At 38.1% G+C, this 72089-nt stretch overlaps 5 protein-coding genes and 4 pseudogenes across 5 annotated transcripts in view; 4 read left to right on the plus strand and 5 right to left on the minus strand.

The window, feature by feature from the left end:
• Positions 1–1582, minus strand: part of LOC121791034 (AUGMIN subunit 1-like) — an 8779-nt gene extending 7197 nt beyond the window's left edge. The window contains exon 1 of the mRNA XM_042189092.1: positions 1316–1582. The gene's annotated coding sequence lies outside the window, so the exon portion shown is untranslated. The remainder of the gene's footprint in view (positions 1–1315) is intronic.
• Positions 1583–4209: 2627 nt separating this feature from the next.
• LOC121791026 lies at positions 4210–6772 on the minus strand (annotated as a pseudogene).
• A 7592-nt stretch (positions 6773–14364) lies between these two features.
• LOC121791027 lies at positions 14365–20844 on the plus strand. The gene is made up of 16 exons (XM_042189089.1): positions 14365–14915; positions 15029–15043; positions 15482–16037; positions 16187–16299; positions 16389–16452; positions 16529–16591; positions 17129–17192; positions 17293–17386; positions 17458–17541; positions 17642–17731; positions 17864–17980; positions 18128–18599; positions 18717–18778; positions 20237–20346; positions 20419–20506; positions 20582–20844. Exons 1-16 carry the CDS (start codon positions 14466–14468, stop codon positions 20819–20821), a joined length of 2682 nt encoding a protein of 893 aa, XP_042045023.1. The 5' UTR covers positions 14365–14465; the 3' UTR covers positions 20822–20844.
• A 695-nt stretch (positions 20845–21539) lies between these two features.
• Positions 21540–24278, plus strand: LOC121791032 (annotated as a pseudogene).
• A 1846-nt stretch (positions 24279–26124) lies between these two features.
• Positions 26125–30225, plus strand: LOC121791030 (U4/U6 small nuclear ribonucleoprotein PRP4-like protein). Its single transcript, XM_042189090.1, has 6 exons — positions 26125–26264; positions 27602–28527; positions 29007–29460; positions 29554–29751; positions 29827–29908; positions 30010–30225. Exons 2-6 carry the CDS (start codon positions 27638–27640, stop codon positions 30105–30107), a joined length of 1722 nt encoding a protein of 573 aa, XP_042045024.1. The 5' UTR covers positions 26125–26264; positions 27602–27637; the 3' UTR covers positions 30108–30225.
• Positions 30226–30272: 47 nt separating this feature from the next.
• On the minus strand, positions 30273–32836 carry LOC121791031 (expansin-like B1). Its single transcript, XM_042189091.1, has 3 exons — positions 32566–32836; positions 32375–32481; positions 30273–31005 (listed from the first exon to the last, which is right to left on the minus strand). The coding sequence occupies exons 1-3, from the start codon at positions 32717–32719 to the stop codon at positions 30490–30492; spliced, it is 777 nt and encodes a 258-aa protein (XP_042045025.1). The 5' UTR covers positions 32720–32836; the 3' UTR covers positions 30273–30489.
• A 2913-nt stretch (positions 32837–35749) lies between these two features.
• LOC121791035 lies at positions 35750–43767 on the minus strand (annotated as a pseudogene).
• A 16172-nt stretch (positions 43768–59939) lies between these two features.
• On the plus strand, positions 59940–63868 carry LOC121791037 (annotated as a pseudogene).
• Positions 63869–66842: 2974 nt separating this feature from the next.
• On the minus strand, positions 66843–67906 carry LOC121791025. The gene is made up of 3 exons (XM_042189088.1): positions 67576–67906; positions 67324–67485; positions 66843–67239 (listed from the first exon to the last, which is right to left on the minus strand). The coding sequence occupies exons 2-3, from the start codon at positions 67383–67385 to the stop codon at positions 66873–66875; spliced, it is 429 nt and encodes a 142-aa protein (XP_042045022.1). The 5' UTR covers positions 67386–67485; positions 67576–67906; the 3' UTR covers positions 66843–66872.
• Positions 67907–72089: the final 4183 nt, after the last annotated feature.

Below are 72089 nucleotides of genomic sequence, written 5' to 3' on the forward strand. Positions count from 1 at the left end.
TTCTGTGACTCGGATTATGCGGCTAACTTAGACAACAGAAAGTCTCAGAGTGGTTACATCTTCACACTATATGGCACAGCAATTAGCTGGAAATCAAATTTGCAGTCTGTGGTTGCACTGTCCACAACCGAAGCTGAGTATATTTCTCTGACTGAGGCTGCAAAGGAAGGGAAATGGTTGCAAGGAATCTTGGAAGATTTAGGAATGAAGCTGGGAGCAGTGAAGATTAACTGTGACAGCAACTCGGCTATATGTTTAGCAAAACATCAAATGTTCCATGAGAGGTCCAAGCACATTGATGTGAGGAGGAACTTCATTAGAGATGAAATTCAGGATGGAAGGATTGATGTGGTAAAGGTTCCTACTGAAGAAAATGCATCAGATATGTTGACAAAATCTCTACCCGGCTTCAAAGTTCAAGCATTGTTTGAAGTTGGTTGAGGTTGTGGAGTGCTGAGGTATGAAATAGGTTTTGAGAAGGGAATTTAGATGTTGATGGAGACTTGCAAGGACAAGGTGGAGATTTGTGAAGGTGTGTCCTTGCAGTTCACTGATTCAGTCAAGTGACAGAGCCGTTGAAGCTCGGGGCAGGGATCAAGAAGGAAGCTCGGCTTTGAGCTAGAACTAGCCGAGAAGGGAGTTCGGTTTTGAGCCGAGAAGGGAGTGCGGTCTTGAGCTCGGTTTGAGCGCCGAGAAGGGAGTGCGGTCTTGAGCTCGGTTTGAGCTGCCGAACTGGAACTAGCAGGGAGCTCGGTTTGAGCTGCCGAGCTGAAACTAGCCGTTGGTGTTTAGCGGTTGTAACTGTTTCTAGAAACAAATTAGTTAGTTTGTTTTTCTTCTTGACTCCCATATATACTTACAGCTCGATTGTAATCAGAGAGAGAGAGACGCAGAACACAGATTACGCACACAATTGGAAGAGAATTCTTGCACTAGCTAGCGTTTGCTTAGAGTGATAGATTGTGAGTGTGAAGTTCTTGTATTGAGAGTTCCATCAATAAGATTCCGGTCATCTTCTCCGTGGACGTAGGTGGATTATCACCGAACCACGTTACACCTTTGTGTGTTTTATTTTTCGATCGTGTGCGTGTGAGATCGGCGGCAACACGACCCCAACAAGCCATCACTGGAAATGTTTTTTTTTTTCGGGTACAAATGGCGGATATCATCTCCCATGACTGTACATTCGTGGAATTTAACCGAGGTTACTTACATAATTTGCACTTAATTTGTTTAAATTTGAATTGGGGGAAATCATGAATCTTTACTTTGAATTCAAAATTGAATAAATAAAAGATGTAGGGAGGTTACTTACATGAGGGAAAGAAAAGACTTGTCAAAGTCGCCGAAATCCGACGACGGTGGCGGCAGAAACGGCCGGACAGACACAACGCAGGAAAAAAAGACTGCCCTATGTGTGTTTGTGCCGCGGGAGAGAGGCCGGAATACCGAGAGAGTGACGAGTGATGGTCGTCGAAGTCGCGGTGGTCTCCAACTCGCCGGCGAAGAGAGATGCGTGTGTTTGATACGGTGGTTGTGTGTGTAAGTAGGTGTGATCACACACACTATCAATTCCCATTTCGAAATTCTTTTTCTGTTTCTTAATTCACTTTTTTTTCTCAACATTAGTACTATTATCCAACAACTAATTCCTAGTATATTTTATTAGTAAGTTGATTACTATTTAAATTCTCGACTTCCATCACATTTTGTATTCTTCGGATTGTTACAATTTACATGATAAAAATTCGATTTATATAGTACTTGAAACTTGATTTACATGAATCTAGAGAATAAACTAAAATATAGTACATAAATTAAATTATTTTTAGCGGGTTATTTGAAATCAATCCAACTCGAATCCAACACGAAATTATTAGGATTCTTATCGAATTAAGCCTATAAGGTCACGAACTCATGATCCAAACTTGTTAACTTTGCACTGTTTGTGTCGAATTTTCGTATTGTGTCTAAAATTGGTGTCTTAATTAGATAGCAGTAATTATCTATATAAAATACATTTTTTAATTTTTAAAAAGTAATTTGTTTCTTAGATTTCCTAAACAGTTAAATGAACTACAAAAATAAATGCATCTAGATTATTTTAAAGTGCTGAATTGAAGATTAATTAAAATAATGATTTCATAATTTATTGATGATTGAATGTGAACGAACAGTAATACTAGATTTAGAAAAAAAAAACAGAAAGCAAAAAAAAGTCACCAATAGAACTTAATAGATGAATTACGCCGCAAACAAGGTGATGAACCGTTTGATAAGTCATGGATGGTAGAATGACACCACAAACAGTGCGATTAACCATTTGATAAGTCAATAAACTGAATTCCGAGCACCATACTCAAAGAAGAGTTAAAAGCCACATTTTATTGATAATAAACTCTAATTTTTGCTCATAATGGTGTGACATTTAAATGCAAGTAAAAGTATAACTTTAGAAAAAAAAAGAAAAAAAACTAGAAAGAAATAAAATCATGTTCTACTAAAAAATTTAGTTAATACCTAATTAAATAAATCCTAAATTTTGTCGCTATTCATCATCCACAATTTTAGAGCACCTACTCATTATGACTAAGTCCAAATTATCTTCAATCTTCGGTCTCCTCTCTTGCCATTAAAGTATACTTTTATATCTTTAGTATAGTCTACTTAATTCAAAGCTTCTTGTGGTCATGGTTGTGGTTGTGGTTGTGGTTGGGGTATATGTGTTTGTATAAGGTTAGACTAACAGTTGTTTCTTTGTCTTCGCTGTCTTATAAGTTTGGTGTGCGTAGTGCTCCAAGTGGCTTTGTTTTGTTTTCTTTGTTTTGTAACTCTCTGTTTAACTCACGCTAGAGGATTGAGCATTTTGGTGCATCTATGCACATATCGGAAAAAAAATCGATTTATTGGATGCTTCAGTTGATTATGGATATATGGGTTGCAAATCGTGCTTGTGCATGATTCTCTATTCCTATAATAAAGCTGCAAAATTATGATTGCGAATTTCTGTGAATGAAAAATGTTGGTTTCTGAGGATTACAAGAGATACAACCGGGCGTAATACAACCCAAAAGAGAACTTAAAATTACAATGGAAAATCGAAACAACTAAACCGTGAATTAGCCGAGTCGAGGAGGCCTCTTCCCGCAAGACGAGATACGCCCCGGTAGTGCTCTCGGTTTGGCGTGTCGTCCTCAAAGGTAAAACGGCTACGTCTCTGGTGAAGCAGCACCACTATCAGCAGAGCTCCAGCGAACTGGATGGAGGAGAGGGTAGAGTTTCGACAGAAAGACAATGCAGAGAGAGGGAGAGAGCTTATGAATGCAGAGAATGCTTGTTTTTTGTGTCTAATGCAGTGGTATGGCTAGCCTATTTATAGGCCAAGCCACCATGCAGGGTCAACTAAGCCATTGAAGGCTCATCATGGCAAATTCGTAACCGTCGTCGGTTACAGGTGTGTGGCAGGAGTGTGCCTTTCGCGTGTGGAGCATGTGGATTTCTTATGTGGCAGCTGACCAGCTGTGACTGTGCCTCGCTTGACGATGTGTCAAGCCACTTGGATTGCTGACTCAGCAGGATCGGGATCAGGCCCGGGTCCGAGGCCCGCGAGCACGGGCTCGGGCTCGGGCGGGCGGGCGGGCGGCGGCGGCGCGCGTGTGCGCGCGTTGGCTCTTTCATCCATCTTGGTCCACTATAATTATTAAATAACATAAAGTCACTTAATTTAAACACATTAAAATATGTGTTAATCCTCCAATATGAGATAATTAACACTAGTTAATTATTCTCTAAGCTCCAACTTCAAGCTTTAATTAAAAGCTAATTATGCCTAACTTTAATCCACTATTTCTCACTCACCGGAAATCGGATTTGAGAAAGTGAATATACTACATTTATCTACGTAAAATGTAGATCGACGCTATGTTATTTAATTTCACAAAATTAAATGTCTCATCACATTTATTATTTGGTCAAAATCCATTGACCGGACATATTTAATCCATGATTTTTTTTTTAAAAAAAAGAAACTTCTGGTTCTAATAACTGATTGATTCAGCTTCTCTTCTCTCTCATGTCATCCTTGTATTCAACAATTTCATCATAAAAGAAGAATACATGTGTACAAGAAAATTAAAAAAATGAAATTTGTTAAAATGGTGATTAGGAAAGTAGTACTAGTACAACTTTTACTTTTAATTATGGTAAATATCATCGGATAACAAGAAGTTGAAAATGAAGCCCATTGCCATCCCGATAACTGTTTTTACGATTCCTTCTCCTTTTATGTATTTCCTACATATCAAGCAACTAATTAAGTATAAATTGATATTAATTAAGAAAAGTCCCATTTATATATTATTCTTTAGACGTCATTCAAATGTCTCAATTGTTATATATTAAGAAAAGTCTCATTTAAAAGTTATAGACCTTTTTAGATATAAATCTCAATTGTTATTAAAAAGTTTTAGTACAAAGCTGATAATTTATGCTCCGTTTCCTATATTTTTATTATACAAACATGAATATTGTGACTTGATTGTTAACTCACAAATAGTGTGTATTGTGAACCACCAACTCAATTTTAATATCAAACGTTGAACTTTCAATATACTACTATTAAAGTTGAATTAAAGGCTTTTTTTTTTCTCGTTTTGGCAAATCTTTATTTGCGGGAATTGTTTCAGTTAGATGTAAATTTAAACTTGATATCTAGGTTGAATAATTTATTTCAATGTGTAATTCGTGAGTTTTCGACATATCAGGGAAAATGTATATATTCTATAGTCACGTGTTTCATTGTTTGTCAAAATTTAACTTGGGATATAAAATGAAGTATGTATGGAGATAAGTTTAGGCTACGGTAAATTCAAGCTAATGAGGTAAAGTTGGGGCTACTTTTGTAAGAAAAAACTTAAGATTAGGCATAAAAAAAACTTATCTCATAATGGATTGTTATTATGAGTTTATGACATATATATAATGGTAAAGAATAAGTTAGGTGAAGTACTAACCACTTCTTTTTGTAGTTCTTGCAATTGTTTAACAGCGGCATCTCTTTCACTCTTAACACTCTGATATACCTGCATTGTAATAAGTTTCATATATATTTGTTTGTCCTTACATTAATTCTCATTTAATAAACCTCTCTGTCCACAAAATAATGTTTCATTTTTCCATTTTGCAACATCTATGTTATAAAGTCTCATTAGTTTTTTTGTTTCAATTTGGATAAATGAACCACATTGCACTAAATCAAGACACACACATTTCATTATAAATCAATAATATACTCGTTTGTCATTAATCGTCCCAATTTGTCATTTCTGTCCGTATGTGAATAATTGTCTCATTTGCTTTATATTACTAGTACTATTTTTTTATATAAAGAACTTCACATTCCACTAATTTTATTTCACTAACATTTTATTATAAAACTAATATAGGAGCATAAAAGTAAAACGCACTTTGCACTAACTTTTTAATTCACTTTCATTTACATTAATTTCTTAAAACATTCAAAGTTAGCCTCTTATTAGCGTACGAAGAGAGTACTATTAAAGTGAGATTCATATTCTATCAACTATTCTTTACAATTCTTAAAAATATACACCCATGCAAATGTTGTTAATGGTGTTAAAATAGATTTACATTGATGTTCGATTTTGCACCATGACAACTCTAATTGGTCGAAAATATGAATCTTTTCATAATTGCAAAAAAGTAATATTTTTGCATGACATAATTAGAGCTCGTGTATGCAAAATTTAAAAAAAAAAATCGAATATCTGAAAATGAAAAATATAGTCGAGGTGGTTGTGCATAAAAAAAACATCACACATGATCTCAATGATGAAAATAGTAAAGAATAAGGTGTATATATGGGGGGAAAGTCGTGGATGTTTGAGATATTGTTATTATTTGGTTCATTAGCCAAAATTTACATGTGAATTTAAATGATTTGAGTTATGAGTAGTAGTACATAGTAGTTAGAATAAGAGTACTCACTACTCACCACATTGGAATCGAAATTTTGATTATTAGCATAATTTCTGACGTAGATGACTCTAAGCTTGCACTCTTGCAATGTGTCTCCAACTTCCTTGTTGAACTGTATGCAGAATCAAGCATACTTAAAGAGTGAATAATTACTCCATAATTACTACTCTAATGATCATTACAGTAAGTGTTCTTACTGTATCTTGAGAAAGCTCATCCACGTGTGTATTTGGAGGTACAATAGTGCTTTGCACCAGAAATTTATCTCTGCATTGCATACTACGAGGATATTCCCGTAAAGTTTGAAGGGTCACTAATTCCAAATCATTGTTGTGTTAAAATAATCTCCAAGAAAAATAACAACAAAATATCTCGTGCAATAATAAAAAACATTATGCTACTATATAATTTTATTTTACCGCTTCATGATATCTTCAAATAATGTGGCATAATATTACACTCTCTCCAAAAAAACAATCGTGGTGTAGGTTCATGCTTTAAAATTTCAATAAATTGCTAATTAAATGGACATTAGAGTAAACACCTCTTACAAGACAAGAGTCCCATGGTTGCATCACACCAGTGTTTGGTCGCACAAAATACTTTTTGGAGACGTAGTTTTTACCTACAAATTAAAACCAAGTATTGGACATTAATTAATTAATATCTTGATCAAATGCATACATGGTTAATACTAATATGCATCGATACTCACCTTAAATGCAATATCATGCTCCGTGTTGTTTGTAACTTTAAGGCACTGGCGTATACACATGGGAACAAGGGGGTACAACTGTACCCCCAAAACTTTGTCCTTTAATAATATATTTCGTTCTACTTTTTACAAAATCTATCGGTGGTCTAGTGGTAAATGGGCATATTCTCCATTTTTAGAGGCCTGTGTTCGATCCCTCCTTAGCGCATTTCCCACAATTCCAAATTCTAGCTATGAATCAAAATCTTATATGCATCAATTATCATCTTTTGATAAACACTCGTGAAATGGAACATGAGAACCTTCGAAATAAATGAAAACTATTTTTGGAAAATAGATTTAGGCATGCGGAAAATGAGGATCGCAAAGAGAATGAGTATAAGAAATTGGAAAAGAGTAGTACATCATAAATTTCATTTAATCGAATGGTGAAAAATAAATGCGTCCCTCCCAATCCATTTTTCCAGTAAGGTGTTTAGAGCATCCGCAATGTTGGACTTCTCGCCGGACGTAGGACCGGTGTACCAGATGTCCGTGCGGGACGTCCGCCATTAGGTCGGGAGAGGCGGACGCGAACGTCCGCCGCGGATGTGAGGTATCCGCTGCCTTCTGGCGACGTCCGCCGGGACGTCCGCCATTGCGGTGCCACGACGGACGTCCCGATTTTTTTTAAACTCTATATATACTGCTCGTTGAACTTCATTTCATTCGCACCACTTGTTTTAACGAGTTTCTCTTTCTCTTACGTTTCTATCGGTATATCCAAAATGGCTAGTGGTAATGGTAGTGGTGCGGGTAGTGGTGGTGATGCAGATGACGTCGCCGACGAATTAACGAAGAGGTGCGGGCCTATACGTCCCGGGAGATAAATCGCCTGATACAAGCGGCCTTGCAGCAGCCGGCGGTACCTCGCCCCATCCATCGTCAAGCTATAGTACCCCGAGACCACATCGCTGCACACCGTCGGTTGTATGAGGACTACTTCGCTCTGAAGCCGCGGTTTGGGATAACATATTCCGTCGACGTTTTAGGATGCACCGTCCGCTATTTATGAGTATCGTGAGCGCTTTAGAGCGTCGATACAAGTATTTCAGGTTCAGGGAGGATGCGGTTGGTAAACCCGGTCACACGCCCATACAGAAGTGCACTGCCGCAATCAGACAGCTGGCATACGAAGGCGCGACCGACATGTTCGACGAGTACCTCCACATCGGCGAATCTACTGCCCGCGATTGTCTGAAGTATTTTTGTGAGGGCGTTAGGGAGATATTCGGGGATAAGTATCTTCGGAAGCCTACCCCCGAAGACTGTCAGGCTCTTATGGATATGCACGGGAGTCAGCACGGGTTTTCTGGGAATGTTAGGCAGCATAGATTGTATGCATTGGGAGTGGAAGAACTGCCCCGCCGCCTGGAAAGGGGTGTACACTACCGACTTCAAGGGGAAGAATCCCACGATGATCCTCGAAGCCGTAGCTGACTACCGGCTATGGATTTGACATGCGTATTTTGGAGTATCCGGGTCGAACAACAACATCAACGTCATCCAGTCGGCGCTCCTTTTCAACGAGCTGTGCATGGGCATTGGTCTGGCCGTCAGTTTCGTCGCCAACGGCAACCAACACAATATGAGCTACTATTTGGCGGATGAGATATACCCTATGTGGCACGTCTTTGTGAAGACGATCAGATGCTCAGTAGAAGACAAGAAGATCTACTTTGCGCAACGTCAGGAGGCATCGTGCAAGGATGTGGAACGGGCATTTAGTGTGCTACAGGCTCGATGAGCGGCAGTGTAGGGTCCATCACGACTGTGGTATATTGACAGCATCGTTGACGTCATGTACGCAGGTATTATCATGTACAACATGATTGTCGAAAATGAAGGTCCAACACTGACTGATTGAGCCAATGATGATGTTGATGCTGCCGGTCCAAGCCACGGAGTGACCACTACCAATGTACGTATTGAAGGGGTTGGCAGCGGAAGCGTGCATGAATAAAACTGATCACATGAATTTGATCTATTTTGCAGATTACTTAGACAAATTCTATTCGCGTAATTATCACATGTATCATGCTCGTAACTTGAATTTAAATCATGCTTTAGAATAAATAAATCCTAAAACATGCATACTACGGAGTCAGCCAATTTACCTTGTTGATTCTCCAAAGAATCAAAAAAGGCTTGCGTCTTCTCTACGTGAAGATCTTCAGAACTTAACCTCGGATCTTCTGACTGGTGTCCCGGACTGTATACTGATATTTGTGTGGGCAAATCTCACCAGAATACCAGGACTCGAATAACGAAGACAGAACTCTACTCACGGAAGAAGTAATTTTGGAACTCTCTCTCTCTCAAAAAGGAGGGGACGAAAATTTTAATAAGAATAATTGTCTTTTCTGTCTCCTTTATTCTCCTATTTATATTAATTCACATATTGAGCCCCAGTCAGGGATCTAAGGAAGAATTTGAACATGGCCTCACCCAATTAGCTTTTTACTAATTAAATTGAACTCACAATTTAATACAAGCTTATATTGGAATATTACAAGCAGCCACTACAGAAGTAATATTGCACTGCCTTTCCAAATCTGAAATTACAAGTGTTCCGGGTTTCCTTTAATTTGTTTAATTCATTTCCCGCGCTTAAGATAGAAACATCCATTAATTAATTAATGTCTGCTACAGACTTAATTAATTAACATATTTTAATCTCCAAGAGTGGACTTAGCAAGAAACTCTTATTTATTATTCATAGAGAAATCAAACTCTAACTAGCTAGGTTCCGAATAATAAAACCTTGTTTCGAGCTCCTCTTGTGGATGTTATCAAACGAGACTCTCCTCGCGCGCGATTCAATATAACAGCAATCCTAGCGCCGCCAGATAATGATCACCTACCCAATATACCTGGATTGTTGGGTGACGAAAAACCCGCACCTTTGGTAAGTCAAAGTAGTAGATACTCAATATCGTATGCTCAATGCTAACGTACATTGATTAAGAAATTAGTTATCAAAACATCGTCTTTCAGTAGATAGCATAAAGACTCATCTTGCTGTTAGATCCATTCAGTGCTATACCACACCAATGTCATCATATTTCAATAAAGCTTAGAAATAATCGGACTGACATTGCAACCTTTCACGATAGGTAGTCTAGGTCTATCTGGGTTGTGAAATTCTTATTTTTCTTTGTTCAGAACTGACCGCGTACCTTAAATTGAGCGTAGCCCACAATCGGTCTACTAAAAGAAAGACTTAGACTTTGTTATGTTGACTTATACATTTAAATATGCATTAAACATCCATTAAATGTAAAACATAACAACATTACGACAAAAATAATCTGTTGCATTCATTGAAAAATAATTATTAGAGTTTTACAGTATTCAATCACTCGAAAGGTGATTTCTAGTATACAAACCCTAACACGTATAGGGATACCCCATGGAGAGGCCGATCGGGTCTGTGCATTGGCAGACATGCGGAGGGGTGTCGTTGATATTTATAATGTAATTTGTTTAAATTTTTTTTGTTGAACTGTACTTTTTTTTATGTTTTTATTTAATGAAATTATTATTTGCAATTTCTCTGTCCGTATTCGTGTTGAAATTTTAATTCCGTAAATTGTTTAGTTTGATGAATTTGTGAATTTTTATTGGTAGTAAAATAGATCAAAAATTCAATATCTAGAAAAGTTTTATAAAAACCTAGTAGTACAATTACAAACTAGGAGTAATCCAAGAAATTTCTTGGTGAAAAATGTTTGATAGCCAATACGATCAATCTTGCCTTTGTTGTCGGAATTCTATAATTTTCTTACTCTCTCCAAAATGGAGTATGAATTTTTAATTATGCGCTTGAAAGCCTCTATGTAGTTTATAGAAAGTTAAATGAGATTGGAATTTGAAAATAACGGTAATTTAATCCCATAAATTTGTGATAGGAGTATTATTTTTTGGGTGATGATTTAGAGACATAATGTCTCCAAGACATAATACCCCTATGTCAATTTGACATAAGCCAAATTATTATATAGACTAACATACCCTTATTTTGAATTAAATAATAATTAAATAAATAAATATATATCAATTAATCATAAAAGGAAAGACAATTCATATCAAATTACTATCTTTTATCTAAATATGCATCAATCAAATTATTATCAAAAGTCAACTCATATCAAATTACACTCTTTAACTAATAAACTAAATCAAAAATTAAGATATACAACCGCCCCTATCTAAAACGTGCTTTGTATGAGTTTGATTTTCTTTCTATTTTTTTATAATTTTTATATACCACTAGTTAGTTTCTATTTTAATTGTAACGTTCTAAAAATTAAAAATTTAAAGAAATTTAAATTTTAGAAAGTAAATAATTTTAGTATTAAATAATTACCAAAATTCTGAATCATAAAAATGATTGCATGCATATACATACTTAATTTCTCAGTGTCATCATTCAACGAAATAGTAATAGTCACTGACATCAACTTTTTTTCTTCTTCTATAATAATGTTTAAAATTCTAAATTGTAAAATAGTACTCTAGTAGTATACATATGTCATATACTTAATTTCTACTTGTACCATCTAATGAAAGGATAAAGTCATTTGCGTCAAATTATTTTATTAGTATTAAATAATTACTAAAATTCTGAATCATAAAAATGATTGCATGCATGTACATACTTAATTTCTCAGTGTCATCATTCAACGAAATAGTAATAGTCACTAACATCAACTCTTTTTCTTCTTCTATAATAATGTTTAAAATTCTAAATTGTAAAATAGTACTCCAGTAGTATACATATGTCATATACTCAATTTCTACTTGTACCATCTAATGAAAGGATAAAGTCAATTTGCGTCAAATTATTTTATTAGTATTAAATAATTACTAAAATTCTGAATCATAAAAATGATTGCATGCATGTACATACTTAATTTCTCAGTATCATCATTCAACGAAATAGTAATAGTCACTGACATCAACTTTTTTTCTTCTTCTATAATAATGTTTAAAATTCTAAATTGTAAAATAGTACTCCAGTAGTATACATACGTCATATACTTAATTTCTACTTGTACCATCTAATGAAAAGATAATAGTCATTTGTGTCAAATTATTTTATTAGTATTAAATAATTACTAAAATTCTGAATCATAAAAATGATTGCATGCATATACAAACTTAATTTCTTAGTGTCATCGTTCAACGAAATAGTAATAGTCACTCACATCAACTTTTTTTTTCTCTATAACAAGGTTTAAATTTCTAAATTGTAAAATAGTACTCCAGTAGTATACATATGTTATATAATTAATTTTTACTTGTACCATCTAATAAAAGGATAATAGTCATTTGCGTCAAATTATTTTATTAGTATTGCTTGAGAAACAAAGTTCGATAAAAGTAACACTTATATAGTTTTACTCTATTCGATCGTCTCATTAGAACATGCCTACATTTCGAGACATAAATATTAAGAAGTGAAAAGTTTATAATAAAATAAGAAAGCGAGTTACAAAATAATTATACTATGTTTATTTTGTATAAACGTTTCTAGAAGTTGATGCATATTAATCACAGATTCACAATTACATAGTAATGAAACTAAAGGCTGATATAATCTAATCTTGTGAGGTTTGCGTAATTTGATTTCGTTAATGAAGTACTATGATTAGAGTATAGAGTATAAAAAGTAAAAAGTAAAACAATTACTTTTACTTTTGGGCTTCTTAACATTTAACATTTTTTATTACTTTAAGATTACTTTTTGATTACGTATATGTAAATTACATAGTGTACGTATATGTGTACACTATACTTTTTGCTTAATCTAACCTTAAATGTTAATTGTAAAAAGTAAAAAGATTAACGAAATCAAATTAAAAGAAGCCCCAAAATTAAAAGATTACTTTTTACTATGATTAGAGTATAGATTTGCTTAAATCATGTCATCCATATAAATGCACACAACTTTCCTAAGCAAGTAATTCTTAAATATAAAAAAATGTTTTTATATGCACAAGGGTAGTATGGTATATGTACAAAGCATTTATTTAAATAAAAATATGAAACAATATAAAATGACTACTTTACCCTCATTATGTCTTAGACATTATGTCTCCAAAACATTTTCCTTATTTTTTTTACACGGATAATGTGGCGGATTAAACTAATTACACAATCTGTGTGGCATATGTCAAGGACAAACTTTGCATTTCTCGCAGATAGTGTGTTTTGTGGTAACAATTCACTTTGTTACACTCTTCACTTAATTAATTAAAGCCGAATAAGTGTCACATTTGCATAACTTTGGGTACATCTGCTTATCTCTTAAAAAACTTGCACGAATTGTTTATGACAATTGATTTTAGAATAGACAAGTACATCATCAATAAACATTATTACAATGATAAATGTAAGGTTAAAAAACTTGATTCATCAAATTCATAAAAGTAGTTGGGTAATTCAGGCACTATTTTGAATTCATAATGGTCATTAGAGTCCTAAAAGTTGTTTTAAGAACATCAACATCCTTCACCTTCAACTAATAGATGGTAACAACCTGATCGAGTAACAACCTTCGAAAGTAGGCTTGCTCAGTTGCTCCCTTCAATTGATGAAATGAACCATCAATTTTCGGCAATTTGTATTTATTTTTTATAATCATTTTGTTCAATTGGCGGTAATTGATACACAATCTAAATGTTCTATATATCTTTTTCATAAACAATAATGGTGCTCCCCAAGGTGATATGCTAGACCATTTATAAAGGGAATATTTGATGAAGACACACTCAAACGCCAATAACCATCCTAGGATATTGTATAATTCATTGCTTTTTTAGATAATTACGAAAACTTATTCTTTAGAGTGTCCACTATGGGACGCCCGCGGCTATAGCCGCGGGTTGGGGCGGCAGGCGTGTCCACCATAGTGACGGAGTTGTCCGCCCCGGAGGTGGACGCGGCGAGGGGGGAGGGAGGCGGCGGACGCGGGATAGCCGCGTGCGGGGCGAGGACGCGGCGGGTGGGGCTGTAGCCGCGGCTATAGGCGCGGCTACTATAGCGGCGGCCATTAGCCGCGGCGGTTGCATCCGTGAAGTTATTTGCAGAAGAAGATTCAAATAAAATGTTTTTTCGTCCATTTTTCTCTTTCCGAATGTTAGGTGATTTTGTGTGCAAAACTTCTGTTTGTTTCGTGAATTTTCTTCCTACAACTGTCATTAAATGGGCATTTATTTTATTTTATTTTCTTGGGGAAGTGTGGGCATTTATTTGTATTTAAATTTAAATTTAAATTTTATTTTTATTTTTAATTCGTATAATCGACTTCGTCTACGTACTTATAGCCCGATAAATTTGTTCGTAATTATAAAATGAAAGTTGATTATAAAATTTGAGGGCTATTGGAGGTGTCCACTATAGTGGCGAAAATAGAATTTTGGGGCTGTGGACAAAAAACTGGGGCTATGGACAAAAAACTGGGGCGGGGCTATTCGGCGTGTCCACCTTATAGTGGACACCCTTAGAGAGAGTTCATTGAAAAGGATGGCGGGAAAGCCTCATTTTAATTTCTGTATAAGTTGACCCAAAACGCTCAATTTCCCGCCCACTCATCCCAAACCCTTGTGCCGATTCCCTCGAAACCATTTTTGCTCTCTACCTTTCATTTCATGTGTATGTGTGTGTGTATTTATTGTCTGATTCTGAACCTTCCCCGATTTGACAACTGATGGAGGCTCACCCGCTCAGCACTGACGCCGCCGCGTGGCAGTCTCTCGGCCTTTTGCTCGCCCGGGGCCGCCCCACCCATCCATCAGAGCTGGCTTTCCGTTCTACTCCAGATTTCATACGCTTCCTCTGCTCAATTCCTAACTCTCCTATCACTCTAGCGGATGATGACCTAGTCACTTTCTCGCAAATCGGAGTTGCCGCTCTCGTCGATTTCTTGTCCAATTCAGATTTGATTTCGAGGTACTTGGATTTGCCACAAGTTGTTCCGCGTTTGTTGGCAAATGTTAAGTCAAATGCCCTAATGAGGACGTATTGTAGAAAAAGGAAGAGGATCGTAGGGGAGAATGAGGAATTTGTGACCATGAAAAAGAAGAGGTTTTACCTGGATTTAGATGGTAAACATTATCTCTCTCTTTCAGCGTTCTTTGTGGTTGAAATGAGCTGCATTGTTTTTATTTTGTTTTTCAATTTGTCTTCATCTAAAAGGGCGTGTGATCTACTATATATGACAGATAAAAGAGCTCAAACCAGATGGCAATTACAATTACCCATAAATTTCAGGATGTCATCACTCAAGTAAGTTCGACCCGATAATTCTGAATTAATAGGAATTTGTTTATTTGGTCTGGCACTTTTGGTAATGCTTAAGTTGGGTAAAGGTTACATGTGCAACGTGGTAATAGGTTATAGATAGAATGAATCAAATGATTCATACTTTCAGTAGTCAATCATATTTGAGGATAGCAATGGAATTATTTGTTTTTTGAGGGAACTTTGGGGTTTGTAAATAATTTATTGCTCAAGGCTGTTTTATGGATTGCCCTTTTATGGGTTGCCCATTACTTAAAAGTTCCATTTGAAGCTTCTTTTTCATCGTCCTCTCAAATTTTATGTGCTTCACTTGAAATTCAGCACTACAGATTGCATCTCATAATTGGCTTGATCTATCATTGGTATTTGCCTGCTGGAACCTTTCATTGATATTCAATGACATTTTACTGCATCACTTCTCAGGGTACTGAGACATTATCAAGCCTCCCATCACTCTCAGCTTCTGACTGCTGGAAACTTAAAAGAGACATGTTTATACCTGTAGCACATAGAGACTTTGAATTTAAAGCAGCTGAAATTCCGAACATGCTGAGGCTTAGCTGTTTACATAGAACGAGTTCTAAGCCTTATTTTCTAGATCTATATAGTGTTCCACATAGACACCAAATAATGACAGAAGAATTATTAAATTCTGTCCCTTCTCCAAACAAGCTACCACATTCATTGAGTAGTAATTTTGAAGAAGGGAGTGGAATTGGTATAGTAGATCCTGCATCATCTAAGTTAGAAATAGATGAGCAGATGACAGTAACACAAAGAAGAGCCGATGCTGTTAATCAAGGTTGTGATTCGTTGACTGAAAGTGGTGCTGAGAAAAAAAAGGAAGTATTTGTACATGATTCTGGTAGTTGCATAGGGCATATGGAGCATCAGCCATTAGATAAAACCCATAACCCTGAAAAGGCAGTGCCTAAATCCAATAATAAGGATCACATTTCCAGCAGACCAGGAACGGCAGGTCATCTACAAAGCCAGAGAGACACTCCGAATCATTCCATCAAGCATTCCTCTGCCCTCAATCCTGATAGGAAAAAACCTATCTCCCCCACTACAGAGAATCACAAGCGCCTTACTGATAAAGGCCAAGAGCAATGTAAAAGAGATAAAACACAGTTTCTACACAGCAAACGAAAAAGATAGACTTTGACCAGATTCTAAATGCTAAAGAAAAGAGGGATGCATCAGTTGAGAATAGGGAAAAGCCTTCCTCCATATCCAATGTAAGCCTTATGGTCTGACCAGTGTGGATGTATATTTGCTCCCTTATATGTATGCTTCAGAAGAATTAAGATATATGCATGCTTTGCAGGATTCTGAGCAAGTATCTTTTCCGGAATTTGAGTCATTTATTGTGGAACAAGAGGAGGGTTCAGGTATCATTTGACTATTACCCACCCACCCACATTTTTCATGTGTTATAGATCGAAATCTTTCTCTTATTTTTCGCAGGAGGTTATGGTACAGTTTACCGGGCAAGAAGGAAAGCCGATGGAGTAATAGTTGCCATCAAATGTAGGAACTTACCATCTCGTTGTAGCCTTCTCTATTATTTTCTATATCTAGTCATTTACTTTTTCTGTTAAAATCGTACATCTTGCGTCTTATTGTGTGTAGTTTCTAATGTTGCTGAGCCTACTTACTGCTCTTATTTGGCTATTAAAGAATTTTTTCAAGTGCAGTCATGCAAAACTAAATATTCTAGATAATGGTAAAATTTTGCTTGACTGCTAGATAGTGCAAAAGCTTAAACACTTGTTAGTGATTCTTTCCCAGCAAAGCTTTGCCTTTCTTGTTGATATGAATTCAGTGATTAATATGAGCCCCATTTGTAAGGCATAATCTTTTATGCGCCTCTACTCTAGTATAGTAAGATGAAGTAGAAAAATACTAAGATGGTAAGAAGTTATTATTAGTGTATTGCTCTTGTGGTGTTGAAATATGTATTAAAGCAGCTTTGCTTTAAATGAGTGGTCTTGAACAATGAATATTTCAACTTTCACAGCTGGATACATGTTTGGCTACTAACTTTTGTTTACTATGGTTTTCCAGGCCCTCATGTCAACGCCAATAAACATTATGTGAATAACGAGATAAAAATGCTAGAGAGATTGGGGTACACATTATTTGTAATATATTTAATTCTTAGCATATCCAGGGTCTTCTGAAATTTATTTTGGCAGTGGCAGTGATTTGTGTATTATACTTAATGACAGGGGGAAAAACTTTGTGATAAAGTATGAAGGTTCATTTAAGAGTACGAGTGCTGATTGTCTTGTTTTACAACATGTTCGGCATGATAGACCTGAGGTATTCGTCACCGCTTTAATCCTTCTTCTGTAATAGACCTTGTTCTCTTGTAACATTATCTCAACCTGCAGATCTTAAAAAGAGAAATGAATGTTGCCGACCTACAGTGGTATGGTTATTGTCTGTTCAAAGCCCTTGCTGGTCTACATAGGCAGGTCAGCGAATATGTGAAGATGCATGTATCATTATGTGCAATTGGATTCTTCTTGGAAGGACAAAAATGAAAATAAATTTTGGCCGTTCTTGTGCTTACAGGGAATTGTTCACAGAGATGTTAAACCTGGAAATTTTCTTTACTCCTGCAAGGACAACAAGGGTTACCTGATTGATTTCAATCTTGCATTGGTGAGTCATTGCCTCCTGAAGTTTTATTGTCCTCTTCTCTCTCTATCCAACTTCTGTGTCATGTGTTCAACCAATTTGAAGCACTTAACCTGATTTATCACCTTTAATAATTTTTTATTATATGATCAACAGGATATGCGCACAAAGTATGGGACAGTCGGTGCGTTTTATTCTTATGCAATCAACTTGGTTTATACTTTTATTAACATGTCAAGTGTAGAGGACCTGATGAAAGATAATATTTTTTCAGTAATTTGCTGAAGGTTCAAATTCATTAATCTAGTTTTTAATTGAAAGACATTTGAATTTTCCATACCTCATATAAGACCAAACTGCATTTTTCCTATCTTGTTCAGATAATTCCAAATTTGGTCAAAATTTGGATGATCCTGCCAGTTTTGGGCTGACAAATTCTTTGTCTCCTGTGATAGATACGACATGCATGAACACAGTAACAAAAATGTTGGAAAAGTCTGTAGATCCCTTTTACCTCCCGGGAACCTGAAAAGGAAGGTTGACAAAGCAAAGGTTATCACTGAAGCTAGCAGCAGGAATCTCATTAAAAGTCAGGGTGCTGATGGTTCTGGGATAACTTCTGCCAAGGATGCAACAAGCACTAGAACTGTGTCTGCAGAAAGGTTGAGAGAACCATTACCATGCCATTTTACTAATAGGAAGCAGCTGTTAAGCCTTGCTCGGGAAGCCGTGCAGGGTGGAAATCATGGATCTGTCGATGCTCCCAAATCAAAGAGAAAAAGAGTTGCTGCACCTGCCGGGGATGTAGGTAGAAAACTTTTGTATGTCACTCCAATGCCACTGCATGCTAATGGAAATGCCATTTGTGGGGCTGGATTACTTAAAACCAAAGGTTCTCTGCCCCTTTATTTACTAATACATGTATTGTTGGTTGGCTTCATTAGTTGAAATATCAGAGCTTTTGAACTGATGGCCTCAATTGATAGTTATTCAATACTATTATTTATAGGAGATGGGAAGCCGACCAGAGAGGGTCCTTGTGCTGGAACTAAAGGCTTTAAGGCTCCAGAAGTAAGTTGCTTGAATTTTTTTCTCTATTATTTCTCTCTTTACTTTCCCAATTGGGTGGTAAAATGAAGCTTACTTTTGTTACTTCAAAACACTTCCCTGTGTCTTTATTTTGCTTATGCATCCACTGTCTTTGTCTGGGGAAATGTTTAAAGGTTCTATCTTTTAAAACATACCAAACTGTTAACTCAGCACTCAAGGCTCACACACTCTTTGGTATTCTCTCTGTAACTCACACAGAACACACACCAAGCACACACAGAGAACACACACTAATCTTGATGAAGAGAGAGTAGTTTCTTGGAGAAAAGGAATTCTCTTTATTGATTGATTACTAACTCTAGATACAAGCAAATGAGCTATATATGCAGCTCATAGAATCTGGTAACCGCTCCTAACAGAATTGGAGCCAAGAATCAAGACTAGAGCAATGACAGCTCATTTCCTAACAAACTAAACTAACTCTAACGGCTAGTTTTTAACTGCATCTTCCTTTCCTCTTTAGCCTTTAATTCTTCATGTTTTAAGAGCTGAATGTGGACTCACTTCTTACAATTCTTAGGGTTAGTTTAAGCTACCCCTACTTCTTTAATAAGCTAAGACCAGTGTTTAGAGAGTTGGATGCTAGTAAGAAATAGTTAAGTGGAAAAGTAAAAGCAGGTCTGAGTTAAGAAGTTCTTTAGCTGATTTAAGTTCAGTTGAGGTCTTTAAACTTAAAATTCTGTAATTTAAAGCTTATGCTGTATTAGTAAGTTTTCATTCTTATATTTTGAAGTTCAGACAAAGCCTTCACTGAGTCATGCATTCCTTTAATAACAGGCTTACAGCCAACAGTTACAATCTCATATTTCTTCAGTTTTCTCCATCCTCTCTCTTATGCCCACTGCTGTTGCCAACTTCTTAATCAACCCAGAATCAGATCCATTTCTTTCATTTCCTTTAATTCAGGAGCTATCTTTTTACAAGAATTTAAATCAATTAGTATGGTAGTAGCTCATTTAAGTTTAAAGCACAGTCTCATATGAACTGATGTTACTCTTTCTTGCCGGAGAGTTGAATTGGGTTAGTTCAGCTGAATTGTTATGCTGTTAAGCTCTAGAATACGTGAATAAACCTTCAACAGGAACTAACTAAAGTCGCAGATCTTTTATCTTTGCACATATTTCCCTTTGAACTCTTATCATATGAAGATAAAAGGTGCTTTTAAAACATGGTTGTTTTATGATTTTATTGCATCACTACATGGCCAAATCTGTGAATTCACATATTAAGAAGCGACTTTAAAATATCATGGTGGCTAATAAGCCAATGATTTCTCTTCAATCACATGAGGTCCAGAGTATTTCTTGATTTTGCAACAAGAAAATATATGCAGGTGCATTTAGTGATCATAAATCAGAGAAGTTTGTCTTTAGAGCAAGATAACACCACTGAAAGCTAAATGACTATCATGCTTTCTAGGTATTATTCAGATCTCTACATCAAGGCCCTAAGTCTGATATTTGGTCTGCTGGAGTGACCTTACTGTACCTGTTGATTGGCAGAACACCTTTCACTGGCGATGCCGAGCAGTAAGAACTACGGGACACTAGCAACCTAATCTTAATTTCATTTGACTATCATTCTAACAGTTGCATGAACAGGAACATAAAAGAGATAGCAAAGTTAAGGGGCAGCGAAGCTCTCTGGGAAGTCGCAAAGCTGCACAACCATGAATCATTATTTCCAACGGTACAAATATACAAATGACTTGTAACACTCTGTAACAGGACCTGCTCAAGACTTATATGACTCTTTCTGTAACAGGACCTGCTCGATGTAAAATACACAGCACCGACGAGTCTTCAGGATTGGTGTGCACAAAATGTACGACGACAGGATTTCTTTGATGCCATACCAAGTTCACTATTTGATCTCGTAGATAAGTGTTTAATGGTGAATCCACGACAGAGGATCACCGCAGATGAAGCTCTTGCACATGACTTCTTTGCTCCATGCCATCAGGCAATCAGAAAGCTGAGGCAGCGAAGGCAAGCACAGGCCTAAGCTGTGGTGGATCAATAGGTATTAATGCAACTTTAACAGATAAATTATAATCTAGTTACAATACAAAGTAGGTTATTACTTGACATTTATTCCTAAAAGGAGTATTTTTCTTTTTTCTTTGTTTTTGTCCCTTGTAACAAAGGCAGTTCCTTAAATGTTTATTCCATTGGAATTTGTATATACACTCAGAATTATTCATTATTTTGACCAAATTTATGAATGCGTCTGTAACCGTTGACTGAATGATGTAGCTGGTTTTGATTGGTAATTGTGCGTGGCATAACAATTGGTTCGAGCGCAATCTAGAAGGCGTGAGCATTTAATAAATACAACTAGAAAGTTTAAATACAACTAGAAAGTTCTAGGGTGAATTTGGAATGGCTATGGGGCCAAGTGAAATAACTCTTCTTCATAATTAATTAAATGTTACATAAACTTTCTGTGGAAAATAATCACATAGTATTATTAACTGTTTCATAAATTTTCTGTGGGAAATACTAAATACACTAATCACATTACTTTTATTTCTCCCTTGAATTTTTTAAAATCTAATTCTCACTTTTATTTATGATAATTCAGCATCATTAGCCCCCCTACAAATTTAAAAACTTCATATAAAGAATAGAATTGGTTCCATCATTTTTTCTTCTTGATTTAAAAAATAGTACTATAAAGAAAGACTTCCAAAATTAAAATGAAATGAAGAAAAAGACTTGCGACCTACGAAACTGCATCTTCCAGGAGGTTACCTTCCCGCGATGTATATATACACGTAAACTTACAATTCCTCTCATCAAATCAGAAAGCCACTACTCTGTCAGGACAAAGATAAAGCTAAATCAATGGATTCATTTTCTTCTTTCTTCGATTCCCAATTTTCCTCACGTCATCGATGGAATTACAACTCGCTCAAGAATTTCCGCCAGATTTCCCCCCTTGTTCAAACGCATCTTAAACAGGTATTGCTTTTCTAACCGATTCTTTGTTTTACAATTGGTTCATTTTTAATCTGTTATGCTGTGAGCTTTTTATGATCATAGTGTTTCGGTATATGTACATGCTTTGATTAGGCAAAGACCTAATTGAGTGTATTTCAAATTCCTTATCCCTTTTCCGGAAATTAGGCTCATGATTTTGACGGTGATTAGGATTGTTTAGAATCGCTTTTGTTTATCGACCTAGGTTAGTTGCAGTTAATTCCTTTTCTCCTTTCTCATAGATTCAATGGTTGAAGATAACGTCGAATTTCGTCATTGTTGATTGCATTCTTATACCTTATTTGACTGTTTACGGTTGTGCTATTTCATATGTGGATGAAGTAGATGCAAGAATTTCATTTCCTCCGCTGATTAGTAGTTTTTTGTTGCCAAGAAAATATGGTGTTTTCGAGGTTTCCTTTATCATGCGAGTTCTTTTGCAGTTTGTGCTGATGGGAAAATTACTACTCATTGGGAAATAAGTATCTGTTGACATGTTACCTTAGCTAGCTTTAAAGTTTGTTGAACACCTATATTTATTTGTATGTTGAAAAGAGAAGGGGTTTTGGCTTACGGATTTGCTTGATTTCAGGTGTATCTCTCTCTATGTTGCGCATTGCTGGCATCAGCAGTTGGAGTTTATCTCCACGTTCTTTGGAACGTGGGTGGTATTCTCACTTCTCTTGGATGCATGGGCTGCATCTTTTGGCTGCTATCTACCCCTTTTCACCATGAGGTCTTCCTTTTACAATCACTTCTTTTTTTCATGGAGTTCTTTATTCAGTTGTTTATTGCTCAAAATTTTTTCGTTTAGGTTTTTGGTTCTGATCCTTGCTTTCGTTGATGACAGCAAAAGAAAGTCTCACTTCTCATGGCAGCAGCGCTCCTTGAAGGAGCCTCAATTGGTCCTTTGGTAGAACTGGCTATTAAATTTGACCCAAGGTATGTATTTTCTAAGTGTGCATTTTAGTTTGGAGATATAGTTATGCCTGTTATGTTATTGGATACCACACATTTTATGCTATTTTCAGTCACTGCTTACTTCTGTCCTTGTTTATGCTTTACAACATGCTCCGTTACTGCATCAGTACTGCAGAACTGTACTGTGTTTGTGTAACTGTATTATGGATTGTTATGGCTATTGAAATGTGAATGTTGACACCTGCAACTTCATCATGTCTGACTGGATCAAGTCTTCTTCTTCTCCTCAGTCTGCTCCAGATATGCCACATTTTATGTTTGACATTTCACCCTAACCTTTCTTCTAATACAATGGTTTGTTGTGAGTTCACTTGTCTTTGCATATAGTTTTAATCAAATGGATGATGCGTATATGCTCCCTATGCTTTCAAATTTTTAATAGGGGTCCCAATGCATTCATTTAATTAAGATGAAGTTCCTTTTGTAAAATTCGAGTCCCTCACTGAGTATGTGTATTAAGTTCTTTTGGTACCATAGAAGCATGACTTAATTTAAAATAAATAAGTTAATTTTTCTAAAGTATTGCACCAAAATTTAGGAAAAAGCGGAGTGATTTTGAAACAATATAGAGTATAGGTATAGTTATTAAGGTTACGAATAAATTACAAAGATGAATTCTAAAAAACTCGGGAAAGTATACTTTTACAGTTTTAAATTGCTTAATGTTGACAAGGCAGAGCTGCCTTTCCTTTGAGTTGGTACATGGTTTTCCATAATGTAATCAAAATTTTCATTTGCAGCATCTTGGTTAGTGCTTTCGTTGGTTGTTCTCTGGCCTTTGGTTGTTTTTTCCGGAGCTGCGATGCTTGCTAGGCGCAGAGAGTACTTGTACCTTGGTGGTCTGCTTTCTTCTGGTCTCTCAATCCTACTTTGGTTGCACTTTGCATCCTCAATTTTCGGTGGTTCCATGGCTCTATTCAAATTTGAGGTATTGAATTGTGTTGTGTATTTGGAGTCGACTACTGAAGTTCATGCTTGTGATCCATTGTGAGTCATGATTCCCTTTACGCTCCTTTTGTGTTGCAGTTGTATTTTGGACTGTTGGTGTTTGTGGGGTACATCGTGGTTGATACCCAGGAGATAATTGAGAAAGCACACATGGGAGACCTGGACTACGTGAATCATTCTCTCACCTTGTTCACTGATTTTGTTGCTGTGTTTATGAGAGTTCTTATCATTATGGTAAGTGTTATTTATGATATTAGTTTGATTTAATCTTGCTTATTGTGAAACTTGGATGATTTGTTGCAGTTGAAGAATGCATCTGAGAAGGAAGAAAAGAAGAAGAGGAGAAACTGAGTTATCCTAGCTTGAAGTTATAGGAGAGAAGCTGAACTGGGTTGTGTCTTGAAAAATAATACTACTGTCTATAAAACATGGTGTTTGCTTTAATTTTTTTCGTTTGGTAATGTTAGGTTATGAAGCATGTTGCCACCTCATCTTTTTCAATACTTGTATATTCTCTTCATTCGAATCTAGTAAGCAAACGTTGGTCCAAATCAGTTGCTCTGAGGTTCACATCTTGTTTAGTTTATGGTTGACATTTTCTTTAACTATATGCTCGAGTTTTATATTACAAAATTACTTGTGAAATATTGAAATAAGACGACTTCATCGACATGGATAGCGTATGATGTGGCTGCCTATCTTTTTCAGTGCATTGTATGCTAAATTGGTAATGGTTACTTTCTGGTTCAAACAATACTAAGCTAAGCCATTCTCGTAGCTTAGCGCAGGAAGAAGTCGATGAAGAAGTTCCGATAATTATGTATCCAAATCTGATTAATTAACTTAAGAATTATGAAGCATGGAAAGGAAAGGTGGAAAGTCAAAAGTGGCAAAGGAGTAATGTGAGAATTCTGAAATTTAAATAGTCAAAATTGTATTATATGATTTTAAATTGTACTAATATGACAACAAGAGGGCAGATTGAAATATATCAATCCTCATAATATCTGCTCCCATTGAAACTTGCAGCAGCCGGCAAAGGAGTATGCTATTTTTATTTATTGACAAATACATATAAATGGTAAAGATAACAGTACAATAGATTAGATTCAAATTCGTGACCTTTGATCTGAACATTAACCCTCTACCTTTTTATCAACACATGTACATAAAGAGTACTTCTTGATCAACACATGTACACAAGGAATATGCGTGTTAGTTTATGAAAGTAGTGTTTTAATTTATATTTTAAATCCAAAGTTAGAGTGAATTTTAAATTGTGAATGGAGAGAATTGAGAATTACTTATTCTTTATTTCATCCAAATTTATGAATGTGCTACAAAGATACTCATAATCTAGTAGAATTATTTTGTACTCCTATTTTAGTGAAAATGACTTGAATAGAGAAGATAATTATAGAGAAGTCTTAGAAATGAACTATGAAAAAAATAAGGTTGAGGCTGCATTTATTTGAGAATGTATTTCAGGATTAAGTACTGTAAATCCAATTCAAACTACTCTTTATTTGTAGTTAGGGTTTTGGAATTGTTTAATCGCAGTGGCGCCTCCAATCTTCACTCTCTCAATTTCAATTTCTCCACCTCCGGCGGCCCCAATCGCCGCGCGCCTCCTCTCCCCGGCTCGCCTCCAGCACCACACATCGCCGCCGCGCATTTGAAGGTTGGTCAGCCTCCTGTGGCGGATCCAGTGCTTCGAAACGGAGGGGGCGGAATTTATTAGTAATATATAAAAATTAAATATAATATTTTAATAATAAAATAATACTTTCCCTTCACATTAAAAATAAAAACCTTTTCTAAAATGCAAACAACCTCTTTCTACATTTTCATCTATATTACTCTACTCTTTATTCATTAACTCAAAAAAAATACTACATAAAATCCCAAAATTCAAATATTTCATATTTATTGGATGGAGGGAGTATATTAATATTCAAGTATCACTCCACGAAATTAATTTCAACAAATACCCATATCTTAAAAATATTTAAAATTCTTTTATTATAAATAATTGAAGAATAAATTTTTCTTGATGTCACAAAATTATACTATGAATATCAAAGGCCAAATTATATATAAAAAATGAATAAAAAATATATAGTAAAGATATTTATAAAAGATATGAGTAAGTAATATGGGTAGTACAATTGGATTGAAGGTATAATTTGAGGTATTACTATTCATTTTTAAATAAAATCTATAGTATAATTGAGTATAATTTTCTAAAATATAGTATATGCAATTGTCTAATTAGAAAAATGTGCATTCCATATTCTATATTAACTTAATATATATAAGAAACATTTGGGCCCTTTTATAGATTTCAATAAAACCCAACAAAAGATCTATTTATTAAACCTTATCTTTCCCCAAATAAGCCCAATATGGTCGTCTTCTTCCCAAGCTTCCTTCCCCAATTCACTGAACGAACCCCAATCTCCATTTCCGCCGGCGTCGTCTATTCAAATCACCTTCTCATCTTGGAAGGTTCTCAACCGCCACTCGCTTCATCACAGGTTTTCTTCTTCCTCAATTTTTTTGCGGAGGGGGCGGTTATGCCTTTTAACGGTCTAACCCTTAGGAAAATTCGACGCTGGATCCGCCACTGTCAGCCTCCATTTTATGTGTTTTACTGTTTTTTTTGGTCAGTCATCGCACCGCACATCGCCTCCCCGCTTTCGTTTTTGTTCAATTTTTTTCAGTAAGGCTAAATATATTGTTCAAGTTATTATTTTAGAATTTAGACAGTTAGTTCTATAAGTTATTTATGGAGCTTTTTAAGTGCAATTTCTGTTTAATAACTTGGTATAAAGAGATGGGAGAGAATGGTGCTGCAGCTCAGTTTTTTGGCACTCTTGGCAATTTTTTGTTCATTAATAACTTGTAATTTTAACAAATAGTAGTAATGCATTTCGTCTTTGTCAAACATTGAAGTAGTAATGTGTTGTAGAAGAGGAGCAACAGCAGCTTGAATGCAAGGCTTGGTTAATACAAATGCACTATTATCACATATCAATCTCTCGCCTTCAATCTCACAGATAGTTTACATAATTAAAGGAAATCGAAAAGTTTATTAGTATTAACTTTTGATTAGGCCATTAGCAATGAAGCGCCCTAAGGAGCGCCACGTCATCAGTTTTATCCTCCTACCCCCCACCTGCAATGGGGCGCCCTAAGGCGCGCCAGCGCCCTAAGACGCGCCCTATGAATTTTCATTTCATTTCATTTCATTTATAGAAAATTTAAATAACACACAAAACTGGGAAAAAACTTCATTTCATTTATAGAAATTAATACATTACAATACGAATTAAAAAAATACGCAATACTAATGGCGTCATCGTCGTTGTTCATTTTGGTATTTGAGAGAGGTAGAAATGTGAGAGTTGAGCGAAATGAGAGAGGTGAGATGTTCGTGCGAACAAGTGAATGAGAAACGAGGTTTAAATAGCCATAAAAAACGCGTGCCATCGTCCGCGACCATCGTCCGCCGATCCCGCAATGGGTCGCCCGATGGCGCGGACGATGGCCTCGTCCGCGCCCGAGGACGATGGACGCCATAGGGCGTGCCATCGGACGCCCCATTGCGGGTGCCCTTACAATACAAGAATTTTGTTAATGACCCATCGAAAAGTTTATTTCAACTTATTTGTAACTTTAGACATATTGGCATTTCATGTCATTAACAGTCACAACATATGTATGATAATACGTATGCTTATTATACACTCCGGTTGAACCGTGAACTGATAGCTTTGCTGGTTTGTTTGCCGGTCCGGTTTTTAAAACACTGTTAATTGCTGATTCTGATTTATTGTTATTTTTTTGTTCATGACACCTGTTTACGTTTCAGTGTAGGAATACAAGTAGGTTTTCTCATTAATCAATCATGGACATAGATGAGGAGAATACTGTCCCTACCTCAGCTGCAGATTCCACCTCCCCTGCTGGGGACGAACCCATGGATTCTGCTATTCATGCAATGTCACTTCAAGCGGTTCAGCCTGTAATTGCACCCACTGCTCCAACCACTGTTATACCTCCTATTGCCCCAATACCTACTGTACCTCACTCGGTTCCAAGACCATTGGCTCCAATACCTATCCGCCCTCCAGTTCATAGGCCTCCTGTACCAAAGGGAGAGTCAAGAACTAGTGATTCGGATTCTGATGAGGAAGGGTCAGGTGTGAATCAGACTGCTGCTGGTCAGGAATACGAGATCTCAGAAGAAAGCAAACTGGCCAGGGAGAGACAGGAGAAAGCAGTACAGGAACTTCTGATGAAGCGTCGCACTGCTGCCTTGGCAGTGCCCACTAATGATAATGCTGTCCGAGCTCGGCTTCGTCGACTTGGTGAACCTATAACTCTCTTTGGAGAGAGGGAGATGGAGAGGCGTGATCGTCTACGGGCACTTATGGCAAAACTCGATTCTGAAGGCCAGTTGGAAAAGCTGATGAAAGCTCATGAGGACGAAGAAGCTGGAAGCACTGCGGCACCTTCTGGACCTGAAGAAGATATTCAGTATCCCTTTTTCACTGAAGGTACTCAATCACTATTAGAAGCTCGGCGAGAGATTACAAAGTATTCTATTGTGAAGTCAGCACTGCGCCTCCATCGTGCAAGGATAAAAAGGGATGACCCTGATGAAGATTTGGATGCTGAGGTAGATTGGTCTTTGAAGCAGGCGGCAAATCTAGAACTAAAAAGCAGTGAGATGGGTGATGTTCGACCTCTTTCAGGATGCTCAATTTCACATGACGGGCAGATGCTTGCCACCTGGTAAATTTCTACTTTCACTCAGCCAATTCCTGTTGAGTTGCTTTAACATGTTTTCTTTATTAAATCATGCTTCATGACTTTGCCCACAGCTACGCAAGTTCTCCTGGTTGTTAGCAGTTGCTAAAGTGATCATTTATTGTGTTATGTCTTTTTATTATATTTTATATCATGCACACTTTTTTTACTGAATAGTAAAGCTAAACAAAAAAACGGCATATATGGTTTTTGTTTATTCTTCTCCACTTACCATGAAGTTGCTGCAGCCTGCAGTGTATTATCCTTTTCTGACCATCTTGAAAATATCCTTTTTATAGACTTTCAGTTTAGTTTTATGTAGCTGAAAATGCATTGATAGTTTAACTTTGTCGAATTATGTACTCTATTTGCATCTTGTGGTTGCATGCTGTGATTTATCTTCTCCCAACTTGGTCTCTTATGACAAGATCACTGATTTGTTCCTTCCCCGTTATCTTTCATAGTTCTCTAAGTGGAGTTGCAAAGGTCTGGAGCATGCCAGAAGTAAATAAGGTTTCAGCTCTAAAAGGGCATACCGAACGAGCTACTGATGTTGCATTCTCTCCAATCAACTACCAATTGGCTACTGCCTCTGCTGACAGGACTGCTAGACTATGGAATCTGGACGGGACTGCCCTGAGAACATTTGAGGGCCATTTAGATCGCCTTGCTAGGATATCCTTCCATCCATCAGGAAAGTATTTGGGTACTGCTAGCTTTGACAAGACTTGGAGATTATGGGATGTAGAGACCGGTGAAGAGTTGCTTCTCCAAGAAGGTCATAGTAGGAGTGTTTATGGATTATCTTTCCACCATGATGGCTCCTTAGTAGCTTCTTGTGGACTGGATTCTCTTGCTCGTGTGTGGGACCTGAGATCTGGACGAAGTATTCTTGCTTTGGAAGGCCATGTCAAACCTGTAAGACTTGCTATGTTTTGACATTACTTTCCTTTTCCCTTTACGTGTCTAGCCTAATTGTGTGTAGAACTTTTTAAATGTTTCTCTTTTCAGGTTCTTGGTGCCAGTTTTTCTCCCAATGGGTATCATCTGGCTACTGGCGGTGAAGACAACACTTGCAGAATCTGGGATTTGAGGAAGAGAAAATCTTTGTATATAATACCTGCTCACTCCAACCTGCTTTCTCAAGTCAAATTTGAACCCCAGGAGGGATACTTTTTAGTTACAGCTTCATATGATACGACTGCTAAGGTTCGCTCATAGATGCCTCATATTATTTGATTACTTTTTACTTATCCCATCCTTATCTCGGATCTTTCTTGTTAGGTTTGGTCGTCGAGAGATTTCCGGCCTGTTAAGACATTATCTGGCCATGAATCAAAGATTACGTCGCTGGATGTTGTTGCAGGTCAGTTTTATTCCGGAGGACTGTTGTTTGTAATTAGTTTTATCTGGTTCTCAAACAGTTAAATATAAGGCATTTACTGAGTTGTGGTTATGCCTTGGCAGATGGACAATACATTACAACCGTCTCACACGATCGAACAATTAAGCTATGGTCGACTAAAGACTCTGAGAGAGAGAGGAAGGAAATGGAAGTTGACTGACCCCTACTTTCTGGTGTGTGGTGAATGCAGTCAGTCAGGATTAAAATGTCACGTGTTAAATTTTGTACACACTTTTCCTTATCTCTGGCAATATGATGTTGCATTTGCTTGTATGCTACTGCCATTTAATCAACTTGAATTTTGAGCTTTTGAAAACATAAAAAATTGCACAAAGCTAACTCAACAAAGTGGTATTAAAGGCTGCCTATCTTTTTGAGTGTTTTCTATTTAATTTGCACAGAGAAATAGCCTTCTTATTCAAAGACGACGCACATATAAATATATATTCACACACACAGATTGCAGAGTAGATGTAAACACCAAGTAGTAGTTACAATATCAATATATATTGTGTATTATATAGAGAGAGGTTGCAGTAGGATCAGTTGAGTTGAATGGCAGCGTCGTATGTGAGGCCAGCCTTCCAATCGGCAGCGATCACACTCGAAAGCTGCACCCACTTGGCCTCTGCATTCGCAGTGGCCACAATCTGGAGTCGTAAGCTTATCGCGGCTCCCAACGGTGGGCTCTGCGTGTCCCAGACTGCTCCATATACCCTTCGCATTTCCCTCCATTCCTTGCAGTCGTCCTGCCATATTTGGAGCGCAGTGATATCGGTGGTTCCCGATTGGTAGATAGGTACAACGGCTAAGTAGTGAGGGTAGCTGCTGCGCTCGTGAACTTTGATCACCAGGTTGGAGGAGTAACGGCACGGGACCCGCCGGTACTCCACGTCCACCACGCCGTATGCGAATAGCTCTGCGGCCATGTTCGGCTTCGCCAGGTTAGCATAGGCGCGTGTGCTCAATATGAAGTCCGTGTAGTGCCCCTCGCCGTAATCCGTCGCCACCACCTCCGTTCCTTCGTCGGTGCAATGTGCTGCAATTTTGCATCTAACCTGGAAGCAAGCGTAAGCTAAGCGTCTTATCAACTGAGATACGCTTTGTCATAAACTAAATATTTTTATTCAGCGGCGGATGGAGGTGGGGTCGAGTGGGGTCGGCCGACCCCACCGCCATCCCTGGTGAACTGCCGGAATACTCCTCCCAACGGCCCCCGACCCCACGGCGTTCGGAACTCTGCCCCATGATTCATCTTCAAGCTGCGCGCAGCTTTTACACCTTCATTGTTATTTCCTCTACTGCTAAATCTTTTATGCGTGGATTTAGGTTTGGGCCTTTTCATTTATTTTAATTAAAACGTGCAGGGAATACTTTCTTCATAAATAATTTATCTCTATTATAATGGTTAATACTTTCTTTACAAATTACAACTAAGATTGCTCGTAATCTAAATTAATTTTAATTCAAATTAAGGGTTTGAGGCGTAGAGCATAGGCTGTGCAAAAAAAGATTCGGTGCATTATATTATAGGAGTATAGTTTATTGAACATCTTGTAGTCATGTTTTATTAATTAATTTATTTTATTATCGTAGTAACCGATAAATTTTAACCTAATTTTAATAGATATTCCTTCCGTCCGATAAAAATATGAATATTTAGAATGAAATGGAAATTAATGTACAATTGTTAAAATAAGAGATAAATGGAAAGAAAAAGTAATTATAGTATTGTTAGTGGAGAATGTGGCTCATCTACTAGAAAAGGAAGTTACGAAATACTATAAAAGGAGATAATTTTATGTGACATTCCAAAATGAAAATGTATTTATTTTTATGGGACGGATGGAGTAATATCTATCTTTTACTTTTAGTTATTGATTTTAGTTACCTTCTATTTTAGATTAATAGATACTCCATTCGTCCCACAGTAAAAGTCATATTTTGTCATTTCGGTCTGTCATACAATAAGAGTCACATTTCACTTTTGTCATAAATGGTAAATAGGTCTCACATTCCACTAACTCACTTCACTCACATTTTATTATAAAAAATCAATATAAAAAAGCGGGCCTCATGTTCCACTCACTTTTCCTACCCACTATTCTTTACATTTCTTAATACTCATGTCTACATCAAATGTGACTCGTATTATGGGACGGATAGAGTATTCATTTTTTTAAAAATCTCGAGTTTCCATCAACTCTTCTAATGCTAATGGCGAACAAAAACAACAGCAACTAGAAGATATTTTCGCAACTAATTTTGACAGTTTCATAATATCGTAGAAGTACATATAAAATAGAGATATTTCATTTATAATGTATCTTTATAAGTATATATATTAGTATATTTTATTATTTCTTTCGACCCCACGGCATTTTATTCCTGGATCCGCCATTGTTTTTATTTGAGAGAGAGAAATACCTGATAGCAGGCACCACAGCCAGTGCCATTCCTGTAAAGCCTTGAGACTCCACTGACCTGCCCATTGTATACTGTTCTCCCATATTCTCCATATCCACATGCTCCACCTTCAAATTTTTTTTCATTTCAGCATATAATTTAAATAATATTTAAACTTCTATAATAAAAGTTGACGAACAGTAGATAGATACTCGGATTTCCGTAGCATTCAGGGCTTCCGTAGTAGGTTGCTCTAGTGCAAATAAAAGGATCATCAGCCAAACAGAGACAGAGGGAGGCAGCAGCTACTACCAAAACAGCTGAAAACATAAAGTAGTAATGGTGTGATGAACCCATTGCATGCATCTAATGCCTATCAAATTTTGAAGCAAAATTAACTCTTTTTTGTTTGATAAATTATTAATGTGGGTGGATAAAATCCTTGGAGAGGATCCTATATTTATAGCTCAAATCAAGGTAGGGAGGACTGAGGAGAAGACACTTGGAAATTCAATTTGCAGCAATTGTTTATCCAAGTAGTGGAAGTGAACCAAAGTGTGGCCCCTTGATTGGAGAACAGTTCATAAACATAAACACCTTTTTGTAATGAGGTATTTAGTGCATTCACTAATCATGCTTGTATATGTATTATATATCTAAGGAGAATTGATATTTGATGTAAAAGTAATGCTTCTAGGCCACTTTGTGTCCCTATGTAGGGATAGTTTATTCCCCAATTGTTCTTCTAAATACTCCCCATGTCCATGAAATATTGCCCAAGTTTGACTTGACTCAGGTTTTAAGAAATATGAAGAAAAATGAGTTGAAAAAGTTAGTGAAATGAGAGTCTCATATTTATATATTAGTTTTATAATAGAATGTGAATGTAAAGAGTTGGTGGAAAGTGAGGTCCATTTACCAAAAATAGTAAAAAGCTAAGTTGACAACTTTTCATGGACGAGCTAAAATAGAAAAACTGGACAACATTTTACGGACGGATAGAGTACTTGTTAAACAAGGATCCAATAAAATAGAGGATAAAAGTACCAGAAACCATTAATATGAACTTAGTGAAATACTAGTTCCATCATTAATTTGTATATCCAGCCTGTGGCAGCAAAGTTTAATTATTTTATGTGATTTTCCTATAAAAGATATGGGTCAGTCCATAAAAGAGTGCTTATGAATCTAAACAAAGAATGGTAGCTTATGGCTTTTTTATAATGGGATTGGTGAAAATCATTAAAGTGGATGAAGTTTGGAAGTCATAGGGGATTGCCAAATCAGAGTTGAATTGCTCAGTCGGCTTTAACTATTGTAGATATATATGGTGGAAATAGTTAAGTGGATGAAGTTGCCAAATCATTCTTTAATTGTACTTGCTAGGAAGAATATAGGAGAAAGTGCAAAACTGTGGGCAGTCCATCTCAATCCTAATCAGATTTCCCAATTGTAAGCATAATGTAAGTAAGATGATTAGTGAATCAGCCTACAAAACTTGGGATCCGTTTACCTAAAGATGCTAATTACTAGTGGAACACAACCCTCTCACTCTCACATATACCTACGCCAACTTGATCCACCAAGAAATAATAGCAATATTGATTTTTGGTTATTTTATGTAGTCGCTATAAATAGAACAACCTTAACATACTAAACTAGTATACTCCCCAACTATACCCACCATGATATAATTAACTTTTCAGCAGTTTTTATATAGTAGTACTTCTATAGAAAAAATAATTATTTTGCGGAGGAAATATAAAGAACAAAATATCTAAAGAAAGATGTCCCCCTTTTGTAAAAAACCCAGGACCTTTGGAAAAGTTGTACCTTCTGTTGCTTGACATATTATGTGATGAAACGATGAGTCAGTTTGTCGGATTCTTAAATACGAAGTACTATATTTTATAGTTTAATTAGTAAGGTGATTTTTTATTTTTTTTGGGGGGGGGGGGTGTTAGTATTTTGTATCTCCAGTTTTCACAAACTTCTCCTTTCAAAAACCCAATTTTAAGAATATTTTGATACTATGTCTCGTTTGTCGAGAACATTTTTGGAGAATCCAATCAATCTAGAGACTAACTAATATTCCGGCAAACTGACTTATTGTTTTGTTATACAAAGGGAACATAAATCAAACTTTCCATGGCAAAATTACTAGTTAGAATTTCCCAATCAAATTTAATTTGTCCGAAACTGCAAATTTTGGTAAAAATTAGTCCGAACAATAAGTTGGTAGGAGTACTATTTATTTTGAAACTACTCCCTCCTTCCCATTAAAATAGGGAGTAGAAAGTGATCTCTTTCAATTTTTAAGGTTTCATGTCATTTTACTCGTATTTTATTAAAAATAGGTCTCACATTTCTTTTCTTTATATTTCTTAAAAGGTCGATCGGAATTTGGAATGCGAGACGGAGTGAGTATATAATTTGCAATCATGAGTATATTTTTAATACTACTAGTTTCTTCTCCTCCACAATAGGAATGTAGATGTGGGTATGTAATAATAAGATTAATAATTGAGCAGTGCACTGCAGTAGTGGGCAAGTGCTGAAAGAGGAAGACACGTTTAGGAAAGCTAGAACACAAAAACAGGGAAAGCGATCTTTCTTTGCGCGTCTACGTGTGTCTCTGCTCTTAAACGTCAGTTCCATTATTCATATAAGGAAGGAGGAGAAGAAGCTGTATTGTGTTTCACGGTTGGTCACCTCCCTTTCTGGCCATCCATTTGTTACCATCTTAAATCTTTCTACTTACCTATACTTTCTTTTCTAATCCACATTCGATTTTTTTAATCCATCCAACTGGAGTTTATAAAATTTGCAAAATTAATCATGTATCACAAATTTTAGCAAGCACACTTATTCTAGTACTAAGGCGCTCGCAAAGCAGCAAGCACTGAAAAACACGTTGCGAAGTGCAACAAGATTCGCGAGGAACTGCTGAGCAGCGATGCTCGTAAATTTTAGTTGAGACATATTTGTAGACACGAAATTCAAGAAATTAACGTTTAAAGGTTAGAGAGTAGAGAGATAATAAAGTACGAGAGAAAAAATAATTTTTTTATCTAATACTATTAATTTCCCTCCAACAGAGGATCCGCACGATACTATTAATTTCCCTCCAACAGACGATACTATTATTTTAATTTTAATGCAACTCATACAACATACACATACACTAAAAGTATAAACAAAATACCATAATAATGAACTGCAACTTAGTCAATAAAACACTTCCCCGTGTGATTGTAAGTCAAGAAACATGCGCTGTACACATTGTAATACAATCAAGTACATAGGTAACCATTTTTCACTAATTAACCAGGAGACATTATCTAAATGTTAGTTTCTATGTTGATTATCAATAATATCCGATCAAGAACTCTTTAGTAACGAGGAATGTAAACTCTCATTGAAGAAGAAGGAATGGAACAGAAAACGTGCTCTATCTAACTAACAACCGAGCTCTTCACTCTTAACTATTGAGCTACGAACTAACTACTTAACTACAATGATTGAGTGCATGAGCTTTGCACTTAATCAGTTACAACAAACTTCTTCTAACGGCTAGTTCACTAACTAACTCCTCGGCTCAAGCCTTGATCTCCTATGCCGCAACTCCACCTTGCTCCCATGCACACACGGCTGCTGCTGGCTGACCATATTCATAACATTCTAAATAAATTATGAAAGAATGAAATATATATGAAAACTGAGACATGTGAGAAATAGTGCATTACCTAAAAATCAAAGGAGCTCTAAAGCAAGGTGGGAAACTTGGCATCAAGAAAATCTCTCAAGGTTTTGGCAGCTTTGTGACCTCCCGTCAACACCGCTAGCTCCTCCATTGGAAGTAGGGCAACTTCTGCCAAGCTTTTACATTTATCCATTATCAACCGATAATTGGAATCTGTGACCCCAGGAAGCCGTCTAAGGAACTCAACCGCTGATGTATTAAAATTTTCAGCTCTGACAAACAAAATCATACCCCATAATCATAAATACATCCCAAATAATAATATTAGATTTTTATCAATTACTATATCCCTATTTTCAAATTTATTAACTCTATCCAAACCTTTATCAATTGTATTAATTCTATCTCAATTTTTCTAACTTGTACTATCAATTTATCAATAGTTTTTGAGATCATTGTTTCTTCCAAAAAACTTTTAAGCGAGAATGATGCTTAGGGTAGGAAACTCAACAATAAAAAGAATATAAGAACCTTACCTGATATCATCCTCGATAATACCATCTTCTGATGGGACACCAATTCTAATTGCCTTAGCCTCATCAGGTTCTTCTTGATTCGCTTTAAGAGTAGAGAAAATTTCAGCAGTGGCATGCAAGCTGCGCGACCAAACAATGCGCAGACGAGGAAAATGGAGAACGAGCAACGACAACTTGGATATAATGCTTGTTGGTGTAACATCATCACTTATCTCATTTGCAGACTGCACATGTAAACCCACTGTACTTGGTAAACAAGTTTAAGCACTCTCGAAATGATAAGAGCAATCTTTACTAAAAAACCTGAAAGGAAAAGCTTTTATCCTGTGAGAACTCGATCAGGAGGACAGGTATACGATAGTAGCGCGACATCATTTCCACCTGGTTATACAAACGGCCTGATGAAAAACTCATAAAGAGATCTTGAATACTCTTACGCTCAACACATATCAGTGGGGACAGAATGTAATCTCCAACTTCCAGAGTCACTGGTACAATACGCATGCCTTTCTGGTGGAGCACATTTGGAAGGCTGCTCATAAATTCCCTCATGTCCACTATGATCTAGAAGAAATTGCAGAAAGTTATGGACTTCAACATTGGTTTAGTGAAAAAAAATACAAATGCACCTACCTGCATTTCTTTTTCTACTCCTTTCTTTCCACCAGCTTTTCTGGTAATCATGTTTTGGGCAGTGACTGACTGGGGGCTCCAGGGAAGAATTTATCCCCAAAAATTGGTCATCCTGAGTTGTTATCAAAGAAATAATCAATTAACGTAAAAACCAACAACTATCTCCATTTGCTAAGAGATCCATTTGTAATTATTAAAATAATTTTTGTAATCATTGAACTATATGACAACTATGTTGTCTATACACATATATAGTATACTTATAATATTATAGGTTTCTTACGGTTCTTTTGCTATAGCAAAGTTGCATTAACCCTACAATCTCTTGTGTCAGTGTAATAGGGAAGTTCAATGATCATATATGTAAACGGAAGGATAACGGGGGTCTCATGGGGAAAGGTGGTGAAACCCTAAGTTCCTATAAAAGGTACAGAGAGGTAAGTCTACTCTAAGCAACAAGTGCGATGCAGGGATTATTGGAAGATAGGCCAAACACCTTAGTGTGCTACAATTGTTGTTTAGCTACTACTTTTTGTTGCATGCACAAACTATCTGCTCCAACCACTCCTGAGTGTAGGAACTAGGAAGGAATGGATTAAGGAGCTACAAATTAAGCAAAGAGTTGAGTTCCAGCTACAAAATGGATTAAGGAGCTACAAATTAAGCCAAGAGTTGAGTTCCTGCTACAACCATTCGGAAGTAATAGTGTTAAGATCAACCTTCTAGGCAATACAACACTTTTCAGTATCACTCAAGATTTTTTTTAAATATACTCCCTCTGTCCCATAAAGATTGTCCCATTTTTCCATTTCCGTCCGTCCCACAGAATTTGTCCCATTTCACTTTTTACCATTTTTTGTAGTGGACCCATATTCCACTAACTCATTCCTACTCACATTTTATTATAAAACTAATATATAAAAGTAGGACCCACATTCCACTAACTTTTTCAACTCACTTTTCATTATATTTCTTAAAATCCTACTCACATTTTATTATAAAACTAATATATAAAAGTAGGACCCACATTCCACTAACCTTTTCAACTCACTTTTCATTATATTTCTTAAAACCCGTGCTCGGTCAAAGTGGGACAATCTTTGTGGGACAGAGGGAGTATAATTCTAAGCTATAGTCCATCATTCATAATGGCCCCTAAGGTGAGCTAGCAAAGGTAACTTCTCAATGTTTGATAAATACTCAGGCCTAAGATATAAGCACCCGACTTAGCTAAGAAGATAATGCACTCTATATATAGAATTATTATATGACATGCATGCAAATTTTCCTAGCAACAATTAACAAAAGTATCCTCAGTTTGCAAATGTAGGGAATAGAAACTTTGGATCCTGAAAGGCACAGCAGATCAAAGCATTTAACAGAATTAAACAATGAAGCACAAGTAAGACATTTTACTGTTAAGGGATCAGGGAGGAAATTAAGGAGTGCATATATCAAACCTGACTAACAGATACCATCATTAGAGACTTCTGTCTGATCAGTGATTCAAATGCTCCATTTTCCCTACGTATACTTGCCTCAAATTTCTGAACTTCAGTAGAATTTTCATAAAATAGAAAATAAACTTTCAACCTCTTCGAGGGATTCTCAGATTTGTAGACTTCAATTTCTCTAACAAAAGCAATGTCAGGGTGGTAAAGAATTATGATAGAGGGCTGCAAAATATCAAGTATATTCTTATCATTCTCCAGGGCATGAAAAAACACTGATGATAGCAGGACATTTTCTGGTTCTTGAGCATGCTTTCGTAGAATTCTTCTGTCCAAACACTCACTCTCAGATGCATTTTTAAGAACATGACCAGCAATAGGATTTTGCACTTTATCATGTTTTAGGGTTGGAATCTTAGGTTGAACACCAGTATCAGATTCAGGGTCAGGTTCGCTAAACACAGGTTTTTTCTTTTTTCCTTCACTTTTCCCATGTTCTTTATTGGTTCCACGTCCACCTTCTCTGTCACTATTCACTTTTGCCAATTTACTTATTTCATGTGCTGCAGCCATCAGTGCATCATTTTCTAGCTTGTTTATGCTACTTACGTCAGCTTTCTGTCCAGAAACAGAGGGAATGACTCCGTCAAGAAGTCCAATACCTTTGGGTGCTTTTGGTTTCTTTTTTTTGAATTTTGGTAAAGCCTGTAGCTCCACTTTACTCAGCAAATATTTTTCCCATTCCTCTCGAATTACCTTCAAAAGAAGCAAACAAAAAAATATGGTTATTGTAATCAAATGCTGCACAGTAAAATAACAACACATGGTAACACACATAATATAGTTCCCCAAAGGCTTGTCAAATGACTCAAATCAGGCTAATCGACTCACTAAAGCAGATGACTTAACACAGAAACTATGCCTGCCTACTACGTAATTTTCTTCGATAAGCAGAACTTGTTCAGACAATGTTTTTTTGTGCGTGTGTGTGTGGGGGGGGGGGGGTAGTGGTTCATGAATGAAGAACTAACTCCCATAGTTCTCTATTGCAAAAATTAGAACTGTGAAGAACCTTGTAAAATCCAATGAGGATATTTCTTGGCTTGAAAGTTATATGCACCAATTTACAGTTTTTAGATTGAAGCCTATGGAAGAATACAATTTGAGGCCATGTTTGACAGTCCCAACAAACATGAACATGTTTTTAGAGTCAGTTGAACCAAAAAGCTGCGGACAATCTTTATGATGTTCTTGACCACAGCATGCAGTGAAAAAAGTAAATTTACAAGATGGCATCCGTTAAGCTGGAAAATGAGCTCAAAAGTATTCTGAAGATAAATCAATAACTTTTTTAGGGGAAAATAACATCAGTAACTTTTTTAGACACTTGACAATAGACACAATCACCAATCAGGTCAAGGATTGCCAGCAGGAAAAATGATTAGGGAGAGGCAAAAGATAACTAGACACCGAATACAAATAATGTTTGAAAACCTTATGCCTGCCTTTTGTGATGCAATCTTGAAGCTGAATGCATGAATGCTCATCTTTGCAAGCCACAAGTATATTTCCATTTTCATCATCTTCATTCCCAACTACTGATTCTTGTCCGGAAATTTCTTGCTTCTGTCTCTCTTCTTGTATTTCCATGAGAATATCCTGAGAAGGAAGCCAATTTTCAAAATTCAATCCGACCACAATACCACAAAAACTAGAAATTAGCCTAATTAATTTATGCCACAATTTGTTGCATTTTCCATACAAACTATTTCCCACAAATTGCTAAATAGAGCATGCAACTTTTGTTATTTTCCATCTGCATATACACATGTGGAATTTCAAGAAATTCCTAGAATATTCCCATGCAAATAATGGAATGTCCCAAGAGTCATGTGGTGGGCTCAGGACGTAAAAAATGGACTCTGATGGAAACTGACAAGGGGGTTATAAATATAACTTAGAGGCTTAGTGAAGAACACATTCTGATGGAAAAACACTATTCAGCTCAAAATATGTAAAGTTTGATTAACATGTTAACCTTTGATCACCAGATCCAATAACTTCAGATAATTTCCCTTGCAAAATAGTGAAATCACAAAGATTGGAAAAACACATTTCTGAGATCATTTATTCATAAACAAAAAAAAAACAAATCAAGGATTTCCATGATAAATGGAAGTCTCTCACTCACTTGTAACACCTTCCACTTTGGTGGTTCCTCCAAGATTTCCTCCAGCACTAAACCAGTAGTTGCAGCTGTTGGATAGTAAACTCATTCAGGTGAAGTATATAAACACAAATCAGTTAAAATCCTTACTGTTTATTTATTGACAGCTTAAAATTATCCAATAATGCCCATACTTGATAGTTTTGGAGGACAAGGAAATGGAATATTTCCTTATCTAATCCAAATCCAAATATAAAAAACATCATACACCATGTGATGAAAACGAAATCAAGCAACAATATTAGAAATTCAACCGATAAATAGCTACTGCGTGAAGCAAAAAAAATCACCATCTTCATCCTTGTTCCTTTCGTCTAGTTTTCTCTTCTTGGTTGATCCAACCTTACCCAATCCAATCGGTTTCCCACTACCTGACCTACCAAAATGATAAACCCGCTTCTTTGCATACTCAAAAATCTTGTAACTAGACTCAGCAAAGATCCAAACAGATCGAAAACTCTCAGAGGCTCTAAGGGAATCCAGATACTTCAGGTAAGTAACTGCATCATACCTATTAAAATGCAATGAGACATAAAACTCAGAAAGCCATGCCTATAAGCATTCAGGAACAAATTTACTAAAACTGGACTTTAGTTTTACTTTAATCATAGTTATGAACACAAACTCGTTCAGCAGGAGAGAAACATATAGAGGCATACAGAGTTATTCAACGGTTTTACATGCTCTAAGTAGATCATAAACAAACAAAACAAATATTATATCAATATCCAGGGTTTATTGATGGAAGAAAACCTGCTGTCTTCTACATCAAGCATAAGAGCAGTTAACTAAGTATTAAGAGTACTCCAACTATTCAAACGACTAATATCAATTTTCCAATTCAAGAGGTTGGACAAATGACAAGTTTTACCCATGCATTTGGAGTGTAGGTGACTAAAATTTGGTACGATTGAGCTTGAGTCCAGTTGAACTTCTAGTCATTAACAAAGTAGGGATAAACATACTTCATGGATGATAAATATTGTCTCAGATTTCCTTGCATTCGGAAACCCAGCATATGACCTAAAACTTGTTTCCTATTAAACTCTGGCACCCCATATACTTTCCAATATATATCTATTTTTCATCTTTCTCCCGAATCTAAAACTAATTTCAAGATTTAGAGATTTGCTAGGAGTAAGGACCCAAATTCCTCTTCCACAAAATGTGTTTATCACAACTACATTGTTAGTGCAGCTTTTAGGAGTGAGAAAATTGTCAGAGGAATGAGATAAGAAATAATCTAACCCCAATGAGGCATTCATCTCTTAAGATTTATTTTTTACATGCATCATTGTAGATTAACACCCTCTCAGTCATCTTAACAACAATTGAAAGGACACTGCCATGAATAAAAAAAATTCTCAGACTTCCACAGCAGCTCAACTAACAGTCACGGAAATGATTACCTCAAACAATATAAATAATTCTAGTATCTTTCTGTAAAAAAGAATGTAATTAAATCCTGTAGAACATGGATATCAGCACAAAGTACCTTGCGAGATAATCCAACAACTTCCGCAATGACTTTAAATCTGAGACTAGCTGTTTTGTTCTCTTTCCTAATGTATGCCATATAGGATCCAACTGCCTCCTCACAATTTCATCAAAAGACTTGAACAACCCGTTCTCCACAGTCAAATCCTCCACATCAACCTTGTTAGTGTTCCTCATCTCCTTTAAACAAGCATCCATCACTTCTATCACTGCCTTTTGAATCCCAATCATGTAAGTCGACATAGGGACACGAATGTCAATAACCTCTGGAGGGTCCCTTTCCAAATGCTGTGAAACATAAACCTAAATCCACCCCCAATAATTTTTAGAAACACTGAGCAACAACGAACTGTATATAGAATTTAGAAGGAAGTTTCATTTTGTACATGCTAGATCACGAATTAGTAATTGCACCTAATTTACTAAGTGATTATTATAATGAAAATGATCGAAATAACTCTATGCTGATGTGAAGAAACAACATTTGGATATAGAAACATCATTTGGATATGCTACACGCATAAATGAACAACGAGAGACCTATTTAAAGGCATGACCCTTTCATTTATATTACAGAGACTATTATCAATAAGAAAACTTAGCTGACGAAAAAAGTCCAGCAACAATTTAGGTTGATAATAATATGAAAGCAAGTTGCTGTGTAGTCACGTCAATTAACATATTCATTAGCAGAAATAAGAAGCCTATCACCTGAAACCTAGGCCAGAGATGGAGTTTGCGGAGATGAAGGCACTTAAGGATGCGCTCAGCTTTGGCGAAGCCGGAAACCATGGCCTGAGGGCAGTCGGAGAAGGCTCGAACGTAGAGAGAGCGATTCAAGGAGCGCAGAATCCGAACGATGAAAGCCTCCGTTGAAGTATCGGAAAGTGAATGGGCATTGAGGAGGAGAATTCCGGCGAGGGCAGTGGTGGGGAAGCGGCGAGTGAGCAAATCGACGATGAGAATCCGAGCGGTGATGAAGAAGATGCCTCCGGAGGTGTAGATAGAGAGGCGGTGGGGGAGGGAGAGGTCAGCGGTGATGGAGGGGAAGTGAGAATCGGCGTCGATGGAAGCCTTCTGGGAAGGAGAGGCGTTGAGGATGAGGACGGAGCCCTGGGAGGCGTCATGGAGGGTGAGGAGTGTAGAGACGAGTTTGGGGAGGCCGAGGCCGGCGGAGAGGACGACTACGCTGCCGCTGGGCTCTTCCAGGAGATCGCTGATTATATGTTGGTGGAACTGCACCATTGTTGGCGATTACTCGCTCCAATTTTTTAAGTCAGTTTTTGGTTTTTGAAGGTAAATTTAAACCCCCAAGGGATACTAAAAAAATTTAAAAATAAATAAATAAATACATTGCGAGACGAGACCCCTTGATGTTGCATGCTTTGTTATTCCCCAGCAAAACTGATCCATCACATTCGGCTAGATCATTAAACCAGTCCACATTTGGACATATATGGAATGAGCAGCCTGAGTCCATTATCCATGAGCCATTTTCAATTCTGTCCATCACATTCATCACTTCAACGACATCTTCACCATCACTGCTGATCACATTTGTGTGAGACTTGCTTTCTGAGGCCAACTTCTTTTTCCAGCCAAAACAATCATTTTTCAAATGTCATGGTTTCTTACACCAGTGGCAAGACCTCGTTTCTTTCATCCCAGAGCCTTCATGCTTTGTCTCATCAGCTTTCTTCTTGAACTTCTTTTTGTTCCACCTCTTGATGTTGAGTGATTCAGGCTGAGAATCAGGGTTTCTAAAACTGCCTTTCTGTAATTCTTTTGCCATGAGTGCAGCATGAACCTCATTGTAGGTGATAGTCTTATCTCTCCCATAAAGAATGGCATCTCTCAACTGATCATAGGAGCTAGGCAAGGCATTGAGAACCAAGATAGCCTTGTCTTCATCATTGATCTTGACATCAACAGCCTCAAGATCATCAGCTGATTTGCAAAAGTCCTCCAATTGCTCCACAATCGACTTACCTTCAGAAAAATTATATGAATAAAGCCTTCTTTTCATATATAGGCGGTTAGCCAAAGACTTGGCCAAGTAAACATCATCAAGCCTCTTCAAGATGCCAGATGCAGTTGTCTCTCCTTGAACTTCTCGCAGCACTTTGTCTCCAAGACATAAAATGGCAGCACTGTGAGCTTTTAACTGCATCTCATCGAACTTTGCTTGAGCTTTTCTCATCTAGTGCAGGAGCCTTTCCCTTCCCATCTGATTCAGTCGAAGTCAGAACTGCAGCTAGGCCTTGCTGCACTAGAACCGCCATCATCTTCATTTTCCATAAGCCATAATCATTCCTTTCTAAAAACTTCTCTGCCTCGAACCTTGCTGCCATTGTAGCAATTACTTTGATCGATCAATCGCCTTCCCACACACGACGCCAATTGTTGGATTATCAATATGAATCGATCAAACGAATAACAAGAACGAGTGTTGAATGAAATAGTGAAGAATGAAAGAGATATTGAGAGAGTTGAAACCGAAATCTTATTCAATGAAATCAAGAAGTGATTACAATGTGTGTCAGTCTCAACAATGAGTTAACTACTCTATTTATACAAACAAAGAACTAAAATGAGTGAATGAGAGCTTCACTCAATTGTGCAGTTACAACCGCAAGCTCCAACGGCTACTAGCCGTTAGTTCAACCACTATTTGAACTACACTTCTTGTTCTTGTGTTATGTTCCTCATGCTAAGCTTCCATGCATCCGCATTGATGTGATCAGCCACCTCTCAACAATGCTGAGCCAAACGCGAACTCGGCGATCGTCGAACCCAGTTCAGCAACAGCTCCTTCCTGAGTCACGCGATATCTCAATGTATCATTACTAGTATAATGTTCTCACGTCCTTACCGACTATTCAAACTTATTCTTAACATAGTTTTGAATAAGTTTGGGGATGAAATAGTGGACCCAAAGTCTATCTAGGTTGTAGAAATATTTTTCTTCAGCAAGGGCTGACTGAGTCACAAACTGCGATGACCCGATCAACAACTCAGCCTATACAAGGGCAGGTTGATTCTCATACTGTGAATGACATGGACAACATTATGTTGTTCACACTATCAGCCCCTCATACCGGGCTCATTCTTGATTTCACTACAACCATGGAGTGCAGATGAATCGGCATAAAATTGTGACCATGAGAACAAATAGTAATTTTAATTGTATTTCAGTTAATATTCTAAAAATTTAGATTGATGAGTAAATATTGCAATGGTTTTGTATTCAAGTAAACTTTGTTTTATTGAATAAAGATGGTGTATTGTATTCTTCATTTCACAAACAAAGTTTACTAATAATTGTGTGCGCCAACAAAGTTTACTAATAATTGAGGTTGGAGAAATGGAGGTATATAACATGAGGAAGTGAAACCTCAAAGCTTCTTTAAAAATGATTTATTTATCTAAAATTAAATTTATAATAAAAAATAATTCAAATCAAATTAAATGTAGAAACAACTTTTTTTGTAGATTTAGTTTAGATTGATGAAATATGATTTGAGGGCCGGAACCTTTACTAAAACTCTGGAACTTATATACAGAAAATGTATCTCGATAAAACATTTCGGAATAAATTCCTATGATCTTATCTGTCCGCAAAAGCCATCTTTGTGTGTAGGAGTAGATAAGGTTACCCGCAACGCATTACGCGGGTGGCCCGTATTTCGTTCCTGCGTGACGGAACCGGGGCGAGACGCGTTGCAGGCGTCTCGTCCCGTCACCAGCCCACCCCCAACCCGTCACCAGTCCCGTTCCACCGTGACGAAACGCGAGACGGCTCGCCACGCGCCGAGTCGACGTGGCGCGCTCCCAGGCCATGTGTGACGCCCACTCGCCGGCCCGCGAGTGGGATTCGTCACGCTGGCGTAATAAATCATTTTTTTTTAAATTCGAATTAAAATAAAAATAAAAAATTGGCAAACGGTAATGTTACCGTTTTTATAGCCGTTTCCATTTTTTTTTAACTCTATAAATACTTCTAATTCATCCTCATTTCACATACAACTACACATCTATTCTTCCCAAATCATCTTCATTTCCTCTCCAATTTTAATCTCAAATCATCTCTCTTTTATTCTTCCATCAAATTTAATCGATCTCATGGATCCGTATAAGCAAATGCGTAGAATAATGGAAGAATCACTTGAAGAAGATCGACGTCGGGAGGCGGAGGAAGCCGCACCTCCCCAAAGACGCTCCCGGACTTATATCCATCATAACCGGGAGGAAGCCGCCGCAAGGTTAGTCCGCGACTACTTCTGCAATAACCCGGTGTGGGGAGATACCTACTTCCGTCGCTGTTTCCGCATGCGGCAACCGCTATTTCTCCACATCGCAAATACATTGGCGGCCCAGGAAGAGTTCTTCCAAGAAAGGTGCGACGTTGTCGCCCGTCCCCAACCACACGATGCTGCAGAAATGTACTGCAGCAATCCGTCAGCCTGCGACTGGACAAACTGCGGACGAATACCTCCACATTGGAGACAGCACTGGGAGAATGTGCTTGCTCCAATTCTGCAAAGGCGTCCGGGCAGCCTTCACCGACGAATTTCTCCGGAAGCCAAGCACTACAGATTGCCAGTTCCTGTTTCGCCTTCACGAAGAAGTGCATGGATTCCCCGGGATGCTTGACAGCGTCGATTGCATGCACTGGCAATGGAAGAATTGCCCGGTGGCGTGGAGGGGGTCGTACACGAGCGGCCACAAAGGCACCCACCCCACCGTTATACTCGAGGCCGTCGCCGACTACCGGTTATGGATCTGGCATGCGTACTTCGGGGTCCCCAACTCGAACAACGACATAAACGTGCTCCACCAATCCGACCTCTTCGCCGAAGTTTTGGATGGTAAAGCGTTGGCCATCAACTTCACCGCTAACAACCGGCGCTATAAAATGGGGTACTATCTTGCTGACGGCATCTACCCGAAGTGGCCAACCTTCGTGAAGACATGCGCTAGGCCTATGAACGCAAAGCGGACGCTTTTTTACGCAGAAGCAGGAGGCTGCTCGGAAGGATTTGGAGCGGGCGTTCGGGGTTCTCCAAGCGCGCTTCAACATTATCAAAGCCCCGGCTCGTACGTGGTTCATGGAGAGCTTGGTCGACATCATGTATACGTGCATAATCTTGCACAACATGATTGTCCAAGACGAAGGACCCGAGGCGGGAAATTGGTTTGACCCTGAAGCCCCGGAAGCTCAACCGCAAGTAGTCCGCATCGAAGTGGAGTGCATCCGTCTATACAAGAACGGTTGTCTATTTGGGCAAGGACACGTGACTCTTCCACCCACGCCCAACTCCAAGATGATCTAATGGAACACATTTGGGCAAACTTTGGCAGAGGAAATTAAATTATGTATTTTTAATTTTTTTTGGATTTTTAATTATGTTTTTTTTTTAAAATTTTATGTTGTAATTTTATTTTATTTTTAATGAAGTGTGTTTTTTTAATTGAATTTGGTTGGAAATAAAAATAAAAAATGAAATTGAATGAATAGTAATTTAAGGGACGGTTAAGAGACGGAGGGTTGCAGGTTCCGTCCCTTAGTTAAGAGATTGAGTAAAAAAGTACAATGAGACCCGCAAATAGTAATTTAAGGGACGGTATAATGACAGGATTGTAGATGGCCTAAGAGCGTTATCGTACCATATTTGTCAGCCGAATTCCACTTTTACCCTTTATTAAATGTCCGAATTTTCCGAATTTCGTTCATATTCTTGCGCGCAATAACAAACAATAGACTTTCACCAAGCACTTGCAAGTGAATTTGTAAGAGTGAAATAACAATAGAAGAAATTAGGCGAGGACATTATAAGTATATAAATATAAATATAAATATAAATATAAAGCCACTCGAGAATAAGAAAATTGTTATTATGGTTAAGACAGGAAACAAGACCACTACATTCTACAGCCTCTCCTGTAATACACTCAGGTCTTCTAGTCTAAGGTCAATCGTTAAGACAAACATTCCAATCTAGCTGAGTTCTATTGTTGCATGATGGGGGTGCGTACTAAACAAGCCCAACAGCAATGACGGCCCATCAGCCCAAAGCCCAAGGAAGAGTATGAGTTCGGCATTACCAAAAAGTTCGGCCTCAGCCTACAGCTCGGTAAAAGCCAACGCATCAAGCTCTACTCTCAGATCGGCAACCAAAGCAGTTCGGTCTCAGTATTCGACCGAACAAAGAGTTCGGCCTCAGCCTACAGCTCGGTAAGAGCCAACTAATCAAGCTCTGCTCTCAGGTCGGCATCAAGCTCTACTCTCAGATCGGCAACCAAAGCAGTTCGGTCTCAGTATTCGACCGAACAAGGAGTTAGTGGACCCATACAGGATTTCCACAACTTCCAACACACCCACTACCACGTGGTGTCAACTCAGGCCACGATCGTAGGCCATGACCTACGCTACATCCACGATCTTAGGCCATGACCTACACGACATCCACGACTTAGTGGTGAGGCAAGCCACGATCTTAGTTCAATGTATAAATAGAACTTAGATCAGATAGAAAAAGGTTAAGCTCTATAGAGATAAAATAGCATATAGCAAGTCTGTGTTGTAAGCTGTAATCCCAGATCAAGCAATACAATCTTGCCCTCCCTTCTTCCCGTGGACGTAGATTTACTTCAGTAAATCGAACCACGTAAATTCTTCGTGTCGTAGTCTTTATCTTCTACCAGCATTTACAAACATCAGAAATTCGCGGATTCATCACTGGCGCCGTCTGTGGGAAGCAGAGAACAAAATTTGTGATAAAGCGAATTTTTGCTCCATTTTTTCCACCCAAAAAATGCATACCAGATCGCAGAGTACCCCGTATTCCTGCCCGTGAGAACCAGGAGGAAGCCAATCCATCCCATAGGTCTGGAAAACAGCCTAGGGATAAATCCACCACCAGTTCTCATGGCGAAGGAACAAGCCGCTCCAAAAATCGTCCCACTGAGTCTTCCCAGCAGCCCGATTTGAATGAGGCTGTCAAGCAGTTTTTGGCTGAAAAGCAGGAGGAATTCTTAACCTTCCTGCAAAAAAGCCAAAAGCAGCCGGAGACGAAAACGGCGGATTCCCCCTCTCCCTCCATACGAGATAGTCACTACCGCAGTAGTAGTGTCATGTCTTCCAGGAGACAAAGAATCCTCGGTACAGGAATCACAGGAGAACTCCATCTCCTCCATACCGAAGAAGAAGAAATGTCGGGTTCGCCATGTACGGAGCATTGAGGACTCCGTTCTCGGACGATATTACCCGAACTCCCCTACCACAGAACTACCGAACTCCGTCAATACCTATGAAGGACTCGTGGATTCCTCATGATTTCTTGGGACGCTATCAATATAACACGGCGAACCAGGGTCTCACGAGGTCCACATGTGCAAGCTGTTTCCGAACTGCTTATCGGAACGCAAGAGGTGGTTCGATAGCCTCCCCCAATGCAGCATTAGATCCTACCAGATCTAATTGGATGCTTTCCACAGGAGGTTCTTTAGAAAGCGGAAGCCCGATTACTTCGGCTCAGCTGCTTTCTATACGTCAAGGTCGCGACGAAAAGATCAGCGACTTCCTGACGAGATTCCATAAGGAATGCCTACAAGTAGATAATCTCAATGATCTACTTGTCATTTCGGCATTCCAAAAGGAATCCTGCCCGGAGCTCTCTACAGAAAGCTCGTGGAATGCAGTCCGCAAACAGCTCAAGAGATGTGGGACATTGCGGACCAGTTCTCCCGTGCCGATGAGGCAGACCGTCGCAAACGGTCTTTAGACAGCTCATCCCGAGGAGACAGGAGGAAGCCCGATCATAGCGATCAGAGGCTTCCTCGCCGAACACCTTCCCCACCAAAGGAGAGATAGCGGTCATCCGAGGTGATCGAAAAAGAGCAAGTGTGTTCGCAGATTGCGCTTAAAAGTGCCGAGCAATCAGTTCGGCACCATCAAGCATAGCAATCACAGCAGTGCCGAGCAATCAGTTCGGCACCATCAAGCATAGCAATCACAGCAGCCGGAGTCAGAGGCAGGCGGAATGACCGAAGTCACACCGGAGCCGAACTCGATGGTGTACGGCACTGAAGCCGTGATTCCGGTTTAGATTGGCATACCCAGTCCCCGAACTCAATTTCTCCTCAGAAATGAATGGTGACGGACTGAGAGCCGAACTAGATCTTGCCGAAGAAAGAAGAGAATTGGCCTGCATAAAAGCAGCCAAGTACAAGGAGCAAGTAGCCCGGTATTACAACCAAAGGGTGAAGAAGCTGCAATTTCAAGTGGGAGATCTCGTCTTGAGAAACAACGAAGTAAGCCGAGCAGAAAAGCTGGGCGAACTCGAACCCACATGGGAAGGTCCATATCGGGTGTCAGAAGTCCTCGGCAAAGGGTCTTACAAATTGACTCACGTGTCAAGAGCACAAGTACCCCGAACATGGTACGTTTCCAACCTCAAAAAGTTCCATTTGTAAGAGACAGTCCGGTCAATGTGCTTTCTTTGGTTTGCTTGGTCTTTATTTGTCTCTGTGCGTTTTTGTCTGTGTGTTTTGTCTGTTTCGGTGCGTGTCGTCTCTTACAAATGTTACTGAGGTATCTTGTTCTTCGAAGGCTGATCCCTTCTTAGAACATATATAAGCCAACGATTGTGAGTCAAAGCTTCTACAGAAGATACAAGACCACAATTCAGCTTAAACAAGCAGTTCGTCTGAAACGAGCTGCAATAAGCCAACGATTGTGAAGTCCAAGCTTCTAAAGAGGATACAAGACCACAATTCGGCTTAAAAATCAAGCACTTCGTCTGAAACGAACTGCAACGAAAAGTCCGATTCTCAGCGATAAAACTTGCCTGAATTAGGACAAGGGAAAGTCCGATCCACGCGATAAACCTCGCCGAATTAGGACGACCAAGTTCGGTCAAAGAAGTTTACCTCATAAGACCGAGGACGACCATGTCTAGTCAAAGAGGTTTACTGCATAAGACCACTTCGGTTAACTGGGAAAGTCCGATCCACGCGATAAAACTCGCCGAATTAGGACAAGGGAAAGTTCAATCCCGGCGACAAAAATCGCCAAATTAGAACACAAGACGAGTCCGGTCAAAGATGTTTATTTCATCAGACCAAAGACGAGTCCGGTCAAAGATGTTTATTTCATCAGACCAAAGACGAGTCCGGTCAAAGATGTTTATTTCATCAGACCAAAGACGAGTCCGGTCAAAGATGTTTATTTCATCAGACCAAAGACAAGTCCGTCAAAGATATTTATTTCATCAGACCAAAGACGAGTCCGGTCAAAGATGTTTATTTCATCAGACCAAAGACGAGTCCGGTCAAAGATGTTTATTTCATCAGACCAAAGACAAGTCCGGTCAAAGAAGTCTACTTCATAAGACCGAGGACAAGTACGATGAAATTTTTTCGCTAAGCTGTAAATACACAGTGTTAGAAGCGAAAACAAAACAAAATTTCATTTTCAAATCTTGTTCGGCACACAACTCCGCTACCCTACAAGATGGCGTTACGCTATTACAAAGGACTATTCTACTGTCCAGGGTTGCTAAAGTTGAGCCATCTATTCACAAAATCCTCGTGAAGCTGAGTTCGGGCGTTCTCGGCAGCTGCAGAATAAGCAGGTCGACGAGATGCTCTAATCGACCTGCCACCTCTTCTCTGAGCCGGGAAGCCCTAGCACCTCGGCGGCGAAGAGTCTCTTCACGAAGCATTTGCCGATCTTGCTCACTCATAACCACAGCTCCTCTGCGAACTTCAGTCCGTCCTCGACTTGACGTCTCCGGTTGTCCCTGAGTTCGTTGCTGACTTGGAGTAGGGTTTTGAGCAAGTGAATCAGAGGTTTGAGCTGGAGTACTAGCATCTGTTGGCGGAAATGCCGGAGGAATCTCTCAATTGAGGGACGCCGGGCAAGAATGATGTCGTACCGAGAGGCCCAGCGCCGCAATGATGTCACGACTTGTTGGCAAGCCGAGCTCTCCAGCGCATTGTTCCTCCGGAGTACATTATATTCCTCCCACAGTTCGTCAACTCGACTCTGAACATCTGATATGGTCATTCCCCCGCGCACACGGATGTAATCCTCGTACGCAGTCCTCTCAGCAATGGTCGTATTCAGCTCGGCCTCCAGATCATTCTTATCGGACTCTAAGTCCTTATTATCGGCATCCAGCTTCACTAAACGAGCCAGAAGCTCGTCATTCTTCGTCTGATCGGCTATAGCTCTTTTCTCAGCTTCGTCTAAAGCCGAAGAGTACAGCCGTTTCCAGTGAAGTATCTCCATCTCCTTGAGTACAAAGCAGCTATATTAGTTCGGCAGCTGTACCGAGCAGATAGTAAAAAACAACAGGAATAAAGGCGAGTACGAAAAGCTATACGAAGACAAGTGTAGAGAATTTTTCATTCACAAGGAAAATTTTTTACACTAAGAGGGCTTCAAGGCCACCGTACAAGGAAGAAACTAGACTAAGAGAAGGGAGACGAAATCATACTCCGCCAGCTTCGTCTCCGGCTCCTTGGTCTGGTTCAGCTTCTTTCTCCTGAGCTACCTCAGCCTCGGCCTCGCATCCTGCCGGCCTCGCCTCCGCCTCCTGATCGGCTTCCTTCTCCGGATGCCCGGCCCGCTCGACTTCGGCCTCCAGCTCCAGCGGCTCGGCCTCACCCTCTCCGTTGTAAGTCGAAGCGGGTGAAACGGGTCCCACGGAGGCAAAGATAGCCTCCAGGTTCTCGTCCCGATCAGCTCGACAGCTCCGGACTCGGTCTGCAGAAAGCAGGACCGAGGATGAAGCGAGCTCCTCAAGGAGCGGCAGATTCTGAAGCCGAGCTGCTATCTCTCGGCTGTACAGAGGCAGCACGACGTCGGCCCCCTGCTCGCCCTTATCGGCAATTAGCCTTACCAGACTACCGACAAAAGCCGAGAACTGGCTGCTCAAAAAGAGTTTCTCCGTGTAAACACGGAGAGCCTCCCCCTGGGCAACCACCGGCGGCAGCATCACTCCGTTTCGTCTGCTCTCGCTGGATGACGAGCTGGTTTTTGGCAAACTGAGCTTCATCCTGGGCCGAAATCCTAGCAGCTCTGGCTTTCTCAAAGTTTGCCTCGGCCTGCTCGGCCCGGTGACAAGCAGCCGCCAATTTCCTCTGCATCTCAGCATAGTCGTTGGACGCTTTGGAGAGTTCGACGGCGACGAGCTTGGAGAGCATATCGTTCCTCTGAAAATGGATAAGGAAAAAGTCAACAGAGGGCACCAAAAATACAGGACAGAAGCCAAGCCAAAGAATCAAAAAGACAATTCACCTCGGCGAAGTCCGTGGGCCATAAAAATGGCTCACAGATATGCTCCGAAGGAGGCGCCAAGACCACGTCTTTCTCTGGCGCTCTCGGGGGCTTCTGGGTCTTCCCCTTCCTACTTGCCGAAGTCGACTCCGGCTTCTTTGGACCCGAAGAGGTCTTTGCCTCTTCGGATTCTTCTCGGCATCAGGCGCCGAGCTGGTAGCCTTCTCTTTCTCCGGCTCCTCAAGCCCGGAGGACTTTCGGATAGCCTTATTCAGCATGTACACTGCCAAAAAGCAAGAAAGTAAGGTTAGTTTTCGCCGCTAAAGCAGTAAAGCATAAAGAGAAATCCTCACCCTCGGCCTCTTCGTCCGAAGACGAGATATTGAACACGAGGTCGCCCTTGACGAGCTCAGTTTCCGAATACTGTTTCCTAATCATAGGAATCTTATTGAGCTCGCCCTCGAGCTCGGCCAACGGTTCTAACCGAGGATGGGGAATCACGGACTTCGGCCTTCTCCAAGGAAAGCCCGGAGCCGAAGTCCTATTATAAAAAAAAGAAACGGTTTTGCCATTTCGGCCACTTGGTTTTGCAGAAGCCCTAAAAGGCTGTAAGGGGATCAAGTAAAACCAAGATCCCTTCCTTTTAAACTGGAAAAAATTAAGGATTGCCCTCAGAGACAGATCCTTATCTAGCCTACGCAGTTCGGCAGCAAAAGCCGATAAGTGCCTCCAAGAGTTCGGAGTCACCTGACCTAAAGGGAGTTGAAAAAAATCAAGAAGCTCTACAAAAGGTGGGGGAAGAGGGAAACGAAGCCCGCATTCTAAGCAGGCTTCGTAAACGGTGGCATAACCCTCCGGCGGGTCGTTAGCCCTATGATCATCGTCGGGAACCACCGCCTTCCCCGGGGAAGAAGATATTTTTCGTGTAGAGATATCACGGTGTCCTTACTCAAGACGCTGTGAAAGTACTCTACGGTCTTCTCCCCGGATTCTTTCCGGCTAGGAGACCCCTTATCCCCTTTCCTACCGCTACCCGACTCCGAAGAAGAAGAAGACATTTTTCTTACTTTTGAAGGTGAAGAAAGTCTGAAGAAGTTCTTGAAAGCGGAGAGAGAATTTTCGCAAAGGAGATAGAGTGCAGAAGAAGCAGTCGCAAAAGTGCTTCAATGATGAAGAAGGGAGGTATTTATCAGATTCGGCGAAGATTTCAAAATCGTCGCACCGTTTCGAATCCCACCTTTTCAGGATTCAACGGCCGGATTTTACTGTCGCATTTAATGCAGCCACATGCAAGGCACGTCCCCTGACGTCAGCCTCCCCCGTACCTTTATCCAGAATGCCGAAGTGACTCACTTCGCCGAAGTGATTCACTTCGTCTTTCGGGGGGGGTAGTGATGGGGTGCGTACTAAACAAGCCCGACAGCAATGACGGCCCATCAGCCCAAAGCCCAAGGAAGAGTATGAGTTCGGCATTACCAAAGAGTTCGGCCTCAGCCTACAGCTCGGTAAAAGCCGACCAATCAAGCTCTGCGAGTTCGGCATTACCAAAGAGTTCGGCCTCAGCCTACAGCTCGGTAAAAGCCAACCAAGCTCTGCTCTCAGGTCGGCATCAAGCTCTACTCTCAGATCGGCAACCAAAGCAGTTCGGGCTCAGTTTTCGACCGAACAAGGAGTTAGTGGACCCATGCAGGATTTCCACAACTTCCAACACACCCACTACCACGTGGCGTCAACTCAGGCCACGATCTTAGGCCATGACCTACACGACCTCCACGACCTAGAGTGATGATGTAAGCCACGATCTTAGTTCAATGTATAAATAGAACTTAGATCTGATAGAAAGGGGTGAGAAGCTCTCTAGAGAAAAATCATATAGCAAGTCTGTGTTGTAAGCTGTAATTCGCAGATCAAGCAATACAAACCTGCCCCCATTTCTCCCCGTGGACGTAGATTTACCTCAGTAAATCGAACCACGTAAAATTCTGTGTGTGTCGTATCTGTATTTTCCTGCATTTACTCATCAACAATTCGCGGACTCATCACTGGGCATCAAGCTCTACTCTCAGATCGGCAACCAAAGCAGTTCGGCCTCAGTTTTCGACCGAACAAGGAGTTAGTGGACCCATGCAGGATTTCCACAACTTCCAACACACCCACTACCACGTGGCGTCAACTCAGGCCACGATCTTAGGCCATGACCTACACGACCTCCACGACCTAGAGTGATGATGTAAGCCACGATCTTAGTTCAATGTATAAATAGAACTTAGATCTGATAGAAAGGGGTGAGAAGCTCTCTAGAGAAAAATACCATATAGCAAGTCTGTGTTGTAAGCTGTAATTCCAGATCAAGCAATACAAACCTGCCCCCATTTCTCCCCGTGGACGTAGATTTACCTCAGTAAATCGAACCACGTAAAATTCTGTGTGTCGTGATCTGTATTTTCCTGCATTTACTAACATCAACAATTCGCGGACTCATCAATCCCCATTAAAATCTTCCTGATCATCTGCAATATTTTTAGCTGACACCACCGCTGATTCACTGCAGTGTAGCAAAAAAATTGACTTCATTGTGTCTATATCTCCAACAATTGATGGGATCTCTTTTAATTGATCCACAGAAGTTAGACAAAGCTTTTGGAGAACTGGAAAGTGTGTTTTGTCTGACACAATCCAATCTTCTAAATTTTGACACCACGCCAATTTGAGACCCTAGAGACTTTGGAATTGACCTTCAATTGTTTCCCACGTGCCAGTTTTGAAGAAACCAAATTTCTCAAGATTGGGCAATGAACCTATTTTTGGCATTATTTCTTCCAATTCCAATTCAGAAGAAGGATAAACATGCAACATCTTCAAGGAGTGTGGGAACCTAATCATCTGCCAATACTCATCACATTCGTTATAGTGGAACAATGAAAGTTTTCTAATTTACTCAAACACTGAAGATAGCTGAGACATTTTTCACCCTCCATTTGTTTCACATTGTATCTTACATGCAATTCTTCACATTGGGAATTCTTTTAACCACCTCATTCAAAATCAAATTCTGGACTCGTTTGAGTGTCTGCAAATTCTTCATGATAACAATGTCATTATCGCCACTAGGAGGATCTGGAGAATTAATCCTTTCTCCTGAGACTCGAGATGTCGAAGTTGATGCAATTTCCAAATTTCAGCCGGTACAGTAAGAACATCCAAACAATAAATAATTAATGTTTGTAGATTCCAAAGTAGATCAACCAAAGAAGTGAATTTGGACTTGTCATTAACTCTCACAGCAAGGTTCCGTGAGTTCACCAGTTCGAACATTCTCTAGGAAATATGAAGCATGTGCTTTGAATGTCCTCAACAATCTAAGACCGTGAGGCAGTTGAACCTCTCCACCCCCCTTGATAATCACATGTTATGAAACGAGCATGTGGCAAAGATCTTATGACTTTACTTATTAACGACCCTCCGTTGTAAGAACAATCTGATGTTTGCTATTTATGTGTAGAAGATAATTTCTTAAGATATGGTAAAACCTTTCCTTTTCAGCTTCTTTCAAACACAAATCCCTCAACGAATCATGAATCTTGCAACTTTGTATCTCCCCACTAATCCCAATCTCATGAATCAAAACAAGATTTCTATCAACGAGCTCCTTCAAACACACTTTGCCTATCTCTCCCAGCTTTCCCAATTATCGGTTTTAGAAATCCTTCAGCAACCCATAGTCTAACGAGCACTGATCTATGAATCGCCTGATCTTCATTAAAAACTCCAAGATAGAGAAAGCATGGTTTTAAATGAACCGGCAATTGCTTATAGCTCATGTGTAATATTCTATAACACTGTTCATCATCCTTTGAATTCACTATTGAACTCAAGTTTTCCTCTATGGACTCCCAAAACTCTCTTGTATGATTGGATTAGGCCAAAAGTCCTCCAATCACAACAATCGACAATGGAAGTACTTTGCAACCTTTTCATATTCTCTTTCCAATTTCCACCAACTCAGGTGGGAACCTTTCTCTCCAAACACAGAGTTGGAGAGAAGCTCCCAACTATCAACCTCATTGTTAAGACTCATCTCAAGGTTCTTAGAGCTGGATAAATCAGAACCCAAGTTTGATAGCCTAGTTGTCACCACTATTCTGCTACCATTTTTGTTATCCGGTAAAAACCTCCTAATCCCATCCCACGCCCCGATACTCCACATATCATCAAGTACAATCAAGTATCTTATTCCACATAGGTGTTTATACAAGATTTCCCCTAAGGCAGCCACACCCAAATTTTGACTAACATTTAGATTTAAGTGATGAATAATGTGTATTTCTTGAATGCTATACTCTTGAGAAATGGTAGCCCAAGCACATTTATCAAAATGCTCTTCAATAAGACGATCTTGATAAATGTTCAGAGAAAGAGTGGTCTTACCAGATCCGCCCATTCCTACAATCGGAATGATCTGTAGATCACGACGATCAGAAGTGAGCTTATCCTTCATTTCAAGCAAGAGATCATCAGCACCCACCATGCTACTCTGATTCTTTGCAGTGGGAAAAGACTTTAAGGAAGGTGAAGGCGTTGACTTGGTGTGCAGCTGATGTTGGACGCCCAAAGTCTGTTTGATTTCCATGGATTCTTTCTCGATCAGATCCATATCTCCGATCACCTTCTCTAGAGCTTCGTACAAGGAGTCGGGGCTGGTCTTTCCTCCATCAGTTTTGATCTGATCCACGATATGTGATTGATTATGTCTTCGCTGCATAAGCTTCATCTGCAATGCGAATCTCCAATGGATCGGCTTCTTTGCTGTAGTCAAGATGGGGATTATAGATTTCGAGAAAATTTTCAAGGAAAGTGACCTTTTCGGTGAGTGGGACTGCCTGTTTAGGGTGGATAGAAATGGAGGGGATGGATGTTTTTGAAGGGTATCTATGATATGCATAAGAGAAACCAAAGCTGCATAAGCTGCCATGATTATGAATCTTGTGTTATCAGTCTATAGCAGAAGTTGAATGAAAATGAGATGGTGATTCTGAATTGTCAAAAGGGGGGAAGTTGTAGAATTAATTAAATGAGGCATCTTGGAACTTTGACACCTTCTTACCTCTATCATTTAATCTCCCCTCAGAAATGAAGTGCTCAATTAAATGGAAGATAAACAAATGACTACACAGGCTTCTCCAAGATCAGTCAATATATAAAATTGCAAATTTAATTATATAAACATAAAATTAGTTCGTCGAATTTAACTGAATGACAAATTGAAACTACTGTACTACCATTTGTTCATCTTCAAATCTGCATCAGCTTTCGATTCGTTGACTGGATGAGTTGAAGAGTAAAAAAGGTTCTTGAATTTTTTAACCTGCAAATCATGACGATGAATTTGATGATTTAGGGCTACAAATTTGGGGAATAGGATTAGGAAATTGAATTTTGTTTCGGTTATTTTTTTACTTGAAAAATCAAAACATTTCTTTTAGACATCCCATCACATGAGTCATGACAATTACAAATCCGTACTATTTATATAAATAGAATATAGAATAGAATAGAATAATAGAATAGAATATAACTAAATTATAATGGGATAAAGGAAACACTAGTATATTTGGATGAACTTGAACCAAAATAAAATAAACTTATAATGGGATAAAGGGAAAACTAGTATATTTGCCAATGAGGCTATTAATTGAAACTGCATTCTACTAATTAATAACAAAGTATTAATTCGCTGTCATATTTCATCCCATTGAAATCACTATCCACCAATACTTACTAATAGTAGCTCCTGTCATAGAGCACAACAAATATGACTAGTTTACGCCAACCACTATTTTTTAATAAACAAGAAAAATGAAAAGAAAATACCCCATCTCTTTATCATTCTTAAATAAATTAGAGTACTATTTATTTTTTGTGCACGTGGAGCATAGTCCAACCCAACCTCCTTTTGCTATCAAAGCCTAACATATGTCGAAAATGAAAGGTTGAAAGTACATACACCAACCAGCCAAACAATATAGTCAATTTTCTACTTTTTTGTCACTTTTTATAGAAATTATTTATCACACAGAAAAACTGAACTACACGATTTTTCATATTTATTCATAAATTAGCATTTTCTTTAGCTCAATTATAAGAAATTCCAAAAATTCACTAAAAATCCAATCTTGACGTTCAAAAAAATATACGCATATCAAAATTTCTCTGTAATTTTTTCATGAAAAGGGGAGCATAATCCGAGAAAGTTAAAACAAGAGAGATAAACTCAAATGATCGTTGGTTAAATGGAATAAAAGGTTTGGATTTTGCATTCACAAATTTGCTTCCATCACCCAGCCACGTAGACTTCTAAGCGGGCACGCCTCTTCTTCCTCATCTTATACCGTACAAATCCATATCCCACTGTAAGTTCATGCTCCATTTTTCTCTCGCTCAATGTCTGAATTGAGTACTACTTCTCCTGCTTACGGTACAACCACCTCTATGCGTCGCGAATGCCCCTTTTTTAGCACTCTATTTTCCCCCCAATTTTTTGAGGATTTGTCTGTGTAGTTTCGAGTTTTGCAGAAATGAGCTTCGCGAAGAGGGAATACGAGTTCCTGAAGGAAATCGGGCTCGGGCCGCGGAATTCGGGCTGTTATGTCAATGGGGTTGGCAAGGGAACGGGCCCGTGGTTTCTTCTGTGAATCCTGCTGATAATAAGGTGTTTTGAGCTGATTCTATTTTTGAATTTCGATGTTTTTGTTTGTTTTGAGAAGTTTTGGAAGTGTTGAAGTTAGTGTTTTGGTGATTGGCTGATCAGAACTGACGGATCATGTTTTGCACCAAATTGATCGATTGAATTAGAATTGGGGGAAATGCACCACTACATGAACTTATATGATCTTAATTTGGACTGTGATTATTTTCTAAACTCAATCAATTGTTCATTTTATTGAGATTTATGCTACTTTTTGCTAAGTTGCAAGATTTTGAGACTCTTTTACTACAAATTTAGAATACACTTTCATCATGTGGTGTGATGTGATGGAATGATTTCTAATCGAGTGTGAACCGTTTCTTGGTTTTAGCCGATTGCTGAAGTTTCTGAAGCATCCATTCAAGACTATGAGGAAGGAATGGAGGCATGTGCTGATGCTACAAAGATATGGATGCAGGTTCTGTTTTGATTTCTTTCATTATGATGCAAAAGATTTTTCGATGTATTTAGTAAGCTTAGAAATGGGTAGAGGATTATTATATGTGATATGATGTCTCGTCTTGTTTCAGATTCCAGCACCGAAGAGAGGTGAAATCGTAAGGCAAATTGGTGATGCGCTGAGAACCAAACTCCATCACCTCGGCCGGCTTGTATCCCTTGAAATGGGAAAAATACTTGCTGAAGGAATCGGGGAGGTTCAGGTTTGTGTTTAAATTTGGGAAGTGAAATGTACTTGTGTGGTTAACTTTATACTATATTCTTATTCGTGTCATATGCATTGATGGGATCTTGCTTTCTGTTAACTTCGATGAAATATTAAGATAAAGTTCAGCTTATTCTCTTTTTTTTCGGGGAAATATTAATGCAGGAAATAATTGATATGTGTGATTTTGCTGTGGGATTAAGCCGTCAGCTGAATGGATCCGTTATTCCTTCTGAACGTAAGCTTGACAACATTGCGATCCTCTGAGTTTTCATCACATATAATTGATGTTATGTCTCGGTGAACTATAGATATCATATATTTTGGTCTTTCAAGTATTGTAGTGAATCATGTAGATATGCTTATACGCTTATGTAATTGAAAAATGACTAATTTCTTTACTGTTTTCAACCTGTTGCCATCTTAACAGGACCTAATCACATGATGTTGGAGGTAAGCAAGAGCTATAATTTTCTTGGTAGCTTATGGTTTATGTTTATGGTAATCCATCCTTATATCTGATATATGCATCCTATCTCCGACAAACAGATGTGGAATCCCTTAGGGATAGTTGGTGTTATTACAGCCTTCAACTTCCCTTGTGCTGTTCTTGGTGAGTATTTTGAGCAAGAATTTTGAGTTTCGGTACTATGCGTTAGGATAGCCGAAGCTTAAAATCTTTTTCCATGTTATCTTTTGTTGTGTAATTGTAGGATGGAATGCGTGCATAGCTCTAGTTTGTGGAAATTCTGTTGTGTGGTGAGTCGCTCTCTGATACAAGTCTATAACGGATGTTGCAATTTATTTGTGTTAGTGACAACCATAATTATCAGTAGTTTTGCATTTATGAATTTCGATGATTGTATAACAATTTCAGGAAAGGTGCTCCAACCACACCTCTCATTACCATAGCTATGACGAAGATAATCGCTGGAGTATTCGAGAAAAACAATTTACCTGGAGCAATCTTCACAGCATTCTGTGGCAGTGCTGAAATTGGCCAAGCTATAGCAAAAGATCCACGTGTTCCCCTAGTTTCGTTCACCGGGAGTTCAAAGGTACTAGTTTACATGCTCACTGCTAACCCAAACCGAGTCTAGAATATTTCCATTTTCCGAAGTCGTAAGAGTTTGAATGGTGATATCTCTAGGTGGGTCTAATGGTTCAACAGACTGTGAATCAAAGGTACGGCAAGTGCCTGCTCGAACTAAGTGGCAATAATGCCATAATAGTCATGGATGATGCCGACATTGAACTTGCTGTTCGCTCTGTTCTGTTCGCTGCTGTTGGTACTGCTGGTCAGCGATGCACAACTTGCCGTAGATTGGTATGTTAAAAAATTTGGCAGTCTTCTCTGCGGAAGAGATAGTCGACGTTTCATGCATAACTTGTTTTCCTCATTCTGAAAAAGCAGCTTCTTCACGAGAGTGTTTATGAGAAAGTACTTGACCGGTTATGTGATGTCTACAAGCAAGTCAAAGTCGGAAGTCCATTAGAGAAAGGTACCTTACTTGGGCCGCTGCACACTCCTGTTTCGAGGGAAAATTTTGTGAAGGGAATCGAGAAAATCAAATCTCAGGTTCGTGCTGAACCTTTCTCAGTTGTGGTCCTACTCATTTAAGAGGCACACTCCGGTGCATTCGCCCTAATAAAATCATTTAAATTCTGAATTCGAGATTAATAAATTCTAATTGTCAACAGTTGTTTTTGACATGTGTTATCATGTTGAAATGCAGGGAGGAAAGATTATCTGTGGTGGCGGTGTGGTAGAGTCTGAAGGAAATTTCGTGCAGCCTACGATAGTTGAAATTTCTTCGTGTGCTGAGGTTGTTAAGGAAGAGTTGTTTGCTCCTGTTCTCCATGTGATGAAGTTTCAGGTATGCCTACTTTTCAGCTGTCCGAATATCTCCAGTTCGCTTCGTGTAATGGATGGTTTCAAGCGACTAAATTTTTTTGGCAGACTCTGAAGGAAGCAATCGAAATAAACAATTCCGTGCCTCAAGGTCTAAGTAGTTCCATCTTCACTCGCAGACCTGAAATTATATTCAAATGGATCGGTGAGTGATGAGACACTCTTCCTCTCTGTTCTCTGGTAAAATCACGACTTTTTCGAGATATTGACTGAACTCATATCTTGATACAGTCCCCAAGGAAGTGACTGTGGTATTGTAAATGTAAACATCCCAACAAACGGCGCTGAAATTGGCGGTGCTTTTGGTGGTGAGAAAGCAACTGGAGGCGGACGTGAAGCTGGAAGCGATTCTTGGAAACAATACATGAGGCGCTCAACTTGGTAAAAATCGGATTATGTTGTTTTGAAATAGTTATCTTTGTATTGTCATCTCATGCCAAAATTCCTATCGAGAATCCTGCAGCACGGTCCAAAGCTCGTTTGATCCTTCAGATTTCGTTTCTGAGTCCTGACTATGTTCATATTGCTTTGTATATATGCAGCACCATCAACTACGGAAGTGAGCTGCCTCTGGCTCAAGGAATCAACTTCGGGTAGTGAACAACAACGACCAAGCTCGATTCAGCCGGTATGCTTTGTTGTCGAAATGCTGGTTCCGTACCTGAAACTATGGCAAGAATCTGAATGATCAGAGAAGACTTCTAGCTAAGGAGCTATTCTATGGCTCTCTCTCTCTGTCTAAGAATGTTTTCAACTATTTATGAAATAAAGCATAGTTTTCAACTTACTGTTGTATATGAACTGAAAGACTTGAAATTTAATCTGCATATCGTATTAAAGGGTTTGAAATAATAACTCCTGCATCCTCTATTGCATCCTTTTGTTGTTCACCGGTACGTTTTACGATGACGATATGCAAGCCGGATCCTCTATTACGATTATTGTCATCTGAAGCAGGAGGCCGGATCGAGGTGGGTCTAGAAAAATTGACGGCCCAATCGCCGGCCGTGAAAACTCCATTAAATTCGGCATATAGAGAAATGATGTAGGTCATACACGAACAAATAAAATAAAATACGAGATCGAAACACTACTTACCAATAAAGTCAAATGCCGTTGAAAGATGGATATAGGCAGTGGCACAATTTGTGGATTCACACTTTCGATATACTTAAATGGAATAGATGGATTAAATTAGCTACCAGACTGTCATTATCTCCAGATTGATGATTATATGTTTGAAAAAGTATACTTAACAAATTAAAAAGTATTCGATCTCATCCCTTCTCTCTTCAAAAAGTTGTTCACCAAATCTACTGTAATTGAATAAAAATATTACAATACCATAGAAAAGTGACATCTATGATTGGTTTTTATTAGTCGTTAAATTAACCTCTTTTGCATAAATTGGCTCATTATTTTTGTCATTTTGCTCTCGTTTGTGAGTTGAGTGATTACTTAGTTTGTCAAAAGATTAAATTTTAAATTATATGTTTAGGAAGAATAAAGGAGATTATACTAATGGCACGTATTAGTCAGTATCGTTACCTAATTTACATTTTGATGCTTTAATATTTATATACTACTACTATTATAGTTTGAATTTTCTTTGAAAAATAAATAGTCACCATAACCACTATTCAACACCTAGCCACTCAATTTATACTAACAAAATAGGTGTTGGTAAAATGACAAACCTGTCCTTTAGGTGATGTCATGGTAAAGAGAGTGAATTTTTTTCTCATCAAAAGAGAGTGACAATTTTTTAGGTGATGTCTTGGCAAAGAGAGTGACAATTTTTACCATAGAGTTTAAGTTCTATAATCACTCGAATGTAGTCCATCCATATATAAGTTCGAGTTAAGTCAATCACGAAAATATATAAGTTCAATTATATATATATATAAAATCACTACCAGATAAATTTCGTCAAGTCCCAATATAAATTTGAGTTCGTGTTATCATAAAAATCAGACCTCGATAAATCTGGACGAGGCGACTCTCTTGCACTTGCACCCACCACCATCAACAGTTATTGGCATTATTAGTTCATAGTCTAAAATAGAAAAGCAAGGTGTATTCAAAAGTGGAAGGGGCTCGAGGAAAAGAAGCACAATAGCAATTATTGGGATGGGTCGTTACAAATAGGTAAAATATTATTGATGTTTGTTGTAAAGAAATTAAAAAATTCATGATTGATTGTAAGTTGGGAGTTGGCCCCAATTTAACTTTATTATATATGCCAAGTCAAGCTGACAGTCGGTCATATATCATCCATTACACATTACACTTTACACGTTACAAATAGGTAAAAAATATGATTGATGTTTCTATTCTTTCGGGGATGAAAAATGGCAGAATGGTGTAGTCTGATTTAAGAAAAACTTAAAATGTTTAAAATTCACAAGATTTGAGTAATATTTTTCTTGTTGCTTTATGAGTTTATTAAACAATATTACTATGAAATCATATTATGAGTGTCCACATGAGGTCTTTTTAGTAGATATATAAAAATTCGTCATTTTAATTAATGTCCAAATACCATATAATTGTTCTATTTTAATAATTTACTAAATTTTTAAAATATTGTGTGAAACATCTATGATCATTTTGCATCGCTGTTCATTACACGGTCGAATTATAATATATAGTATGTAGCATATATAAAGAAATTACACAATCAAATTTGTGTAAGCCAATGATTGTCCAAAACTGAATAATAGCAAGTGATCATATTTTGAAAATTTGGGAAACTGATAGAATTTCATATACTCCTACTACTTTTTAGGGCAACAAAAAATGAAGGTGACAAAACGAAAACATCTATTACCATATAGGTTCTGAAATAGACTACACAACACATGATTGTCAAGAACCCTAAATTATTGCATCAATTTGTCCAAAGTTACTTCAAAAGAGAGATTCAAGAAGCCAAGATGCCATAATCAAATAGTTTATGGCTATGAAGAGCACCAACTTTTGAAATAAAGCACAAACACATTATTAAAGAGACAAGGATCTTTCTACGTTGATGTCCCCAACTTAATATAAGTACTATCTTATGATAGTCGACTCAGTATTACATTAGTTTGAAGTTATCTGAAATTAAATTTTTTAAAAATAATTCTATCATAGAAATTAAAAAAAACGTTTAAACACATGATACCATCCATGACCAAGTATGTCTAAGGGTGTCCACTATAGGGGGCGGACAGCCCCTCCCACCGCCGCCCCCCTTCTCGAACCGCCGCGCCGCCGCGTCAGCCGCGGCTACTGCAATAGACAGCCGCGGCTATAGCCCCACTCCTTCTCTCTCTGCCACCCTCAGCCGCGTCGCCCCGCACGCGGCGATTCCGCTTCCGCCGTCCCTCCCGTCACCCGCCGCGTCCACCCCCGCGGCGGACACCCTTCCCACTATAAGCCGCCCCGCTTCCGCCCCGCCATCGCCGCTCGCGGCTATAGCCGCGTCCACGTTATAGTGGACGCTCTAACAATCCTACTTCTTTAGAGCTTCCATTAGCACAACAGAGGTAGCACAAACTGAACAACGACTACCTTTCATCAATTTGCTTAGCATCTTTTTCTTATGATTTACTAAGACATTTCAATTTCAATTTCAATTTCAACCATTACTTCAAATTGAAACTCATAATCAATCCTAATCATCTCAATTGAGAAGAAAAAAAAACACATGCAAAAACTCCAACCATTATACAAGCAATATTAATCAACATTTACCAACCATTATTTCATTTAATTTCATTCCATAACATCATTCTATTCAAACACTAAGTAATGTCCAAGATCAAGCCCTTCACATTTTTTTCCCTACTTTTCTTTTCCAACTTTACCACAATACCCTCGTCCTCATTCGCAACCCTCATCCAACCCGCAATACACCGGGGCATCCACTAGGGTCAAACTCAGCATACAACTCTCCGACCGCGTAAACACACCACCAACGCCTTCTAAGTCGAGCCCCCGACTCTTATTAGTCGGGCTACACGGCATTGACCTCAGCGCCTTCGGGCTCTCGAGGCCCCTCATCATGACCCGCCTCATCGCCCGGATCAAGTGCACGGTCGGGTCCTCCGGGGGCCCGGCAGCCCGAAACTTGCTGCAGAAGCTGATATGCCGGGCCACCGCCTCGTCCGGGCTTATCAGCTTCTGACACCTCACGATTTCGTCCTTCACCGCCTCCGCACATAGCCCGCATATCCATTTCCCGCCATACCTGAAAGCCCGAATAACGGTTATTTAACAGAATTTTGGACTTCTTTTCTCATCAAATTTAACAAATTTTCTTTAACTATTTTACCTTTCGCGAATTGTCTCGATGTATGAAAGGGTGCATTCCTCAGTAAGCCGCAGCAATCGCATTTCGCGAAATCAACCTCGTTTTGGCCCGAAATCGCGTTTGCGGGCCCTTCCGGCCCGGAACCCAACACCATCGAATCATTAAATACACTCGTAGACATCTCTAAAAAAAGGCAAATTCACAATCAAAATCAAAACTTTCGAACTGGGCAATTCATGAAATCGGAAGTCAAGAGAGGGGGAGAGAGATTACCAGCTGAATAAGATCAAGATTGAATAGATAAAAATTGGATCTTTTTTTGATGGTTTTGTTCTATCGCTCTTTCTCCCACTCGACTTCTTCTTCTTCGGGGATGAAGAATGTATACATGAAAGACATGTCAGAAAAGGCCTAATTCGATCGATGAGAGAGAATTCAAGAAATTTCCCTTTTTCTCTCTAGTTGAAGTAAGAATCTCTCAATCAATCAATGGAGCTTTAGAAGGTGTAAAGATGTTATCAAATAATCCTGCTATGGCTTTTTTTGGGAGAGAGAATTGAGAGAGAGAGCTGTGTGTGTGACTTTGTGTGTAGAGAAAGAGAGAGAGAGTACAAGAGAAAGAGTTAATTTGTGCGTTTTATTGTGGAAAAGAAGGTCAATGATTGGCTGTTAGGGGTGGTGGGGGTGGGGTTGACACGTCAGCATTAGAAAATATAGTGTGTGTGTGTGTGTGTGAATTCTGGTCTTATCTCAGTGGATTTGCCAGCAATGCATTATCTGTGTTTGGAGAGCTGTCCAATTCTTGCTATTCACTCGTGAATACTATTTGGAAATTTCCATTATGTGCTGACGAATAGGAGACAGCCACATGGCGCGAAATATTTTCTCCAAAAATAAATTTGTGCGAAATATGGAACTAAATTTGATTGTATTAATCAGTTATTATCATTGTATTAATGGTCATAATTGTGGTAATTGTAGGGCTGACAAAATATACGAAATACCGAAATACCGTACTTATCGTACCGAAAAATACCAAAAATACCGCATTTTCGGTATACCGCATTTTTCGGTACGGTATGATACCTTACCGTTAGATTAAGGTACGTCAAAGGTATGAATTTTGCATATACCGCGGTATACCGCAATTGCGGTATATACCGTTAATAATTATATATATTTAATATATTTATTATTTATAAAATTATAATATTTAATATATTTATTATTTATAAATCAAACCAGTATGATTTGCGGTATACCGCGGTATACTGCAACACGGTACGGTATACCGCAATGTCGGTAAGGTAAAGGTTTTCAAATATTGACATACCGAATTTTTCGGTATACCGCATTGGTATAGGTATGACATTTTCTCATACCGCAATTTGCGGTACGGTATGCGGTATGACATTTTCGGTGTGGTATACCGTACCGTGCCACCCTAGGTAATTGTACCTTCTTCGAAATTTGGTGATTTAGTTGGATTTTTATTTATTATCATATTTAATAAAAGAAGAGGTGAGGGGAGAAAGTTTCTTATGTGTTTTTAATTGGATGGACCAATTAATTGAAGAATAATCTGAGGAGATTCCTCGGATTTAAATTAATTGATAGGCTAAGTATTGAAGTAATAGACCAGAGAAATTGGGGCTGTCGATTTCAATTAATTGGTATATTGTTATTTTTAATGAAGAGGAAAAAATGATATTGAAAGAAGCTCCTATGAATTCATTCGTTTATCCCTTTGAAAATAATGTATTAAAAATAAAATGTCGGCTTGTTTTTGTAGTTTATTGTTTTCCTTTATCAGTTGGCATCTCTTCAAATGTGTAAATGTAAAGTCTATTTTGTTTTTCGATCTTATTTTTGTTCACATCACTTTCAGAGCTATGCATATATGCTTATTATATGTATATGAGTATTACATATTTATAAAGTAAATAAATCTAACAGAAGAAGACGAAAATAACTTTCAACCATTCAAGTTACTTGGTCGTGGGCAAGAAGTAAAAATAAAAATACATAGTAGAAAACGGGAAAAAATGAAAAATAAAATAAAGAAAGCACAACATTTAGGTCTCACTTGAATAACTAAGCTTTGCAACATTAATAAATATTTATATTTAATTATCATTTTTCAAGTAAAGTTGCCGGGTACCCTTAAACTCTATATATTTATAACATTTATATTTATATATTCTGAACTTCTTTCGATTGTTAAATTTTTTATTCGAGCGTTTTGAATTGCATAAAAGAAACCAGTATTTTAGTAATTCGACCTAAAAATTATGAAATTTAAATTCATTACCTCACATTTAAGTATTTGGTCATCCATATATTATCCTTACATTAATAGAAATCCATTTATGTAAATTCAAAACATTCAAGTTTATTTGGAACTCGAAATTACATTTGGTACAAAATTCAAACAATGTCGAACTAAAATCATACTCTATAAATTAGTTTTACGCATTTTGTTGCTTCACGAAAGGTACACTGAAAATGATGAATCACGAATATTAATTAATTAATATGCCCGTAACGGAGGGACAGATCTTATTGCAATGAGTCTGGGTTCAAATCCGCTGCTGTCGTGTAGTTACTTCCATCTCTCAGGCACAAGTGTGAGATCTTGGGAGATGGACTTCTAGCAGTCAGTGGATTAAGGCCTCTCCCTTAACGGGCTACTGTGTATCCTGATTTAACCCCTCACCTGATGTCGGGCCGGAGTGTGGGGGCCGCCAAGACGACTGAATCACTTTTGCGGCAACGAATATTAATTAATATATGTTCATAGTATGAGCCAATGAGCTAAGAATGAATGTAAATAAAATAAATTTCAAGATTTAAAAAGGGAAATTTCTCAATGCCCCACTACCATTATAAGTATAATTAGTCATATTCATATGAAAATGAAATAAAATGAGAAAGACAATTTTCATGCACTTGTGAATATATGTGAATTTTCCAAAGCCACGTCGGCATTTATAGATGTCACAAAGCAAACCAAATTTTCTTCACATGGCTGTCCCCATTTAAATGCACTCTCACGTTTTTTTTGTTTTTTGTTTTATTGATTGTTTCTTCTACATATACACTTTTGTTATCCAAGATAATATTCTTGGATTTTTATCAAAAGGGATTGTACATTTTTATGACTTTTTGTAATTTTTTTGTGTGATGATTGTTTGAAAAGCTCATATTTTCAATTGGTTTGATTATGTTGTACTCCGTGGATCCCAAGTTATTTGAATCGTATTCTATTTTGGGTTGATCCAAATTACTTGAGTCATTTCTCTTTTTGGCTAAAAACAAAACATCATACTTACTTTATTCTTTCTTTTTATTTATCTTCTCTCATCTCTCTTACTTTATTCTCTCTTCTACTTTATTTAATTCACTAAACACAACTTTCTTAAATCACGTACCGAAAAAAAACGCTCCAAGTAACGTGGGACGGAGGGAGTATACCATTTTATCTGGTGGATAAAATTAGCGAAAATGTTAAAACTTTCATTGCTTATCAATTTCTATTTTTTTCTATAATAGTTTTAAATAAAATGTTTGTTTTTCTCCATATGCAATTTCATTGTTGTTTCGAGTATATTTTATTTTATTTTATTTTTTATTGAGTATTTTTCCTTCATAGTAGTACATTTTTGTTTTCCAAGATAATATTCTTGGATTTTTTTTTATCAAAATAGCGGCATTTTTATGCACTCTATATAACTTTTTTAAATTGTGGTTGTAGTATTATTTAAAATATAAATCTGTAACAAAAAAAGGCTAAGAGGGACCCGACCAAAATGTCATGGAAATTTGTATCTTTCCCATTATCTTTTTATTTTTGCTTTCCCATCATCTTTATATATATCACTACTTTTTGTCCCTCTACATTTGTCCTAAATTATATTCCCCTCCCCCGTCCCATGAAAATAAGAATATTTTTTTTTTCATCCGTCCCATAAAAATATTATATTTTTATTTATAAAAAGTTGTATTAAACCCATTACTCATACATGTTAATTTATTAAATACTAATAATAATGTGAGTCTTTATCTACTAACACTACTTTAACTATCGTTCTCATCATCTTTATTAAGTACTTTACCAATTATATATTAATTTTGTCATCCCAAATGTCTTTATTTTTTTTAAATCATCGGAGTATAACAATCATTAAATTCATATAATCAATCGCCACTCATAGCATAGGTACGTAGACACAAATGCAATTAATTAAAAAAAAATCAATCACGCTATGAAAATAATTACACATGAATACTTTTGTGACAAATGTTTGGTCGCTAGTCCTTCGAGCTAACTGATTAACACCACTATTTATTAGTATAAAAAAAAAATATATATAATATTTGCCCTAAGAAAAAGAGTGGACATATATACCTAAAAGGATTATCATCACACCCAAATAAATGTCCATTTCTTGTCGTCCCAAAATCATAATTAATACAAACACATAGACCTACAAACCACCTGCATTGTATCAAAACTAAGGTACAAAATTGCAGGTCATTACCTGTTTAATTTGTGGCACATATATTGGTATGTGACAATATTTATTACGTGTCGAATTGCCCTTATCTATAGTTCTTGATTGCCATTTTAATAGTTCTTGATTGCCATTTTAATTCAATGAATTTTTTGAACAACAACGTTTGGATATACTAGTAGTTTATCTTTTTCATGTTGAGTACAACGTCGAATAACGACTATAGTGTCCAATATTTGCCATTTTTAATTTAACGAATTTTTTGAACAGCGA

The sequence above is a fragment of the Salvia splendens genome, unplaced genomic scaffold, assembly GCF_004379255.2.
Source record: "Salvia splendens isolate huo1 unplaced genomic scaffold, SspV2 ctg705, whole genome shotgun sequence".
Taxonomy (NCBI): Eukaryota; Viridiplantae; Streptophyta; class Magnoliopsida; order Lamiales; family Lamiaceae; genus Salvia; species Salvia splendens.

Bases quoted from the DNA above. Each gene is read 5' to 3' on its own strand.
- LOC121791031 (XM_042189091.1), bottom strand. From the start codon at position 32,719: ATGCATGCAATGGGTTCATCACACCATTACTACTTTATGTTTTCAGCT. The intron at 32,482-32,565 runs GTATCTATCTAC...AAAAATTTGAAG, and splicing joins TGAATGCTACGGAAATCCGA to GTGGAGCATGTGGATATGGA. The intron at 31,006-32,374 runs GTATTTCTCTCT...GCTTGCTTCCAG, and splicing joins GCTGTGGTGCCTGCTATCAG to GTTAGATGCAAAATTGCAGC.
- LOC121791027 (XM_042189089.1), top strand. From the start codon at position 14,466: ATGGAGGCTCACCCGCTCAGCACTGACGCCGCCGCGTGGCAGTCTCTC. The intron at 16,300-16,388 runs GTAAGCCTTATG...CATGCTTTGCAG, and splicing joins AGCCTTCCTCCATATCCAAT to GATTCTGAGCAAGTATCTTT. The intron at 18,779-20,236 runs GTAAGTTGCTTG...CATGCTTTCTAG, and splicing joins AAGGCTTTAAGGCTCCAGAA to GTATTATTCAGATCTCTACA.
- LOC121791025 (XM_042189088.1), bottom strand. From the start codon at position 67,385: ATGCGATTGCTGCGGCTTACTGAGGAATGCACCCTTTCATACATCGAG. The intron at 67,240-67,323 runs GTAAAATAGTTA...TCGGGCTTTCAG, and splicing joins ATCGAGACAATTCGCGAAAG to GTATGGCGGGAAATGGATAT.
- LOC121791030 (XM_042189090.1), top strand. From the start codon at position 27,638: ATGGACATAGATGAGGAGAATACTGTCCCTACCTCAGCTGCAGATTCC. The intron at 28,528-29,006 runs GTAAATTTCTAC...TATCTTTCATAG, and splicing joins GGGCAGATGCTTGCCACCTG to TTCTCTAAGTGGAGTTGCAA. The intron at 29,909-30,009 runs GTCAGTTTTATT...ATGCCTTGGCAG, and splicing joins GTCGCTGGATGTTGTTGCAG to ATGGACAATACATTACAACC.